Source organism: Pyrus communis, chromosome 13 (assembly GCF_041283825.1).
Source record: "Pyrus communis isolate YQ-2024b chromosome 13, ASM4128382v1, whole genome shotgun sequence".
In the NCBI taxonomy this organism is placed as follows: domain Eukaryota; kingdom Viridiplantae; phylum Streptophyta; class Magnoliopsida; order Rosales; family Rosaceae; genus Pyrus; species Pyrus communis.
Genome location: NC_142577.1, coordinates 21,807,696 through 21,868,643, shown reverse-complemented (window position 1 = coordinate 21,868,643; position 60,948 = coordinate 21,807,696). Strand labels below are relative to the sequence as shown.

At 36.3% G+C, this 60,948-nt stretch overlaps 6 protein-coding genes across 12 annotated transcripts; 5 read left to right on the top strand and 1 right to left on the bottom strand.

Annotated features, from left to right (window-relative positions):
• Positions 1-805: 805 nt before the first annotated feature.
• LOC137737799 (putative beta-D-xylosidase) lies at positions 806-6,499 on the top strand. The gene is made up of 7 exons (XM_068477356.2): positions 806-1,305; positions 3,763-4,044; positions 4,254-4,423; positions 4,523-4,620; positions 4,704-5,054; positions 5,180-5,593; positions 5,682-6,499. Exons 1-7 carry the CDS (start codon positions 892-894, stop codon positions 6,281-6,283), a joined length of 2,331 nt encoding a protein of 776 aa, XP_068333457.1. The 5' UTR covers positions 806-891; the 3' UTR covers positions 6,284-6,499.
• Positions 6,500-9,420: 2,921 nt separating this feature from the next.
• On the top strand, positions 9,421-13,714 carry LOC137737341 (uncharacterized). Of its 4 annotated transcripts, none has more exons than XM_088682170.1 (8): positions 9,421-9,549; positions 9,864-9,924; positions 11,456-11,608; positions 12,616-12,675; positions 12,789-12,836; positions 12,940-13,002; positions 13,249-13,319; positions 13,438-13,714. In XM_088682170.1, exons 2-7 carry the CDS (start codon positions 9,874-9,876, stop codon positions 13,306-13,308), a joined length of 435 nt encoding a protein of 144 aa, XP_088538296.1. In that variant the 5' UTR covers positions 9,421-9,549; positions 9,864-9,873; the 3' UTR covers positions 13,309-13,319; positions 13,438-13,714. The 4 variants fall into 4 exon arrangements, with proteins under 4 accessions (XP_088538296.1, XP_068332891.1, XP_068332892.1 ...); XM_088682171.1 differs by lacking the exon at positions 9,421-9,549 and adding an exon at positions 9,619-9,700 and having other exon boundaries at positions 13,438-13,600; XM_068476790.2 differs by lacking the exon at positions 11,456-11,608.
• Positions 13,715-14,865: 1,151 nt separating this feature from the next.
• On the top strand, positions 14,866-16,313 carry LOC137736519 (uncharacterized). The gene is made up of 4 exons (XM_068475780.2): positions 14,866-15,066; positions 15,170-15,288; positions 15,605-15,830; positions 15,953-16,313. The coding sequence occupies exons 1-4, from the start codon at positions 14,991-14,993 to the stop codon at positions 16,069-16,071; spliced, it is 540 nt and encodes a 179-aa protein (XP_068331881.1). The 5' UTR covers positions 14,866-14,990; the 3' UTR covers positions 16,072-16,313.
• Positions 16,314-17,389: 1,076 nt separating this feature from the next.
• On the top strand, positions 17,390-21,560 carry LOC137737513 (AMSH-like ubiquitin thioesterase 3). Of its 4 annotated transcripts, none has more exons than XM_068477020.2 (14): positions 17,390-17,744; positions 18,190-18,254; positions 18,345-18,420; positions 18,523-18,720; positions 18,919-19,016; positions 19,104-19,209; positions 19,286-19,332; positions 19,520-19,823; positions 19,981-20,070; positions 20,164-20,226; positions 20,560-20,634; positions 20,732-20,794; positions 21,105-21,157; positions 21,250-21,560. In XM_068477020.2, the coding sequence occupies exons 1-14, from the start codon at positions 17,646-17,648 to the stop codon at positions 21,422-21,424; spliced, it is 1,512 nt and encodes a 503-aa protein (XP_068333121.2). In that variant the 5' UTR covers positions 17,390-17,645; the 3' UTR covers positions 21,425-21,560. The 4 variants fall into 4 exon arrangements, 2 of the variants coding, with proteins under 2 accessions (XP_068333121.2, XP_088539159.1); XR_015954999.1 differs by having other exon boundaries at positions 17,447-17,744; positions 20,732-20,912; XR_015954998.1 differs by having other exon boundaries at positions 17,510-17,744; positions 18,523-18,722; positions 18,915-19,016; positions 20,732-20,912; positions 21,250-21,335.
• An 18,399-nt stretch (positions 21,561-39,959) lies between these two features.
• LOC137738346 (transcription factor MYB11) lies at positions 39,960-43,612 on the top strand. Its single transcript, XM_068477984.2, has 3 exons — positions 39,960-40,644; positions 40,790-40,919; positions 42,393-43,612. The coding sequence occupies exons 1-3, from the start codon at positions 40,512-40,514 to the stop codon at positions 43,186-43,188; spliced, it is 1,059 nt and encodes a 352-aa protein (XP_068334085.2). The 5' UTR covers positions 39,960-40,511; the 3' UTR covers positions 43,189-43,612.
• Positions 43,613-44,923: 1,311 nt separating this feature from the next.
• On the bottom strand, positions 44,924-49,693 carry LOC137738301 (uncharacterized). The gene is made up of 6 exons (XM_068477939.2): positions 49,364-49,693; positions 48,248-48,372; positions 48,070-48,131; positions 46,151-47,980; positions 45,815-45,968; positions 44,924-45,713 (listed from the first exon to the last, which is right to left on the bottom strand). Exons 2-6 carry the CDS (start codon positions 48,366-48,368, stop codon positions 45,046-45,048), a joined length of 2,835 nt encoding a protein of 944 aa, XP_068334040.2. The 5' UTR covers positions 48,369-48,372; positions 49,364-49,693; the 3' UTR covers positions 44,924-45,045.
• Between the last annotated feature and the right edge of the window lie 11,255 nt (positions 49,694-60,948).

Genomic DNA, 60,948 nt, shown 5'->3' with positions numbered 1-60,948 from the left:
TAACTTGGAAGGACTACACACTGCATTGTTAGGGCAGAAAAGCTTCCAAGAAGCAAATTCTTTGTCCTTTATAACCATTTCTCCTAATTATTTTACCCAAAAAAAAAAAACTATGAAAAATCACACTGGTATGTATACATATATATTTTTCATATTTGTTTCTGTTGTAAAATTATATAGAGTCAAGTAACTGAACCAGATTATCAAGACCACGGGTCATTTCATTTGGCAACAGAATCTGAAATTTATTCAATTCTGTTGAATATTGCATAACCATTCTCCACATTCCCTGTAAATATTTTGTTTTTTCTTTTCTCAAATTAACTTCTGTGACAAAGTAAAGAAAAAATAAAGTAGATTCTCTCGTCCGTGATCCCAACATTTCTTAAATATTTATGGTAAATATTATTATTATTTTATGTCTCATTTTCCCCGTTTTGCTTCATGGTTATGGCTCATATACTTTTCTACTGCTTATACCTCCTTACCCTAAGTGACCATCCAGTGCCGACTGCGTGTTGTACTGACAGACTCCTGCCTCCACTCTCTCTCTTTCTCTCTCTCTCTCTCTCTCTCTCTCTCTCTCTCTCTCTCTCTCTCTCTCTCTCTCTCTCTCTCTCTCTCTCTTCTTTTTTTGGTCGATCACTATCTTTCTCTCTCTCCTTTTTTCTGTTTTGGTTAGCTTCAAAGTTCATAATCTGATCGTCTACGTGTAAATTCAATCATGAAAAACCTCTCCTCTCCCTAAACCATCCTCCAAACGCAACCTTCTTAAAATTCTCTCTATAAATACACACATACCAAACCTTTCACTCACAAGAAACACAAAACCCAAAATATCACAAGGAAAAAAAAGGGAAAAGTATACTCAATATTCCATTTTTTAAAGATATGGCATACAATATTGCCAAACTTCTCTCACTTTTTTCTCTTCTGTTCTTATTTTCTTCCCTCTGCAACATTGCAGTTGTGCATGCTCGTCTGCCCTTCGCCTGCGACCCTCGAAACCCGATAACCAGAACGTTGAAGTTCTGCAGGGTGAGGGTGTCAATCCACGTTAGGGTTCAGGACTTGATCGGACGGCTGACATTGCAAGAGAAGATCAGGCTGTTGGTGAACAATGCCATTGACGTGCCTAGGCTTGGAATTCAGGGCTACGAGTGGTGGTCTGAGGCACTTCATGGTGTGTCCAATGTGGGACCTGGAACCAAGTTTGGTGGGGCTTTTCTTGGGGCCACTAGCTTCCCTCAAGTCATCACCACCGCTGCTTCCTTCAACGAGTCGCTCTGGGAGGAAATCGGACGGGTGAGGATTCTTTCTTTTTCTTTTGTTTACTTTTCTCTGCGGTATAAAACTTTAGAATAGAAAATACAAGGCAAAGTTTTTTTTTTTTTTTTAAATGAATCAACCATCACTTTGGACCCATAGCCTATAGGCTATAACTCTTTTATCTCCAATCATGTGATCAAAATTGTCACATCTGTTATACTTTAATACTAAATTATCAGTGTAGACTAGTACCCGTGTAAAGCATATATACCTGACATATTATGCTATTATACATTATTTAATAAGATAAGCGATTTGCTACCATCCGATTTGATTAATTGTCTGACAAATATAGTACGATAAACTTTCGGTGAGAGAAAGGTTTTGTGATTTATATTAAATAATTAGGAAAATTAGAATCCTTTGCATTTTTCTAATACTCTTTAGATTAAACATTGGTTCTATTTTGAAATTTGATTAGGACGCCTAAACAATAGCTATGTCAGCATTTTTATATTTATTTAGATTACATGTAATTATTGTGTTTTTTTTTAAATTTAAAATGTTAATTATTAAATTCCATATATATATATATATATATATATATATATCCTTTTAGGTTGATATATTTTTGTACGTGGCCTTTTTTTTAGGAAGCCAGTTTCTTCTCCCACGTGTGAACCATATGGTTTCTTCTCCCACGTTAGAATTTTGTGATCCTCATTTTTGAATTTTCAATGGACTTATCCATTTCAATTAGTGGTTGTTTTCACTATTTTATATTGATATCATGTGAGATAATTAGACGTATTCTCTATTTTTGGAGGCTTGAGGCTAGTACATCCATATAATATATTTAAATGTACCGAATACATACCAAGAAGATATATAAAGTAACGTACCAAATATGTTTTTTTAAATAAATATAAACATACCAAAATAATATATAAATGTACCAAATACATACAAAAAAGAAATATGAACGTACCAAATACGTACTAAGAAGATATATAAAGTAATGTACCAAATATTTACCAAGGAGAAATATATGTTTAATCAAGAGGAAATATATGTACCAAATATGTTTTTTTTTAAAATAAATATAAACGTACCAAATACATACAAAAAAGACAACAAACATACCAAATATGTACCAAGAAGATATATTAAGTAACGTATAAAATATGTACCAAGAAGAAATCTACGTTTCATGTGTAATTTGAAAGACTTTTTATTAAAATTGAATACTACAATATTTATCTACAAGATTTTAGGAGTTTTGAGATATTATCTAAGAAAATTAAAAGGTATATTAAACATAATGGCAAGTCGCATTCATGGGTATTTTGAAAGACTTTTTATTGGAATTAAATTCTATAATATTTATCTACAAGATTTTAGGAGTTTTGATGTATTATCTAGGAATTAGAAGGTATATTTATATAATGGCAAGTTGGGTAATTTAAATTATAAAAAAGTCTACTTCTAATCCATGTGGCACCTAACTTGTAGGAAAATGTTTAATCAAAACTCTAAAAAGCATAAATGTTCAATCTCAAAATTTTAAAACCTAGGCATCTATATCAAAAGCCCCCTAAATAATTTAACATTTTAAGGAAATAGAGGTGAAATTTGCATGGATACATGTAACATAGTGGTACATGGCACGTGCATTGGAAATTCGATGAGCTACCTAAATTCAACATCCCTTCATGAATTGGACAATATTGGCGGCCAAGGATATTGACTAGCAAAGCCAGATTAAGCCTTAAAAACCATGATTCCATGAAACAAACAACACAAACGATATTTTCAGTAGCTAATTATTGTGGTTGTTGCTCTTGTTTATTTTTCTTTTCAAGACATGATTGAAATTGTTTACTAAATATGCACGCAGACGTATATAGTTGAACTATATAACATGCCCAATAAAACATGCTTCAATTTAAGTATTAGTTTATAATAATCTCACAGATAATTCTTAGTTACGAGTCTCATTAGTCATGTTATGACAAATTTCATTAGTAGCCAACACAAAATCAAAATGGCATCGATTATGCAAATCCGAGTTTAGTTAATTAAGTTGATTAAAGTAACGTGATCTTCCATCTACACCTAAATTTGAATCTCTCTATCTATGATTACATAAATTTAGTCTAAAATGTCACTCGTAAAAGAAAAAACAAAAGCACAGATGGTTGCAAAACGTTGATGAATTCAACTGGGCAAGTTGCTCCTCCTCTTCTCAACAAATCTTAGATTCTTAGCTTCTAAAATTGTTATCATGGATTATATGGTATATACATACACCCCTTATTACATGTACGAAATATTGGACCATTTTCTTGTTGTGGCAAAACCGGAAAATAAATTAATAAAGTTCCTTTGTCGATCAATATTTCCCTAATTGAAAGCCTACTCATTTTCTTTTATTTAAAAAAAATTGAAGGGAAATTAAATTATGCAGTCATATAATTTTTTGTAATTGAATAGGTTGTGTCTGATGAAGCAAGAGCAATGTACAATGGGGGCGCGGCTGGATTGACATTTTGGAGCCCAAATGTGAATATATTTCGTGACCCGAGATGGGGCAGAGGGCAAGAGACTCCTGGGGAAGACCCTGTCTTGGCTGCCAAGTATGGTGCTAGGTATGTCAAGGGTCTCCAAGGTGACGGTGCTGGCAATCGCCTTAAGGTTGCTGCATGTTGCAAACATTACACCGCTTATGATCTCGATAACTGGAACGGTGTCGATCGATTCCACTTCAATGCTAGGGTAACAAAATCTTAACCTAGCTAGTCATTTCATATTTAAGCATATTCACATGTATGACATGTTATGTTGTCATTGCGCCAACCTAGACGTAATCAATATTTCGAATTGATAGTCTGACCTCATAATTAACATATTAGACTGTTAGACGAAACAACGTTTTCGTATATATATGTAGAGTGTGCATAAAATGTTTTGTGTGACATGTGCAGGTTAGCAAGCAAGACTTGGAAGACACATATGATGTGCCCTTCAGAGCTTGTGTGGTAGATGGGAAGGTTGCTAGTGTTATGTGCTCCTACAACCAGGTCAATGGAAAGCCTACTTGTGCTGACCCTAATCTCCTCAAGGGCACAATTCGCAGCCAATGGAGACTCAATGGGTGAGTCCCATTGATTTGAGCTAATGCTATATAATTCCCTTAATTTGTATTTGTAGCCTTTAATATCTGATTAAGCTTTTGGTGTACGTGTCCAAATAGGTATATTGTCTCGGATTGTGACTCAGTTGGTGTTTATTATGACGACCAACATTACACTAAGACACCAGAAGAAGCAGCAGCAGACGCAATTAAAGCAGGTGATTAGCGGTTTAACCATGCACGTCTGATGTGCATGAAAGATAAAGTTACTAGAATCTAAACCCAAATTTGTAAACTGCAGGTTTGGATTTGGATTGTGGGCCGTTCCTCGCCATCCACACGGAGGCGGCTGTGAAGACAGGCCTGGTAAACGAGATCGACATTAACTATGCATTGGCTAATACGATCACTGTCCAGATGAGATTGGGCATGTTCGATGGCGAACCGTCAACTCAGAGATATGGAAACCTAGGCCCAGGAGATGTGTGCAAAATGTCCAGCAATGAGCTAGCCCTTGAAGCTGCCAGGCAAGGCATTGTTCTGCTTGAAAACCGTGGGAATTCGTTGCCTCTCTCAACCACGCGCCACCGTACCGTGGCGGTAATCGGGCCCAATTCTGATGTTACCGAAACAATGATTGGAAATTATGCTGGTAAGTTTACTAAAAATGTAAACCTGTACATATATATATATATATATATATTTTGTCACTCTAGTCCAATTTCTTAGTAAAGCTTTAAAATTTGATCCATTGGATATTTTTGTAATTGTATGTAGGAGTTGCATGTGGTTACACTACGCCACTACAAGGAATTGCAAGGTACACAAGGACCATACACCAAGCTGGGTGCTTAAATGTTCATTGCAGTGGAAACCAACTAATTGGTGCTGCTGAGGCTGCAGCAAGACATGTTGATGCAACAATCTTAGTAATAGGCCTTGACCAATCAATCGAAGCAGAGTTCAGAGACCGAACCAACCTCCTCTTGCCCGGACACCAACAGGAGCTGGTGTCCAGGGTGGCTAGGGCCTCCAAAGGACCAACCATATTGGTCATAATGTCTGGTAGCCCTATTGATGTTACGTTCGCAAAGAATGACCCGCGCATTGGAGCCATTATTTGGGTTGGGTATCCTGGTCAGGCTGGAGGAACCGCCATTGCCGATGTTTTGTTTGGCACTACTAACCCAAGTAATACTCAAACAAATGAGAAACTTATATTTATGACCGTCACGTTGCCACATGATATTGATTAATTATATATGTTTTGTTCTTGTAGGTGGAAAGCTCCCTATGACATGGTACCCTCAAAACTATGTGGCCAAATTGCCAATGACAGACATGGCCATGAGAGCAAACCCAGCAAGAGGCTACCCTGGCAGGACCTATAGATTCTACAAGGGCCCAGTTGTCTTCCCATTTGGGTTGGGCCTAAGCTACACCAAATTCTCCCACACACTAGCACAAGGGCCCACACTGGTCTTGGTACCACTCACCAGCCTCGTTGCCGCCAAAAACACAACCATGCTGAACAATAACGGCGTTCGAGTCAGCCACACAAACTGTGACTCACTCTCACTCGACATCCACGTCGACGTCAAAAACACCGGAACCATGGACGGGACCCACACTCTTCTGGTGTTCGCGACCCCACCGGCAGAAAAATGGGCCCCCAACAAGCAACTGGTGGGCTTTCACAAGGTCCATATCGTGGTCGGGTCGGAGAGACGGGTTAGGGTTGGCGTCCATGTGTGCAAGCACCTGAGCGTCGTTGACAAATTTGGGATCCGGAGAATCCCGTTGGGCGAACACAAACTGGAAATTGGTGACCTAAAGCATCATGTTTCTGTTGAAGCAAATTTAGGAGAGATTAAGTTCTAATTACTAATTAGGAGCTATCAAAAAATTGGTAGTCACACCCAAAATGTTACGGGATTAGCATTTAATTATTAATTAGTTACTTCTAGTCTTCCTTTTCGAAGTCACAGAATAGGAAAGAAAAAGGAAAATTCGACTGTACAAGTAAAGGAAAGACGATCCAAAAGACAGATTATTGATTAATGAGCCGTAAGGTTTTAATAAAATAGTAATTTTGAATCTCATGTGTTGCTATACTACACAATCAAAATGTTGTAATTTGCAACTTGAAGAGTACAAACTTTGAATCAAGCATACTTTTAATCATCATCTTATCCACTCTTATCAGTAGGCTAACCTGTAACGTATTTGTCCGAATGCATTCAAAATATTGTTAACAGTGGCTAAAGCGGAAGAGACTTCTTCAAGAAGGAAAATAAATGCTTGATAGATGCAAACAATGCAAGGTTGGTTTGTTGGTTTGTAGTTACAATCAAAAGTAGGTCACATTATCCTGTTTTTTTTTCCCTTCCTTATAATAAAATGAAGTTGTTGGGTTAATTATCTTTTCTTTTGGTTCTAATAGATTTTCCTGCCAAAAGAAGAGAATCCGTGAAAGAAACAAGCTGAAATTCATGAGGTGAAAACAAATTTGATTTTCATCTCAGCTGCAATGTTCTACCCGACAAACTCATCCAGCTCACCTTCAATATTATGGTGAATTCTCAGATCAATCACACAACGACTATACTTGCCTTTTACGAGACTATGACAACACATGTTCAGTTTTTTGGAGTTATATTAAGAAAGACTGGAATAAAACAATAATACGAAAAGAGTTAAAAATTAGACTATGTATCAATATGAAAAAACTGACTACAAATGAACATAATTTTAATAAACTGAAACGGAAGAATGTCATGATGTCTCCAACCAAAGAGACTACTGTGATTAACTTTTAAACTGAATAACAAAACATCATATTTATGAAGAACTAACCCTAACCATAACAGGCAATGAATACCAAATCCTAAACCCACAAAAAGCCAAATTAATAAATAAATAAAAACCCAAAGAAATACTAATATTTTCCAACAAAAACAAAAGGTAACACACAACTTACCAAGCAAGACCCATCAAAGAAAATTGAATCATTGCGAGGCCTAAATTAGATCCAAAGTTGGATAGAAACTACTCATGACTTAAGCCTCAAATGCTTGGAGGATCCAAAGTCTGAGGTATCCTACATTCTGAAAAATAAGCCTAATTCCTAGTGAGACTTGAAAATACGAAGGGCATTTGAGTCCACCTCTGACCATAGTCAATGACACACCTTCTCTTAACCATTGGTAATATTGGTTTTGTTAGTAGTTTGATTTGTTTTATTTTCTCTTGCTTTCTATCATTTGTTTCACTAATTTTGACCACACAAAACTATCATTTGTTTCACTCAGAACCTTGCACACATGGTGGAGCCACATTAAGGCCTGACCTGACCTCCTCAACATGCTATGATGTATCTACATCTGTTTCACTAATTTTGAGGGGCCCTTTGATAACTATACATTTATATATAGATATATTTTTGTTGTGAAAATAATAATTTTGTTTTTAATTTTGATTTTTGTATTAGAGATAGAGAGAAATACATGAGAGATATGAGGGATATAGAAGAGTGTATCCCGATTAATTCCTAGGCGTTTGAAAATTAAAAAAAGACACGTAAACCTCCTTAGGCGTCTACCTAACCTGCCTAGGTTCCCACTCACACTTAGACAGAAAATCGATAGCTTTCGTTTGGATTTTATTTTTGTTCAATAAATCGTAAGAGACTTGTTGATTACTTGTATGAACACTCATTACATACTTGTTCCCCATATTTCAATATGTTACCTTGATTTATATGTCATTTTATATTGCAATTTATGTATTTCAATATAATATGGATTTTTTTAAAGTATAAATAGACACTTATTTATACCATATATAATAAATTTACTTATTTTTGCCTAGGCTCCGGCCGACTGCCCGACTAGCACTTAGCATCTTTTAGATAATTGCACACATAATGATAACTAAAATGAAAAACTATTTTAAGTTGTATTAAATAAATGAACGGTTCATGATGAATATGTTACTTGATACTTATATTGTCGATTTGTTTCATACATTTGCATGACTAAGTGACCTCCAATTTAAAGTAAGGAATTGAGCGGTTTGATTATATAATTTGTACACTCACAAAGAGTAAAATATGTGGCTTTCTTCCAACGGGAATGCAAGTATTATTCATTATTTATTGGTTTTCATTCTATATTTCCATTTAAAAAGACAAAACCATACAAAACTCTCCCATGTTTTTCTCCCGCCAGTCGCTACTCCCTTTCTTATTTATTCCCTGCAACAATGGCATGTCAAAATCCACATAAGAAAACAAACAACAAAAATTGCAGCGGTTGTCGGTAAGTAAAGTAGGTAAATGGCCCCTGTGAACATGTACTCTTTGTCTTAGAAATTAGACTGGACCAATAACCAATGGTGAGAATTTGCTGAGTGTCCTAAAAGCCCTCCTAACCCAATAGCATTTGAGAATTTGCTCACATTCCATGAACCTCAGCCCCTAACCCAATAGCATTTGAGAATTTGCTCACATTCCATGAACCTCAGCCTCAACTACGCTATCTTATATGCTTTATTACGAACATTTTATCTACTTACCATATCAAATATTTATCTTGGATTTCCATCCACTATATACCGTTACATTACAAGAGTCGTCTGATAATATGTGATGAATTACCCAACAATAAAAAAGAGAAAGAGAGAAGAGATATGCAATTATTTGTTTTGGTCAAACAAAGATATGATTATAGCTAAGTTTATCTTGTTAGTTTAGAGAGATTTTTCAGTGTGCTAGTATTACAGTTGGCATACCAAGCGTCATTATTCAAATGATTGAATTTTTTTTTTTCAAGTATTCGACAACTAGTATAATGATATTTAATGTACTAAACTGTATTCTCAATACATTGAAAAATATCTCGTTAATTTGGACTTTCTACATTGTATATCATAAGTATGCTTTCTCCAATCAAAATTAAATACTAAAATACAACACATATACATAAATACAGTTATATTCTTATCTTACCCTCTCACTCAACCTTCATTCCTCATCTCTCTCTCTCTCTCTCTCTCTCTCTCTCTCTCTCTCTCCCTCCCCTTTATTTCCTTTTGCAACTTGTCCTCTCAACATTTCTGTTGCATCTCTCACTTTGCTCTTCCACAAGGTAATGCCAAGATCCCATTTCTCTCTTTTAGTTTCTTTCCTCTTTTTGGTCCTTATGTGTGTGTGTGTGTGTAATTATATATATACAGATTACTAACCTACTCCTAACCCATTTCAACACTTCTGCTACTATTTGCAGCTGCATTGTTCTTGTTAGCCATCTCTCTCTCTCTCTCTTTCTCTCTCTCTCTCTCTCTCTCTCTCTCATGTCTTAATTCTCAATTTTTATGTCAAACTTCTGCTCCCCTTTTCTTTTCATCGGTGATTAGGTCTTAATTTTGTCCCCAAGATTGATTAGAATCAATGATCTTGCAGGAGAGCTGAGATGGAGGATTGCAACAGAGGCCAAGACTATTTCGCTGCCCAAGACCATGAGGTAAGATCTGCTCCTAATCTCTCTCTTATTCGTAATTCCAACTTATTATTTGTTAAATTATTGAGTTTAGACTAATTAAGCCCCAAAAACTAATAAAATTTGAAATTCAGAGAGGATGTGATTAGTTAACCACCGTAGAGGCGTAGACTATTTTCATGGTGTCGGTTCAAATGTCTAATTAAGAAATTTGATGGCCGTATCTGCAATCCTTACCGCATGAGTCACGGTCATACGCTCCGCATCCTCTTTATTTCAATTAAAGTTGGTGGCATTTTATTTATGTTTTATTTTTTATTTTTTTGGCCTTTGGTGGCAGCTTTTTAATTCATTAATTTACTAGCCATTTCACACATGCGTTATCAGTGTTTAAAATATCGACATTGGTGCAAATATTGATATACAAATTTGTACAAATATCAATGGATATATTAAAAATTGATATCAGTTGTCTTCGACGAAAATGATGAAAATTAAAAATGAAACTTTAGAGATTGTTAAACATTGGTTTATACTAAATATAAGAATTTCACTGCTATTTAACCGATATGTCAAAAATATCAAATATGGGATGAAGTTTAAACTTCACACCCCTTTTCATATATTTTGTTGATTTTTTTGATATTTCCACAAAAATATTGACCGTTATCGAAGAAATTTTAAGCATTGTGCTTTACATATAGTTTCTTCTTTTCATTGAACATATATATATATATATATATATATATATATATATATATTTTATTTTATTTTATTTTAAATATTCGATATTATCTACACTAAGGGGAGGATAGTGATCTAAGCCTCACATTGAGTCAGCAACAATATAATTCAAATTTATCTTTGGGGAAAATCGAACCTAAGGCCTCTCACTTACAAGTGAAGAAGAATATAACTAGACCGTATAAATAAGTGGTTGTTGAGGTTTTAAACATGAGTAAGAAGATCTCAACATCTTAGCCATTCATCGTGTATCATGCGGTTAGAAATCATTTGATTTTTTTATTTAAAATTAAACACAAATAATATCTGAAAAAAGTTAACCGCATGATATACGATAAACGGTTAGAATGTAGGAGTTTCTAAGATTCTCACAAAGTGAATTCGGAGAGTGAAAAATTGAAATGGGACCGACATTTAGGATATTATCAAGTAACGGCTAGTATCTTGACACGATAGGAGAATATGTCATCCCTATGCGAAATGTCGGCAGCAGGTACGGTGGTTGCAACTTACAACTATGGGCACTAACGTAGACTACCAACATCCCTCATCCCCAGCTGCTGTTGCTGCGGCTGACTTTCCCTTGTTAAAATACATACACGTCTTGTATTGATTACTTTTCACCAATTTTTAAAGGTATTAACTTGGCTCTCATAAACGGGATAGGATCCTCTCCGGATCCTTCGGATCTTTCTTCTTCTTCTTCTTTCATCTCTTCAGTTTTGCTTGTGCTTCCTCTCGTTCTTCAATCTTCTTCTTCTTCATTTTTTCTGCTTGTTTCTGGGGAACTTCTACGCATTCTATTTTTCAGAATGACGAGCGGAGTTCGTCGTTCCAGACGACTATGACGTTGCTGGTTACCAGCGCCGGGGAAGCCACCACGCCGACTTCGGGGAAGCCACCACGCCAACTCCGGGGAAGCAAGGATGCCGACTTGGACTGTAAAGAAGAAGGATCCGGATGGGTATGCTCCGGAGACGATCCTATCCCCTCATAAACAAGACGATTTACTCTCCAACTCACTATTTAGCTGTTTTTTTAATGAATATAGGGTATTCAATTAGGATTTTAAGTTACTCTCTAAAATTTAATGGGTACACAATCAGGATTTTAAGATAGTTTATTAAATTTTTTAGAAATCCGAATGTATTCAATTAAAATTTTAAAGAACTTTATAATATTTCAGCTGTATTCAATTAGAAATTAGAATTTAAAGAATTTGGAAAAGTTGATGAATTAGTGAGAATTAGAAAGATTTTGTAATGTATTTTAAGCATTCATAAATTTCACATATTCCCATGAAATTTTAAGGGAATTAAATCAAAATTTTAGATAGAATCTCTACAAACTAGTTAAACTCTATAAAAATCCATTAAAATCTCTCAAATTTCCAATTGAATACAATCCCCTTGTAAAACTTCATGTTTAGATATTATAATCGAAATTGCTCGTATTATAAATTAATATGTAAATATCAACTATGTAAAAAGTTAAATAAATATGTGACCATTTGGTCATCAAATTGTATCAGATTTTGAACAAATGGGTGGATCCGGTAAATGAATTACGAAGTGTTCCTCTATTTGCTACAATGATTGACCACACAAGCTTTGTTTTAATTTATTTTTTGTAGTGATGATCTTTACAGAGTGGTGGTTCCGATCATAAACACAAAGTTCTGTGAATCAGCCACTAAGTGAGTTGAAGAGGAAGTTCTCTTGGCTCCTCAAGATTGAGGAAAAGTTCTTCCACAATTCACTTAGTAGTCCCGAGTCATAGAACTTCACGCTTATGATATCATCATTGTGTTCATCTTCGTTCCCAATTTACGGTTTTCTTACAATACTCTGGTGTATGAAATGATTAGACTTGAATAGCCACATTGAGGCTGTCAAAGTTTTAGCCATACAAATACAGGCGTTCAATACTTGGTGCATTGACTATCAGTTTGTTTTTCCGTTTTAATTACAGTCAGCAGCTGCCAACAAATATGGAGGACTTGCGCCAAAGAAGAAGCCTTTGATTTCAAAGGTAAATTGATTACCACTTCAAAGAGTTCATCAGTCAGTTTTGTTTTTCTGTTATATTCCATTAAACCCATCTGACAAAAACCCTAATTTGTGTGTGTGCATGTATGCATGCAGGATCATGAACGTGCCTTCTTTGATTCAGCAGATTGGGCACTCTGCAAGGTATTATTAACCCCTACTAAAAAAATGAAAGTTAAACTCCTTTACTTTTTACTCATTTTGTAAATAAATAAATAAATCCCATTAATTAATGGATTTGTAACAGCAAGGTGCAGGGGTGAATCCAAAATCAACTGCAGCAGTGGAGACCTTACAACCAAAGCTCCAGGTATAGAATTATAACTGCACATAAGTGCATTACTTTCAGGCATGCGACAATTTTTAACGTCAATTTGGATGAAGTTTTTGAAATCTGACGACAAGTCCCACATCACGAAAACCCTATCTTGATAGTTCAGGGGGCAAAACAACATCTAATTCCTGACAAAATGTCAATGTTTAATTAAGAATTGTTCTCGTTTCAAAAATTTAACTCGCTTGGAATAACAAACCCAATTAACGTGACAATATGCAGAGAACTCCACACCAGCAGCTCCCCCCAAGGAGACCTGCTTGTACATCTGGCCATGAATGATATACAGCCTCGTAAGTTCATATATATATATGCAATTACTCATCATTATTCGTAGTATGTTAACTATATTGAATAATGCTAATTAATTTCCTTTTAATGTTTTATTATCTTTGGTTTATGATGTTGCAGGGAGCATAGAGTCGTCGAGGACTCAAAGTAGTTTGTTGTTTGAGAGGATTAATGTTGATGACAAAGCTCTATATATATAATTAAGCATCGAAATTGGCTGAATGTAATAATTGTCAGTTAGCTTTTTTATTTTTTATTTTTAATAAGAGTAGTTCTCTCTAAAGTTTGCTCTTCTTCTCTATTAATTTCGCAGTTCGTTTTGTGATTCCATCTTGAGTTGAATCCATAACCAAAACTGGGACTTTATATGAAAGACTTATATAATTATATTAGACAACAGTTGCCTCAACCGCTAGGGCACACAACGGTTTGATCCATGTCCTTAAAAAATTGGCAAAGAAGTTGCAAAACATCCAGACACCTTTAAGCCTTCTCTATCAATCAACTGTCAAGTTAACCATTTTTAATTTTGACGTAACACTCAAGTTCGCTTTTGTTTACAGAGATGCTGGATTGATGAACGCAGATTAATATACGGATATATGCCACATGGACAACAAACAAGATCTTTCTTCAAAGAAAACTTTAACCTTCTAGACATAGCCAAAAAAAGGGGATGAAAAATGGCTTTTAGACATAAAATCCGGTTTCCATGTAAAGAAAAAATAGGTGAAATGAGCTCTTATAAACACGAGAATATAAAATAACCGTTAAGTTATTGTTACACCATAGCTTTTTATTTCAAACTATATAATTATGTGATAGACGCATAAGAGACATGGTGTTACAATTTGTAACTTAATGTTATTTTATATAAATTTTTATCGCATATGGACCAAATTGTGTCCTAAATCAAATGGATGCAAAGTATAATTTACCTTTCTAAAGTGCAATTTTCTTTGGTTACAAGAAATTCATATCTTCAGGATAAAAGAAAAGTGAAAATGTAGTAAAAACAAAAACACATTCAATTTTCCACATTTGAAAGAGAAAAAACTGTGCCGTAGCCACCAATACCATGCCATATGTCACACTATCTTGTGGTATTGCCTAGGCCATGAACCAAACTCAAACTCTCAATTTTCTTTCTAATTGTACACCATCTTTACTTGCAAGGTATACAATTGTACAATGCTCATGCAAATTTTTAGGTTTGATTTTTCACTCTCTAGCAAAATTTCTCAGCAAGTGGAAGTTGGTGACTTGCACTCCAACTGCTCTCTTTCTTCTAGTCCTCGGCATTCCTCCAAATTCTTTACCACTTTAACCCCATCAATCGGTTTTCCTCTTTCCCAATTAAAATCCACCAACTTCTACTTTTACCAAATTTTCCCATCCACAGAAATTACTTTCTTATGTTTGTTCAAGGTGACTATCAATGCATGTATATGAGAGAATTTAGGCAAATCACAGACTGAAATGTGGTTTATGTTTAATTCAGTCAAGAAAAGTAGATTGGTACGCCAGGTTCTTCATATTAAATTTGGGTATTTAGAACCTCCCATTATATTGCTAGGGGTCGGTAACGCTCCATCGGTATACATTTCGATTTAGCTCCAACTGTAGCTATATTTCTCTCCCGAGATAGTTGCTGTAGTTTGCAAGCTTCTGTCATGGCATTAACGATGACCCAACTCTCAGTTTTAGCTGCAGCTTTCTTCTGCATCTCTCTTTTCTGCTGCAGAACAGGTCTGTATGTGACATAGAAACCTAATATTGGATCCTACTTCGTATTCTTAATTTTCTAATAAAATATTAAGTGGAACTTTTTTTGGTGCATAAATTTTTGCAGGGATGGCAGATGAATATACACCTGAAAGAGGTGATGAACCAGAAAAGGGCACTGGCACTGAACACCAGGATCCAGGTCAAATTGTTGCCAAAGCCTTGCTGTGTTTCAATGATAAATATGTAAGTCACACCATCATTCAGTTGATAGCACATACTATATTCAAATTTGATTAGTCCGTCTATGGAGCTAACGTTCTGTCAATATTCTATCCGTAATGCGTTAGGTACCATTGTTGCTCACAAAATATACAAACACGTTATAGATCCACTTTTGACAATACTCATGCACACCGTTACTTAATAGAATATTCATTTCTGAATGTTTACGTACATGTGAGACTTTAGGAAAATAAGTTCATTAGGAATAAAATATTCATTTGAAGACGTAAACACAATTGTAATGGAAATATATGTAATGGTTTGGAGAAAATTTCAGGTATACAGCAGCTGTGAAGAGTCTTACAGATTGAATGAGAGTGGAGATCTGAAGGTGCCTGCAGAAAAAACTGATGAATACTGCAATGGTCCTTGCATGACGGAGACACAGCTTGTGCTCGATTGTATTGATAACATCATGACCAATTTCCTGTTTTACAACAAGGCCACAATTCAAGACATTCGAGACACGATTCATGCCGGATGTGGCCACGGCGAAGAAAGAGGTAACCCTTTGATTTAATTTGTACTAAGTCATGGTAGTGTGAAGAGATTATATATTTTGTTTTGGTTAAGTAAATGTCAGTTGTGACTTGTATAATCTGTCATTAAATTGCATTTTTCCCAGGTAAATTCGACGTGAATGAACACATCATCAGAGCTGAAGGAAGCAATGCATACAAGGCTGCAAACCAGATTCTGATTGGGATTGTGCTGATGATTGTGGGGAATGGATTACTGTTCTAAATTCTAATATGTATGATGCCATAAAATTAATTCCCATAGCCATGTATATGCAAACGTATAATATATAGTGGTGTCATTCAGACTATAGTAGCAACAACAACAAAGTCTTTTTCTACTAAGTGGGGTCGGCGTTATTCAGACTGTAGTAGTAAAACAAAATCAGGAGATAATCAATATATAATAACTATTGTAAAAGTGTGTTTTCAGAATGAATATAAGATTTCAAGACACTTATAGCTCAAGTGATTAAGAGCGTTTATTTATGTATTAGAGATTATATGTTGTTTCTATCCCTAGTTCTTTTTTCGTTTGGCCAAAGACAAAAGAAGGGCGAACGACTGTAAGATTAAACTTTGATTTGAAGGCACCAGTTTGAAAAACGATGACCAAGTACAAAGACGACACAGTGCACACCCTTGAATGTACAAGCATGACAATAGTTCCGCATATAAAGTAGTTTCGCTTTACTTGAATGATCAGTTTTAGTAACCATGTCATATTTGATCATACATTGATGATACAATTATAACATAATGACTATACAATTATGATATAATGATGACATTTAAAAACTGATCATTTTTTTCAGCCAAATCTTAAAAATTGATCATTCCAGCTAATTGGCCATTTTTTTCTTGTTATATTTGCCCACCTATATGGGCTGGGTTTTAGTTCTCTTGGTTGGATTCTTTGTTTGGTGGATAAGTTTCGATAATTTACTCATTTGATGAGAAAAAGAGTTTGATTTCCTTGCCTATTAGGATTTGGATTTTATTTCAATTAGGATTAGGATTCTCATTGTAACTTAAGTTCTAGGCATTATATATAGGATCTTAGGGTTTGGTTTATTTTGTGTGTCATCACCATTGGTTTAAAGATTTTTCTCTCTTTTGGTTTTGGAGCGGAGGTTACCGTTTGGAGTGATGAGTGTGTGGCAAATTCATGGCTCATTTGTTTGACATTGGGAAGAGTTAATTTGTGAGTTTGAGAGTTAGAGAATAATTTGGGAGAACTTCTCTGTTTGTTTTAGATTTCATTTGGTTTATGATTTTGTAATTTATGAGATTTAAATTGTGAGAGTTAAACACTCATTTGTAAACTCTATTTGTTTAGTAAAATATCTTGTCCTCCTTCATCCGTTTGAATCTTCATTTTTACCTATAACGTTGATATTTAATATTTTTATTAGAATCACTTCCACTTCCGTATAAAAGTACAACAATACAAACATAAGATCAAATGCTACCTAAATGCTCATTATTTTATAAGTGGGTCAAACAATCTACCTGATATAATTGTCGAACACAAAAATTATCATAAACGAGGGTATAATTCTACGTAGGTTACAAATATCTCCCCGAAGACAGGTCGGTCCAGCACTGCACCTAACCAAAGCCATTCCGTACCTCTGTAACCTCACCATGTCGACATAAAAAAAATTAAAAGACCATTCTCCACGCAAAACGACCGAGTTTTGGCTGGGCTCAGAAGTTGAGAACATTGATCCTCCCTTTCTCTCGCTGAAGCACTGCGCCCTATACCGCGAGACCAACTGGCATTCGTCGCCGGAGAAGATGAAGATCAGCATCAATTCGATGGCTCGGCGAGTCGAGGTCGATAATCGCTATCCTCTCCGATTTTACTTCCGAATCGCCGATAATCTCCTCAAACAGGTTCCCTTTTGATTTTCCTCTCTCTTTGATTCTATTTTGATTTCATTGTATTCAGTTCTAGAGTAATTAGGGTTTAAATTTGATAGATAAATGCTAATTACCTACTTAGAACTTCATTTGGGTGCCAAATTTTATACTTCTAATTGAAATTAGCTGTTTAAGGGTTTTTTATTTTTTATTTTATCAGCGCTAAGGCTCCCCAATCACCCTAAAAATTGAGTTTGAATTCTAATTTTCACATTGAAGCTGAGTTCTGTATGAAATTTGGAAACAGTAAGTTTTGTGTTTAGAAAATAATTGTTTAATCCTAACTAATTAGGAATTTATGACATAATATGGCAATGCTATGTATTAATCTAGTATTTTGATGAGTATCCTGCAAAGTGTGTATAAAATTGTCAGTTTTTTTGTTTTTGTTTTCTAAATGTACTCTTCAAATGCTCAGGCTAATATTTACCGGGAGGAGAAAAACATCCTAGATTTGTACGTCATACTTCTACGATTCTCAAGGTACGTAGAAAGTGTTATTATGATCCCATTTTGTGGGATTGATAGTTATAGAATAATTGAGATTTGTAACCTTATTGTAAAATTTTACAGTTTGGTGTCTGAAACTATACCATGTCATCGAGACTACCCGACGTATCCTCCAAGAGAGAAAACTCTATATAGGAAGGTAAAGTATGCAAGTTCTTTTAGATAGTTTTTAATTTACTACTTCTTGCATGTTCAATGTGCTTCAGCCTGTTCTGATTTGGCTGTCGTTTCATCATTGCAGAAACTTTTAGATGTACTAGATGAACTTGAATCTTTAAAGGCGGAAGCCCAGCGCCTAGTGAGCAAACTTAACGAGGCTCATGCAGTTGCTCAACTACCTCAACATGAATGCCTAGAAGGCGCTTCAAATGGTTTGGCAACGTCTTCTTTAGAATGGCCTCCTGTGAACAATAAATCATTGAGCCTAAGCACTAAGCAGGTACTGAATGCTTCTTCGATATTATGGGATTAGTTCTGTTGGTTCTCATTATCTAGTCATTGACTTCATTGGGTTGTAAAGCACTTATAAGATTTGTCATAACCTTGTTGTGCCTGCATGGAGTATTTTTAGTTTATCTGAAGTTTGTTGGAAGACTATGGATAATATACTAAATTACTTCCCTATTTTCATGTCCAGCCTGGTAACTTGACATCTCAGTCGTCGTGGAAGTATAAAAACAATTATTCACAGATTTCAACAAATACTACACAAATTGACAAGCAGTTCCAGAAGCTGTGAGTGTATTTCTTCTAGCTGTGTGTAGTATACTGATATCCATAGGCAATAATCTGAACTATGACAACAATTTCTTGAATTTGCAGATCTTTTAATCTACCTCTTCCGAATAAAGAAACTTTGTCTAGACACTCATTTTTGGGTCCAAATGGTCTTCAGGGCCAGTGGCTAGGACCTAGTGCAAAGGTTAAGGTAAATTGTTAAGTGCAGTTTCAAAGTATTTTTATTCCTGAGCTAGCAGAACTTGATTAACTTATTCGCTATGCAGGTTCAATATCCAAGCAGTACTGACTTAATCGCTAATAATATTTCAGAGTGAGTTTTTCATGCAATACTTCTTGTCTAAACCTTGTAACTGTGATTCTTTTCCACATTTATTTCCATGTTTTGCTTCCTTTTCAGTATGTATATTATCAAAGCTTGCTTGATTGACTTCGAAGAAATTTCCTACTAATTTTAGTTGCTTCTAACATAGTGAATTTCATGTCATTCATGGTTATAGCCTGAATCAGGTACAAGATGGTGATCCAGGAGGAATTAAATCTACAATGGAGTCGGTGCTCTCCTTGGATGATGGAGCATGGCCACGTCCTTCTCAGGAATCAAGTCCTTCATTGATTAATGAAGCAAGGGAAGATCCTTTTGAGTTGGTCATCCATCAGCCTTCTCCTCCTCCTGTACTTGCTCGAGTGCAGCAGGAATATACTCCAATTCCTCCATCAAAAGTGGCAGATCCAAGGCCAGGACCTGCAAAACCGTCTCTGGATGGGATGCCAAGTTCTAGTTCATATCAACATTTACACGTTGTAAGCTTCCTATTCCTGATCCTTCTTATAAATGGAAACACCTGATCTTGCTCTTGCCGAATTACAATCCTTGAGAAATTATTTTTCTTGCTTCTAATGGTGAAGGCTCCGTATTATTTTTTAATGTGATGCTGGTGGCATTTAATTTGTTTTGCAGCCAGTAAAATTGATGGACGATTTCTTGAGATTGGCTAGGGCGAATACAGATAAAAACTTGGAGACATGTGGTATTCTTGCTGGTGCATTGGTAAGAATATAATGGTGTTTTCGTTGTGAGAAAACTAACATAATTTGATTCCTTTGGGTTCTCAGTGTTTCATTTTTTCTTCTGTGGCTGCAGAAAAACAAGGTTTTCCATATCACCACGCTAATAGTCCCAAAGCAAGAGTCGACCTCTGATTCGGTAGGATACATCACATGTTAACTTGTGGTTTGCCTTTCCATATTCTGGTTGTCATACCAAAATTTTCTTCTTGAGATCATTTGATGGTTAAATTGTCATGTTTTTTTTTTCTACATGTGGAGCTGCAAACCATATACCAAATAAATTAGATGACCTTTTGCTCGAGATACTCATCCCATTTATGGATAACTTATAATTTAGAATCAAATAAGCATTTTTATGTAAACTCAGTGTGTTGAGTATCTTGACTGATCTCCCAATTTTATGTGTCTTCTTAATAGTGCGTTTGTCTATTTCTATCAACAGCATTCATTATCTTTGTTTCATGTTCAGTGCCAAACATTGAATGAGGAAGAAATATTTGAGGTTCAAGACAGATTATCTCTTTTTCAACTTGGGTGGATTCATGTAAGTGTCAATAGCTTCAGTGGCTTCAATGTGCATTAGTTATTGCTCTTGTACATGTACTCATTATTTTGACTTTCGTATCCATGTGATGCACCAGACACACCCTTCACAGACCTGTTTCATGTCATCGGTTGATCTGCACACTCATTACTCATACCAGGTAAAAAGCAATCACCTTTCCTTTACTGTATTTTTTTATTTTTTTTTATTTTTATTATGAATAATAGGCTCACGACAGTGTAGGCATCCCCTTTCCCTAAACCGGTCCTCACTCTTTGGTAATATTTATTTTCTGGACTTCAATCTGTACTTTTTAAATTTCCTCGTGGCTTTAGTTCTTTTTGTCGAAATACAGTCTCTACCGTGAAGGATTTGTTACATTATTAGATATACTTTGGTTATTTGTCCGTGTTCTCCAAGGTTTCATTGCACTTCATATAACAGGGTCGCTATGGTTGTTTTTGTTTCAGATTATGCTACCAGAAGCAATTGCAATCGTCATGGCTCCAACAGATACATCCAGGTGGGTTTGTTTAACTGTCGACGAAATTGATAATATATCATTTCATTATATAATATAATCAGCATACTAAGTTGTTTCCCATGTTATCGCAGTCCACACGGCATATTTCATCTATCTGACCCAGGTGGTGTATCAGCAATTCGTAATTGTGATCAGCGTGGGTTTCATCCTCATGAAGAGTCCTCAGATGGAACCCCGATTTATGAGCATTGTTCTCATGTGTTTATAAACTCCAATTTGAGGATTGATGTTGTCGATCTGCGGTGAGATTTTGACATTTTACCTCTTAAACATGAAAATTGAGATAAACTTTGGTAAATATGTAAACGGAACAGTAATTATCTCGTCATCAGTATTTATATTGTAAATTCAAGTGGTTTCTAAATACGAAATTTGATGGAAATATGGCACAACTCATTTTAGTGGAAATATAGCACAACTCATTTTGTAAATTCATCTTTCTCACCTCGTGGTGAGCTCCGACAGCGATGGCGGTGCAAACAAATACAAATGGAGATGGACATCTACAGGCTAAAAAATGTAAAAATATTTGTTAAAAGTAGTCTCTTGATCTTAACCTTTAAAAAGAATAAAGGCATTTTAGTAATCAAGATGAATTTTTTTTTTCCGAATCACTTGTAAACAATTTATATGGATTTAGTTTCATTCATATTCCGATTTCAGAACATTTAAGTAAACAACTTTAATAAGAAATTGATTCTTAATTTTGCTCAATTCAATTCATCTTCAATCTAATTTCTCATGTTTTGATTACAGTTACGTATACGGGCCATAAAAGAAAGCATCCCTGCTTCCTTTTTCCCTGTTTGTGCGCTCATATCTACCGGATTCAACTTCGCTCTTACCCGATGGAAAACCGCCTACATTTACTTGCAGGAAAAAGGAGAGCTGCCATATTTGAGGAGAGCCACGCCCATAGGCTATAGACCAAGGTGCTAATCTTTGTCCAATAGGTATGGTTCCCGGCCCGACCCATTAGGCAAGTACCCAACATTTGGTATACCTCCATTCACAACCCACTGTACAGCCCTAAAAATTGGGGTGGTTGAATTTTTCGTACACATCCTTTTAATTTTCGATTATCGGATCGACTGAATTAAAGAAGATAAAAAAACAGAAATTAACATGGGATGTGAGAAATAAAAAGAGGTGTATAGATAACACATCCCTAGAAATTATGTCTTGTACAATATCACAAGTTTTTCTGGGATATTGGAACAGTATTTTGACATGCTACATTGAATAAGTATTGGAATTGTTCTGATTCATGATTTTGTTTTTTCGTTTATAAAACATATGTATTTGAATATTATATATTCTTCATTGCTGTGTGTTTTATAACATATTACAACAACAATAACAACCATCACCACCACCAAACGTTATCCTACAAAGTGGGGTTGGCGGTATGAATCGTAAAACGTCATTATGCTTGGTTTTGCGCTAAGTTTTCCGTTAGCTCTAAGTACTCCATATTTTTTCTTATAGTCTCTTTCAAAGTCTTCATAGGTCTTCCTTTACCCTTTTTACCCTGAGCATCCGTCCCATTATCGCATTTTCTAACTAGGGCATATAAGTCTTTAAACATAATGAAAAAATAAAAAAAGTTAAGTTTTTCAATAAATAATTTCATGTTTTGCATAGTTCAATTGAAAAAAGTCTCATCCTCAAATAAGGTCGATCAACACTACTTTTCATAATTTTCTCTTCGTTGACTTTTAATGGCATGAATTTCTGATTGCCTTGGTGTTAATATAAAAAATTCTATAACGTTAGGCTGAATACCAAGACGCAAAAAATGTGGATTCACGTTGAATACCAAGACCAAGGCTAAGGACCTAACACTTAAAAAGCAAGAATTTGATACTAGAAGGGGCTAGTCATTCTGATACACATTCATTCTTTCCCTTCTGAGGTTCATGACTTTCTTAGTTTTAAGTAAGTAAATATGTCATTAAAGTTGCAATTTTAGCCACTAAAGAGAAAAAATCATTCGTCGCCGACCCATGTCTCTGTCCTTGAGATTGGCGGCCAACCCCTCTTGGTCTCTTCCTCACTCTGCTTCTTCCATCTTCTAACCATCATCCATTGGTTGTGGTTTCTTTGTAACTCTATTGAAGAGAGCTTTCGTGATTGTGTCGCCCTCTAGCTGTGTTAAGGATTTGTGATTTGTGATTTGTGATTTCCTTTTTTTTTTTTTTTTTTTGGTTTTGTGGTGGTTCGTGCGCTTGTTAAAGGAGTATGAGGAGAAAGTTCGATATTTATTGGAGGAGATTCATAATAAGGTTTCTTTGTTGACGATTGAAAGATCATTAGATGACACGATCTTTTCTTTGTGTTGGAGAATATGATCTTACATTAGTCATATGACAAAGTAATATACAATTAATATATGAAAGTTTTAACTCTTAATATCACCAAAACCTTTTGTGATAAACTCAACACCTAATAATAAATGGTTAAATTTGAACAATATGGGTGATATGCAGGGTCGGCCCTAAGGGTAGCCCAAATAGGTGCCTGCCTAGGACCCCCACTTCGGAGGGGACTCCAAAAGAATTTTATATCCTGTAATTAACATATAAATACAAAAAAAAAAAAAAAGTAAGAAATATCATAATTCATTTGTTAGCGCAGTGGAAATGTTCGGCTTCATTTTTCTTTGGGGTGTAGAGTTTGAAACATGAAGCTTCCTTTCAGTCACTGGATTTTTCTTGTTTTTCAAATTTATTGCCAATCCATCTGTCCAAATGCATATAAAGTTATAAAATTCAAGTCCCTTTGCAATCTTTTTTTCTTTCAACTTCCCATTCTCTCCATTTCTTTCAAATGTTTAAACCAACTTCTCATTCTCTCCATTCCTATTGAATGTTTAAACCAACTATCACATGGTCTTAAAGATTGTACTTTAAGGTAATCGAAACTTTGAATTTATATTTTGCTTTTCAATAACTTCTTATTCAATGGATTATTTTCATATTCAATTATTTAGTGTGATATTGATTTTAGAAAAAAAAAAAAAAACACAAGAGAAACAATTGGCGTTGTTGTATTTATTATACTTGTCAATCAAGTTTTATTGTTCTTTACTCTCTTGATCATCAAGTTTTATTGTTCTTCACTCTCAATTATAGACTCTTGACTGCAAACATTTAGTACATTTGCATATAAAAAAGTGAGCCGTGTAATGTTTAAGTAATATTTGTATATTTATCTTCTTTTTATAATAATTTTTAATGATATTTGATGTGAAAATATAATTTTTTATGTATTCAGCAAATTCTTTGTTATACAAATCAATATACAAAAGAACCGAAGATCAAAGAACTTTAAGATTCCACTTCGAAGGTTGGCCTAGGACCCTCAAATTCTCAAGACCGGCCCTGGTGATATGGGTGGTGGACCATGTACTTACAAAGTTTATCACTTCGTATTTTGCCTTTGAGGTGGTTCTCCAGAATGCGAGCAGTTATGCTTAAAGAGAATCATACACACGACAATATTAGAGAATTATTAACTTGTTGCCCATATCATCCCATAAACCTGAACAGATTACTTATTCCTATTTATAGGGTTGTACTGGTGGGCCTCTCTCTCCACCCTCACTTAAATCGCGACTCTGAATTCAGTTTTCCCAACTATTCATTCACATCGAAGAAGAAAAGAGAGAAAAAAGGGGCGAAAAAAATAAATGCTATGAATACAAACCTCAGGCTTCCCCTTCTTCGTAGCTGAACAGTGCATGTGATTCAATTTAATTTTTGGTATGGATATTGACATTGACGTTCTAAGGTGATGGCTTCTAAAATCTATTAATATATGTGTACTGGATTCAAATAATTATCAAACAATTAGGTGTTATGGTTAAATCTAGTATTATAACCTTAATTATCAAATAATTAGGTGCCACAGTTAAATCAAAAGTTCTATAATCTTAATTGTCAAATAATTAGGCGACACGATTAAATCTAAAGTATTATAACTTTAAGGGTAAATTACACTTTCATACCTCAGGTTTGCGGTCTATTTCAATTCCTCACAATATCTTTAAAACATTTCATTTTCATACCTTAAGTACTATTTTATTTCAAAATAATACCTCAATTACATTTTCCATCCATTGATCCATTTAGTGCTAACGCGACTGCCACATATATGCCATGTGGCTGCCAAATGTCTGCCACGTGGCAAAAAAAGAAGAATTTTTAGTTTCTTTTTAAAAAACCTGAATTTTCTCAAAAAAAAAAAAAAATTGAAACCCATCCCTAAACCTGCACCCCCTACGTCCCTAAACTTGCAAGAAGAGGAAGGAGCAGGAGGGGAAAAAAAAAGTGCTTGAACCTGCCTTCCCCCTTCCCCCCACCCCTGCGCGACGCACCTGCCTTCCATACCCCCCACCCCCCCCCCCCCCCCCCCAACAATAAAAAACACGAACCCATGATTGTTGGACTGATTTTGTGGTAGATCCACCTAATCTCAGGTGGGATTTTTGGGGTCGGGTGATGGGGGATTTTTGGGAGGGGTGATTGGGGATGGAAGAAAGGGGTGGCTCGGGTGGGATTTTGGGGTGGGTGATGATGGATGGGAGAAGGGGTGGGTCGGGGAAGACTATTTTTGGGTTTTTATTTTTTATTTTTCCCTCTTCTTCTTCTTCTAGGTTGTAGATTTTTAGGGGAGGGGGGACGAACTGGGTTTGGCCTTTTTTTTTTTTCTTTTTTTTTTCTCTCCTCCTTCTTCTTCTTCTTGTTGTTGCAGGTTTAGTGATGTGGGGGTGGTTGTGGGGAGATGGGATGGGATGGGTTTCAATTTTTTTTTCTTTTCTCCCTCTTCTTCTTCTTCTTCTTGCAGGTTTAGGGATGGGTTTCTAATATATTTTATTATTATTTTTTTTTTTTGGAGAAAATTCAGGTTTTTTAAAAAGAAACTAAAAAATCATTTCTTCTTCTTCTTCTTTTTCTTCTTCTTCTTGCAGGTTTAGGGATGGGTTTCAAATATATTTTATTATTATTATTATTTGTTTTTGAGAAAATTCAGGTTTTTTAAAAAGAAACTAAAAAATCATTTTTTGCCACGTGGCATATATATGGCAGCCACATCAGCACTTAACAGATCAATGAATGGAAAATGTAATGGAGGTATTATTTTGAAATAAAATAGTATTTAAGGTATGAAAGTGAAATGTTTTGAAGATGTTGTAAGGAATTGAAATAGACCCCAAACCTGAGGTATAAAAGTGTAATTTACTCTAACTTTAATTATCACAAATAATTTGGTGTCAAAGTTAAATCCAAATCTGTGAAAAGTAAAAAGCTTATGCTTCCTGTGCGTGACTAATTTTTTTTTTAATTTTTATTCCTACTTGCATGCATGGAAAAACAATGTCACTTGAAATGTAGTGTTTTTATTTTATTTTTATAGGAAGGTGGGGTTTTTATTTACTCATCATCTCCCCATGGCTTACCAAAGGTATGAGATTAGGCTTGGGGTCAATTAAATAAAAGGAAAATTAATAAAAAATGCTTGAAAACTTTGAGTTTTAACGATAAGAACAAAATAAAGGATAAAGTGAATAGTACCAGGATTGACTTTTTAGTGTAAAAATGTGGTTTTTCGTTAAAGTGAACAGTATCGGGAGCTTTTCGTTAAAGTTACCTTAAATAAATCTCCATAGCCGTCCTTGAAAACTCTATGGCCTAAAGCATCAATATATGGCTTGGTTGGATATGCTACTTTGTAAAGCGTCTTTACTTACCAACGCTTTTCGTTCGTAGTACTATTGTGAGGATGCAGTTTGTTGTTTGGCAGACAACCAACTAAGGGTTGGTTTGGGATTGTGATGCTTTAAAAAATAATAAAAAAATAATAAAAAAAAGCTTATTAAAAATTCAGGAACATAAAATGTGTTTGGTAAAACAAAAAAAAAAAGTTTGTTTTATTTTATTTTATTTTTTTTTAACTGTTGGTCAATGACAGTAGAAAAGCATTGAAAAACATAAAATTTTCAAACCATAGTATTACCCCCACATATTTTACAAAATTACAATCATTGCTTCAACATTATTCTCTTTGACAAATATTAAATCACATTAAATATCATTTTTTTTTTTAGCATTTGACATATTCACAGCAATTTGTATAAAAGTTTACCTTAACATTGTGGTTGGCCCTATCCCTATAAATACTCCATATCCTACCAAATTTTTAGAGCTTTTGCTACCCCTAAAAAAGCCCTAAACACTTTACTCTCTCAGAGAAACTGACTTAGGCATCGGAGATCTATTGGCCTAACCGCCCCCCCACACCTCGGGGCGCGTGAGGCTTAGGTCTTTGATAAAAGGTGTTGATTGTTTTGCAGGTGCATTTTTGTCAAAATTGAAGACGGCGGAAATTTGCATCGACAAATTGGTGCTTTCATTGAGAGCTAATTCAAACACTCGAAGAAGCCTCTTGCATTTGTTTCTTGAATTTTCTTTTACATTGAATTTCTTACACGTCGTATCAATTAATTTTTCTTAGAAAAGTTTCTTGATCAATCCCTGGAGAAAGGATACAATAGTAGGAAATTCAGAAACTATGATGAACAGAACACCATATGTACAAGGATTTGGACCGGAGAGTGGAGATGAGGACGTAACCCCACGACGGCGATCCTTAAGGCTCAACGCGACGGCAGGAGGAGCCCCACTGCTGCGAAGCCACACCACCACCATTGTTGTGACCCAATAGCCGCGGCAAGGCCACTAGGCCACGACACCACTTTCACCGTCGCTGCCCTTGCAGTGCCGCACCTTACCAAACCCTAAGCAGGAGGCCCAGGTCCACTTCCAAACCCATGGGTAGGAGGCTCAAAACTTGGTAGCTGCCACAGCAGGCCTAGGGTAGGAAACCCAGCCCACTACAGCAGCAGGCACAAACCTGAGCCTAGAACATAGCAGCTGCTGCTAGCCAAGCAACACAACGGGCCCAAGCTGAAAGAGCCCAGTCAGCAGGCTATGATGTGGCAACCCAAAGACCAGGAGGGCCCACGACCATACAACCCCAAGGCAAGTAGGAGCCGTTCCAACACGCCATGCGACCTATTTCGGCAATCCAGCCCACAACCCAATCTAATCCAAGGCCACCTTCGACAATCTAGATTCCGACCACCGGTCCCTCGATCAATTCAAGGTTATTTTTACCCCACTTTTATGCAGGAATGCCCTATTTGGGATTAAGTTTTATACCTGTAATCCACTATACTTCAACCATACATGGAGACGCCCATTATCCAGACTCTTCCAATCCAAATGGCGAGAACCACCTGCCCCAGCAGGTCGCCAACTTGACAAGTGCCCTTGCGCAACAGACTATTTTGGTGAACCAGCTCCTCGAGCGTATCGAGATGCAGCACGCCCCAGACGAGGTGTCCCAAAGCAGGACAAGAACGTAATAGCGTTAATCATTCCAGCGACGTGCCGGTAAAGAGTCGTTCAACCTGCTATAAATCGTGCATTCGGGTAGTGTGCACTCTTGCTTGGGTCCTCGGGAGAATGTCTTCTCCTGCCTAGATGCGCAGAGAAGCGTTCATTCTCAACTCGGCTCACGAGTCAGTATGCATTCAAGGTTAGGTTCACACTCCGAGAAGTACTCAGGACATTCCAGAAGAAGCATCCACACGTGGCTTAGCCCACAAAAAGATCTTCTTATGAGGCAATAGAGTAGGCAGCCGCATGACGCCCAGATAAGAGCACGAGAGCAGTCCAGCTTAAGTTCTATTGGCAGCCCCCGCCGAGAATGACGACTAGCAACACAAAGTGAACCACGTGCACCGCGACCGGGACACAGATAGGCCGGACATGCCGAAGAGCAACTTGGACCAGCAAGTTAGCATCGGGGGTAGCTGAAGGCTCCGCTACCTTACTAGGCGCAAATTTGGAAGGAAGTACAAAGGCTAATAGCAAAAAAGCTACGCGGATTTCAGCGCATTGACACTACCGATAATTCCCTTCGAATAGACGTGGCCAACCTGAGCATATCACTTTTTAAAAACGAGATCGAGCAGACGAAGCCACCGTGGAAGTTCAACCCGCCACATTTCACCTTGTTCAAAGGAAATGAAGATCTGGACAGACATTTGATGCACTACCGAAGTGTCATGACCCGCCAACAATGATGCTCTTATGTGTAATATCTTTGCCACGACACTACAAGGCGAGAAGCAAGATTGGTTCCACACCCTACTGCCACGATCAATCCGCAAGTGAATTTTCCTTGGTTTTCATTAAGGAATATTCGTTCTACTGCTCGATCAAGAAGAAGTCTGACCACCTCTTTAACATGAAGAATGACCTGAATGAGTCACTCCGTACATACGTCAAGAGGTTCAAGATGCATAAGATGAAGATCATCGGATGCGATGACAACATTGTATGCTTAACCTTTCGAAAGGGGCTCTCAGCAGACCACTCACTTTTCGGAAAATTAATCATGGGTGAGAACTTAACCCTGGCAGACTCTTATGCTTTGGAAAAAAAACACTCCCTCTAGGATGAGGCTAAGCGTTCCCAGAAACCCTCTGAGCAACCGTGCAAAGACGTAGAGCCTACTCAGAAGAAGGTGGGAGATAAACCACTCAATGACAAAAACAAGCCACAAAACAGACGCAGGGATCGATCCCCGACGAAATGAGGCACGACACCCTATACGTACACCAAGTTCTCAAGGAGTTGAAGAAGAAATCTTTCACCCCAGCAGTAACAGCTGAAATGCAGAAAGATGATTATACCTCCACTAAATAGAAACCACAGCATACAGGTTAATAAGATGGCATCAAGGTCGACAATACCCTGGTAAATAAATCAGGATGGAAACCCGAAGACGACATCGAGCACATTTCCATTGACCCTAAGTAGTGGTCAGACCTCACAAAACACATATCTAAAGAAGATTTGACGAGCAACTGCACTCAACCAATTCCTCTCGTGACCTACTAAACGATGCAAGCTTTTTTCAAGGCAATCAGGACGCAAAGCAAGATAAATGGAACGACGAAGTGCGAGAAAGCTTTATAGGACTTAAAGAAATACCTGACATCACCTCCCCTACTATCCAAGTCAGAAGCAGTGGAGGATCTATACATTTATATGATGGTATCTGAAGCAACAATAAGTTCTACCCTCATACGAGAAGAGTTGGGGGCCCGACCACTTGTATTCCATAGTTTAAAAGCTCTCCTCAATGCGGAAGCCAAATACTTGAAAATCAAAACTTTGATTTTGGTGCTAGTTATTGCAACCTGGAAGCTCAAGTCGTACCTTCAGACATACGCAATCATCATCATGACGCGATATTTTGCATAATCCATACTCACTATGTTAAAAATGCAGACATTAATGGACATTCTGACGAATGTGACAACTTAGCCCAAAGCCACATTAGGGGCAGATGAACACTAGAATAATGCATCAGCCTAACTTGCAAGAAAGTTCTTCCAGCTACCAGGGATCAAAGCACGCTTAATCCTCATTAACTAGACGGTTTCATACATGGAGTAGCCCAGCGCCAGCATTCGAGCACTGCCTCCCACTGCGCACAAAATTGGCAGTTGAGCACCGCCTCTTACCCCGTGTGACACGGCCCTAGCCAACCTCAACTCTGCGTTATTATGCATAGTGGCTCTTAGCCGTGTCAAACTTTTCTCCTGGCTCCCTGCCGCGCCGACCCATGCTCTCTAGTGTAAGAGGGTAAACTAATTCCCCGACACTCATTTAGGTTAGCTCTTCAGCATGATAGGGTAAACTAATTCCCTGACACCCATTTGGGTAAGCTCTCCAGCGCAAGAGGGTAAACTAATTCCCTAACATCCATCTGGGTTAGCTCTCCAGCATTAGAGGGTAAACTAATTCCCCGACACCTATCCGGGTAAGCTCTTCAGCGTGAAAGGGTAAACTAATTCCCCGACACCTATCCGGGTAAGCTCTTCAGCGTGAAAGGGTAAACTAATTCCTCAACCACCCATGTGACAAGTAGAAGACACCCTCTACCCTGTAGACAGGGCATGTGTTCTCTAATAAGAAGAGGGTAAACTAACCCCCCTCCCCCCCACCTCATGGTCGTGTGAGGTTTAGGTCTTTAATAAAAGGTGTTGATTGTTTTTCAGGTGCATTTTCGTCAAGAATGAAGACAACAGAAATTTGTATCGACAATAAAAATGCAAGAAATTTGGGGAAAGATGGAGACCAAAAGGACGGCTCTAGTCTCCAAAATAATCTGAAAAGAAAAAACCCTTTGACTTTTCATAGATGACAACGTAGAACCTAAAAAAAAAAAAAAAAAAAAAAAAAAAAAAAAGAAGATAATTATAGTTTTGAGGTTTTTTTTTAAGTGTAATGATATTTTAGACTTTGCAAATTAAAAAATAAGGATAATTTTGAAATATTTGCCAACTAGAAGGAAGCAAACTGCTACCCTAGTTTTTTATGCACTTTTCCTTCCAACTAAAAGCACTTTTAAAATATTTGCCAAACGGCTTTTTTTTAAAAACTAAAGTGCTTTTACTCATTTGGAAGCTCTTTTGGATCTTTCAAAACCACATCCAAACGAGCCCTATTGAGGGTTAGAGTAAGACACTTAACCGTGCATGCATGCTGTATTGTATTTTTTGAGGGTAAGAAATTAAATATATATTGAAGAAAAATATAGAACCAACCAACTCTATGGAGATGTCAAATTAGAACGTCAAATTTCATTTTTATAGTGGATGTGGCAAAATAACATTTTGAAAAGTCTTTTATTCCAACCGAGATGTCAAATTAAAATGCTTTTTGATTATTTATAAGATCAAGTGAGTTGGAATTTAATAATAAAATAATCAATAAGTAAAGAAAAATAAAGAAATATGTGAGCCCAACATTAAAATGAAACAACAACAAAATTTGACGTTGCCATTAAATTTAGCAGCAAAATGGAGAATCTCAATCCATGTAGGATATTGGCCCTTCCTTTGGAACCAAAAAACCACTTTTTTATTGTCAAAACAGTCTATGTAGGATTTTTGACATCTCATTTAGAGATTCTCTACAACCATCTCTAAGAAAGATGTCAAATTTTAAACATAAAATTTAAATTTGAAGGCTTATGTGGTACTGTGATATTTTTTTTTATTTTTAATTTTGTTCTCCAACTGATATTATTTATTACATTGTTTACCTTTCATAATTGTAACTAGCATATGGGCACACACAAAGTGTGAGAAATTTTTTTATTTTTGTTTTTGAAATAGAATGAGAGAGGAAGAGAGTGATAAAGAATGTGGGAGTGAGAAGTTTTTTTTTTCTTTCTTTCTTTCTCTCTAAATTAGAGATATGTTAGGATTACTTGCAGGTGAGACTTAAAAAAAACAACAAAATTTGGTTGTGTAAAATTATATTTCTGCCCCATATTTCTTATTCATGTTCTGTTTTAATTAGAGGGTTAAATTGATAATTTTATAGGATTTTGGTTGACAATGAGTTTTTTATTAATTAGTAGAGATAAGTATTTTAAAACAAAAGGTATGAATAAAAAAAATATATTAATAGCTAAAAATAGATTTAAAGTTAGTGTCAAATTTGACATATCGACAAAATGATCACACATTTGTATATCGATAGTGAAATAAATTAGTCACTTATGGAGAACAACTTTTTCTATATTGCCTTCGTGTGTACTCCATATTAGCAACTATACAAGTAGTAGAACTAGAACTGAATGAATTGTGTGATGTTCAATCAGTTTTTAGGTGCACGTCTTTATTGTGCGAGGAAAATGATCACAGCATTAGTTTTTTCTTTCTTTCACGTCTGAAAGTCCAAGTTTTGATGAGCCTATTTAATCAAATCCAAGAAAATGCTGAAAATTGTTAAATGAGGTGTCTCACTAGCTTGCTCGCGCTGGAGTTGGTAGTTTTCAGGTGTTAACATGGCTGACGGAACCTCCGGACTTAATTTTTAATGCTTTATTTGAAGATGCATCAAATTAGTTTGTATTTGCCGGGTGATGTGAGGATAGTAAACATTTGTTTATTTGTGCTGGATGCTCTTTTTTCTTTCGAACGGGTTGAAAATTCCGGCAAAGTTTTTATCAAGACCTATGTTAGCACACTATCCGCACTTTGTACGTATTCCCCTCTTATCAAAGAATATCGTACTTTCCTTCAAAAAATAGGATCAATCGGAATTTAATGTGAGGCTTAAGACGAAAATATTGTTAAAAAAAGGCCAATTTATTTTATTTTATTTTAGTACCTTAATATGAATTCATTTTCACATGTATATATCAATTTAGGGGTGTAGCTAATTGAAATTTTGAGAGATTTTAATCATTTATATACATTTAGGATACTCAATCAGGATTTTAATTGATTCTTTAAAAGTCTAGTCCTATTCAATCATGATTTTAAAAGAGTTTATAACATTCTAGGTGTATTTAATTACAAATTGATTTTTAAAAAATTTTAAAAGTTGGAAAACTAGAGGGAATTATAGATATTTTGCAGTCTATTTTAAGCATTCTTAAATCTCACCTCCCCCTGAGAGTTTGAGGAGATTCACTCAAAATTTTCATAGAATATTTAGAAATCAATTGAACGTCATCAAAATCCATGGATTTATAAATTCATTTCAATCCAATAAGAGATTTTATTTTCCTTCTTTCTAATAAAAAAATACGATGAATGATGAAAATTTTATGATATATACACTTTCCAAAAGGTTTACTAGACGTTTCTTTTCGTCTTTTTATCAAGTAGTTTTTAACTAATTTACCCCTTAATTTGTACCTTGTCATAGGTTTTCTTGACTTTGATTTTGATCAATTTTCCCGAAACTAATATAAACAGATAAGGTATGGTCATTAACCTTTTGCAAAACAATTTTTTGTTTTCCAGATACAAAAGTAGGTGAAAAATGCGTTTGGCATACTGTTTTGTTAAAATATACTCAAAAAACAATATTTAGCCTAAGTTATGTAAATCATCAAATTGACCTATTTGGTAATGCTTAAAATTGGTGATGCTAACAAAGGTTGAATTGATCAAGTAGTTATCCTTGATGGACTTGAGCTTTGCAACAAATAAGATAAACACAAGATTTAAGTGGTTCACCCCTCAAAACTAGGCTACATCCACTGAGTTTCTTGTATAAATTGAGAACTAGGTTACAAGTAGTGCTCGGCTAGAATAGTACAATTATATCTAATTCATCTAACTCGTTCTAAGGAGTACTCATCCTCCATATAGAGGCCTTCATCTGAATCTCCAGCCTCTAAGTTCGAGTCCATCACTTTCTTTGCATTTAGTGGGCTGAATCCATTGGCTAGACCTGCTAGTTGTCCCTCCGTTCTTTGGCTGACACGTGGTAAAAAAAGACACTAGAGCAGGACCACTTGTGTTCTTCTTTGGGATGATGTAGTCGAGCACCTTACTCGGCCCTGGAGGTGGTGAGAACTTGTACTCGAGCATCCTACATGTCAATCTTTATGTCCATTCATAGGGCCATGTTCCCTTGTTTACCCGCATGTGGCTTGGAGTTAACGTTTGACTAGACCTCCCCTACTATTCCTGGCACGTCGTGCCTTAAAGCTGTTAGTGGCCAACTTGCCCTTTGGTGCTCGAATGACGCTTTATGGGGAAACACTCGGCGTAGTTACTGACAAGATACTCGGAGACCATGCACCCTCTGAAGTGCTCAACTTCACCTTTCCATACTCATTACTCCTTGACTTTCCCTAGGACCTATGTTCTTTTAGGTTTGTTGGGGTTGGAAAGGACCCTTTGTTAACAAGTCATCCAACTCTCTGTCTAAGGGTTCTTTCTTAGGCAAGAAGTTACATAGGTCGGTCAGGGCTTCAGGGTGGTACCTAGGTGTTGTGTTGCCTTCCCATCAGTTGCCAGACTCGTGAGTCGAGAGCTAGTGTTGTCAGGAACATGTGCTTGTTGAACACATGTTCACCACGAGTTAGTAGCGAAATCAAGGCGTCTACATATTAAAGGCGTGGCACAGGTGTGACCTCCTGGCTCATGAAGTCATTTCACGTGGCCATTGGTGACGACGACTGTGACGTGTACTTGCCAATTCGCTGCGGTGAGTATGGCGGCGAGTTTTCTGGTGATGGCGGCGCTGCGTCAATCTACGACCAACCAAGGCGTGGCGACATGTGACGTCACTGCAATGATGCGATGATGTGTGGTGGTGTGTGAAGTGGCGTACATCGACCTGAGACCTAATCTAAAGTTATTCGATGTCCTGAATCACATGGTGCTCTCCGTTTATGCAAATTTGGAGTCGTTTATCACGTTTGAGTTAAAGAATCTTAAAATTTACTTAGTTAATTACTAAAGCAATGTTTTTCAAGTGCAAGCTTGAGCAACCTAAATAAATGCAATGCGCCTATTGAAGAGTGACACTTAGAATTTCTATGAATATAGCCCTGCAACTCACACTTTTTTCGATTAAACTGTGTTGATGAAATTAACTATTTTAACATCGTCTTTGATGAGACTTGAATAGAAATTTGTTAGATAACTATATGATTGATTTACTTATATTGGTGATTTATTTTCACCACATGATGTTTTATATATCAAGTATAGCCATGTGATATTTGCATGTGATATAATATTTCTTGTATATGCTAGGTTTTCTTGTAGATGCTAGCTATGCATAGATAGATAGTCCATGTACACTTGAATGTTTTACTCTTCTAGTACATGTTAGTAATATGCTTGGATTCTAATTGATGATATAAATGTGATTTTCCTTAACTATATATTGTAGTAGATACTAGTATGTAGTTTTTAAATTGCATGAGTTTTTCAAAATGGAGGTTAGTATGTTTGAAATGATTTTGACTAGATAAATGAATATGATCCACTCACAGTTTGTTTTTCGCTTTTTCATAACCCAGTGAGCACAATGCGACGTTTAAGAACGAGTTGGCATGGTAGTAGTGCAATCTTCCTACTGAGTGGGGTGATTCTCCTTCTGCTATGTTATTTATCTAGTTTTAAAATAATGCATGATTAAACTTTCGACTATGCTTGTACAACACATACTTTTGTAATAATTATTGTATGTACTACAGTTATGCTCTAATTAAATTGATGTGATAATAATTGGGTTGAGCCCTAATGTGTCCCCAAGTGGGGAAGTTGTGTGGTGACTTGTAGGGGTGGGTTCAAAAAACTGAAAACCAAACCGAATATGGCTGGTTTGGTTTCGGTTTTTTAGGTCCGAAAACCGAACCGAACAGACAAAAAAAAAAAATATATATATATATATATATATATATATATATATATATATATAGACACACACACACACACACTTGAAAACATGTTGGCGTGAAGGTTTGAACCCCTTCCCTCCGGTTGGTATAATTGCATCAACCCAACTTGATTATAGGCTTTGTGTTGTTATGGTTGTACTAGTAAAATATTTATAGGCTTCTAATATTTAATACTTTATAAATTTTCTTAAGTCTACAAACCCTAGCCGTCACTCACTCCTCCCATTTCAGTTTTCATGTTTTCTTACTCTCGCTCCCCTTCGTAGCTTTCTTCCTTTCTCTCTGCTTCCTTAATCACTCTTTCCCCTTCATCTCTTCCTCTAAGTCACTTTTCTCCAGTCTTGAGTCTTCTCATGTCCTCCTCACGGATTTCTTCTTCCAAACCATAATTTTCCCTCGCCCCTTTCAAATCGGAAGCAGAGGAGGATGGCAAAGGGAGTTCGATTACTTCAACTGGCTCTAACACAGAGGGAGTTTGATTTCTTCCTTATTTTATGTGACAGCCCATTCTGAAAATTTTTAAAACGTACGTGTGAAAAGACGATTTTGCCCCTAGTGTGATTTTTACGTTGTGTGGTTGTTTTGAGCTTGGTGTGGCTGGTTGTGGACCACACACATTTCCACACACACATCCTCACCATTCCCTGGCCTGCACCCCCCTATCCCGAGCTCTCTCTCTCCCATTTTTCCCTCCACTTGTACGGACCTACATAGAAACCACCCAAATCTTCACAGATCGAAGAAACAAAGTACATATCCATGCTCGTGAGGTCCGTAGAAGTTCAACCATACCCATTTCAAGTAAGGATACCTTCGTTTTCACGTCGAACTCGGGATACCCGATTTTTGTCACTGTTCATGCACACGTAAATTCTTATGTTTTTGGGAATTTCAAGCTTGTAGGAAGCTTGGTGAGGTTCTTAGGAGGCTCGGGGTGGTTCGTTTGAAGGTTTTGGACGTCGGGATCGTGAGTTTCAAGGTTGGCCGGAGTTGGTGGTGTTTTCCCGGTGAGATTCCGTGTGTTTTAGTACTTGAAAGTGGTATGAACTTGTTCCTCTCGTTGTAAGCTTCATTTTGCTACCAATTTTGTGAAATTTGGTTGAAAAACGAAGAAGATAGGACGATTTGAAAATTTCCCGATTTTCCGGTGCCGGAGCCTCGCCGGAGAAGACGACAGAATATTCCGTCAGTTTGGACGGAATATTCCTAACGGCGTTAACGGAATCCTTTAAAGTTAACGGAATATTCCTGACAAAGTTAACTGACGCCGTCAGCGTGCCAGGCACGTGCCTGCGCGTGGCCGGCGCGTGTGGCCTTGCCTTGGCCGGCGCGTGGGGGTGCGTGCGACGGTGAAAATTTTTTCTAAAAATATGGGGATGTTCCTGAGGTTGAGTAGATCACGTTGGTGTATTCATACACCCCATTTGAGCATTGTATGAGAAGTTATTTCTTAAGGTTGGTTATGTGCTTTAAAATTAACGTTTTTATAGTTGTTTCGCATATAGATGATACCTATCCCGAGGACGAGCGTGGTCACTCGAGGCAAGGGGGTTACGACCCTTCCACATACTAGTGAGTGGGTTTTTGGTTTTCCGTATATACCTATATACTTATGTTTTTCCCAGAAATTGATTTGAAACGTTTATTCGTTTATATGCCATGCATTATATTGCCGTTTGTTTATGCATTGTTAGTTGCATATAGATATATGTATGTTTGGTGCTGCGGACGCACATGTAAGTGCTAGGTGAGTATGATTATGTTTATGTTCAGTAGTGTTTTGAGATGCATATAGAGAGCTCATAACCTGCACCCCCGGTGTTAGTGCTCCCGCCCAGAGTTGGGCACAGTCTTTCACGTGATGTTCACCTCCCGCACCGCACGCTCATCTTGGATCCAAGTTAGATGCACAGTCCTGTCGTACAGACCACTTTAGGTGGTTCCGACTCGTAGGTGACCCGCGATTATTCGCCCAGCCTTCACGTGATCGTAGCACTTGAGCGTACTTATATTACACCCAGGCCTGTCGTACAGACCACTTTAGGTGGTTTCGACTCGTGTGCAGGTATAGTTAGTGAGATGGAGATTTGAGCTCTAGATTCAGCCGTACAGGTCACGTTAGGTGACTCCGGCTGGCAGATTGCATGGCATTGGATTGGCATTACCTGAGCACTTGCATTTTACTTCGAGGCATTTGGCATGGCATATTTTTGAGCATGACTTATATATATGTATATTCTATTTTCTGGGAAGTATACAGGTTTTACGGCGAGGGGTTAGAACTTATTTATTAAATGGTTTTCGAAAAGCTTTGTTTTTGCCAACTCACGCTTTTGTTTTGCGCCCCTCCAGGTTCTAGTTGGCTAGCACTTTTGGTGGCTTCCCGGAGGATTTCCCTGGCATATCTGGCAGACTAGCACCAGTGTAGGACCACCTTAGGGTGTGCTTTTGTAGTGTCGTTTTCTCCCGGACTGCATTAGGTCTTCGTGCTCTAAACTTTGTGTTCACACTTACGCTTGCACATGTTTGTTATTACTTTGTGTAAAGCTGGTTTTTATTTATTCGTACTACTTTTATTATTATTTTATTAGCTTCCGCACTGTGCACATGGTTACGTCACTTCCACGTGACGGCCAACATGCCCTGATCTCGATCGGGGTGTGTCATTTTAACTATTAATTTAAAAAAAGATTGATTTTTTTTTTCGTTTTGATTGATTTTAATTTGGTAAATTAGGTTAAGTTTTCTATTTTTGGTTTTGGTTTCTAAATTAGTTTTGCTACGGTTGGGTCTTTCTTGTTTCAGCTCAAATGCTCCAACCGTGTTTACTACTGTTGGTTTCTGAATTCGTTTTGGTTGATTTTAATTTGGTAAGTATTAAGCTTTTGTATAATATTGTGTAATGCAGAGATGAAAATTGAAAAGCATGAGTTAAGTTGACTTCTCGGTTAAAGTTCAAATATGTTGATTAGGGCATGTTGCAGGTTGATCTCTCACTGAGCAATGAGGATGCTCAAGGCAGGGAAGCATGTAAGATTCAAGCTCCAGATGTTAAAAAAAACAAAAAAAAAATTAAAAAAATCATGGAAAACCGAACCGGACTGAAACCGAACTGAAAAAAACCAAAATTTTTTTTTAACCGAACCGAACTGAATCGAAATTTTGGTTTAGTTTCGATTTTGGCAAAAAACCGAACCGTTTCGAACCGAACCCCACCCTAGTGACTTGTTGGATAATTTTAGTAATTAATAATGAGATGTTTAGTTCAAATTGGTTCACATTAATATCCTTATGGCTTCATCGTTGGATTGGTGGTATTTGGTCACCATCATGCTCTAATAATGAGATGTTTAGTGGGGAGGTTGCTTGCCATTAATATCCTTATGGCTCGGTCACCATCATTCGCACTTCTCAACCACCATTTTCACAACCATCTCTCATAACCATTGTTAACACAACCATCTTCTACCATCATTGTAGTCCTCGCTACTGCCACCACCACCACCATCACTCCCTCCACCATTGCCTCTACCCTGTTATTGCCACCACATATATCTCCCCACTATTACCATTACTCCAACCACAATTTTTATCAACATCACTATTCTCAGCCACAACATCCCTACCGTTTTCAATGTTTTATTATCTAAAATCATTCTCGGACTAAATTACCAAACACATTTTCAAATCATAAAAAATAAAAAATTGTATTCGTCATTTTTGTTTTACAAAACAGTTTTTCGAAAATTATTTTGTCACTGACACAAAATTGGACCCTAAAGAGATTTCAATGAACTATTGCCAATTTGTAGTCCGACTGATCAATCTATAGTCAAGTACACACGCAGGACCCCTAGTCACCACTCGTACGTCTACATCATCACCCACCCCTGTACAACCCTAGCTATTGCTAGATTAATACTACAACACGAGAAGTGTCATACGCTCAACTATAACTACCTTACCTTGCCTCCCTTTCGATGAACATTTTTTTCTCAAAGAGTAGTAGTCCAATTAAGATTCCATATATATGGGAAGAGCACCGTGCTGTGAGAAACTTGGTCTCAAAAGAGGAAAATGGACAGCTGAAGAAGATGAAATCTTGACCAAATACATTCACGCTCATGGAGAAGGTTCTTGGAGATCTTTGCCAAAGAATGCGGGTTCGTGTTTATATTAAACATGTGTGCGCGCACACACATATATACAGTAGCTAGCTAACCTTCAAATATGGTAAGACAATAAGACCCTTAATTTATGTGTATACATTTGGTTTTTTGTTTGTTTTTTTGTTTTTTGTTTTTGAAGGATTGCTGAGGTGTGGGAAGAGTTGCAGACTGAGGTGGATAAATTATCTGAGGGCTGAATTAAAGAGAGGGAACTTCACTGCTGAGGAGGAAGAAACCATTGTTAAGCTACACAGGGCTTTGGGTAATAGGTATGTCTATGTTCCTCAGTTTCATAATTTATATAATTAAGTGCTTCCACTATGAATTTCACTATACATAATACCTACAAGTATAGAAGTCATGGATAAATAAATAAATAAATATATATATATATATATATATATTTGTGATATACATATATTTGTATATGTGTGTGTGTGTGCGCGTGTGTGCGTGCGTGTATAATTCATTGATTGATTCTCAAGTTTGAGAGTTCTAGGGCAATATTTTATAAATAATTGGACCCATTTTCAACTTGGTCATGCTAGCAGCAAGATTAATTCAAGCTCTAGCATTTGTGTTGATTGGAAATCTGATTAAAAAACAACTCTTATTTATTAAAATTCTGCTAACAATGTTAATTCGATCTACTTAATGTCTGGATTTTGATGGGAACAATGTTAATTCGATCTTCTTAATGTCTGGATTATTATAGGTGGAAATTGATATGTTTCTTCAAGGGTTCCTCTCAGATAAATTAATTCGAACTACTTAATGTTTATTCGATCTACTTAATATTAGTATTTGATATACCAAAACTGATATATGTTTCTTCAAGGGTTCCTCTCAGATAAATTAAATTTTGGGCAGCTTAATTATTATTATCGCTCCAGATAGGGGACGAACCTCAAGCATTAGAATTAAAATAATGTCTCATGTGAAATAAAATCAACTTAAAAAAAAAATAAAAAATAAAAAAAAATCAACTTACGAACTCAATAATGTTTAATAGAAGATTGAATAATGTTTAATTATTAACTTTTGGGCCCCGGGAAATGCACATATTTCACCTTTTTACAAATAACATATTTTAATCGTACAAACTTCATAATCGAAATCGTTCATCTTCTTAAACTTCATTTAAAGATCATCCTTATAAATTAAAAATATTTTAATTTGGAGATCATTTGTTCATTCAAATATATCAAATAAATGGGCGTACGGTTCATCTTGAATATGTTACTTGGTACTCATATCGTTGATTTATTCCATACATTTGGATGACTAAATGGTTTCCAATTTGAATGATTTTTTGTAGTCTTCAAATGAAAATTAAAAATTTGAAAGAAGAGGAATAAGTCCATTCCCCATGGGAGAACACAAACATTATCCTTTAATTAAAACCTAAGTGCTTAATCCTAAACCTTAAAACCGATGCAGTTTATCACATAATTAAGCATAATAACCTTATATTAGAATACAAGTACAAGCTTCTCCAGAAGCTATGGATAATAGTTCTTCCACAAATATAACACTATTGACTGCCATTCAATTTTTCTAGTGTCATAATGTGGGGTTTGCTAACTTAACCTTATGGGGTTTGCTAACTTAACCTTTTGGGATATCCCTAATACTCTTCAGAACACCCTCCAGAGAACTAAACCACTGCTAATTTAGGCAGTTGTACATACTATTATAAATCAGTTTGATTATATATATGAATTGTGAATGCACTGTTGCAGGTGGTCCTTGATTGCCGCTCATTTACCAGGAAGAACAGACAATGGAATCAAAAACTACTGGAACTCTCATTTGAGTCGAAAAATCTACAGCTTTATCAAGCTGGGAAACGAACATCTACCCTCCATTCTCAATGATGTGAAGAAGATAACTTCATGCAATAAACGTTGTAAGGGCGCTCGAGCGAGCAGATCTACCATGAACAACAAGAGCAAGAACAAGAACTTGGCCACATTTAACTCAAGAAAATCAGAAGCAAACCGTCAACTTGGAAACCCTAGCCTACCAACTGGCACCATTATTAATCTAGGGCAAGTGGGTAATGAGGACAGCAATTTAAGGGGTTTGGAGTCCTGGGACCCAATAAAGAATAGAGATGGTGAGGCAATAGGAATGTTGGGGATGCAAAGTTCTTGTTTGGACAGTGCAGAAATGATTAATTTGGATCCTTGCGGTGAGCAGAAAAAAAGTGCACAATTATGCCTTGGGAAAAAAGAAAACAATATTACTAGTAGTTCAACTGCAATATATGGAGATAATGACTGTGAAACGGAGGTTTTGGGGACATCTTGTGAATGTGTAGACGCTATGGACCAGAATAATAATATTTTTGAAATTGAAGAGAGAAGAAGTACAGGTATTTGGAGCTCATCAAATGCTGCTGAGAGTGGTGGCGGTGGTGGTGGTGGAGAGTTGTACTCCTTCGCTTCATCAATGAATTCAGGCTTTGATGATGAATGGCTTAATTGGGGTTGGGCAGGGGGTGGCCTTCAATGTCACAATGGTGAATTGGAATAGCGGGATGAAGGGGAGACAATAGCTTGGTTGTGGGGAAATGGCAGTACTGGTGAAGGACAGTAATGTTGCTGCTGATGCAAAAAAAGTGGACACGCCAAAATTTAATGTACAAGTTTTGCTTATTCTTCCACAAACTTTCTAATTTATATTTTAGTAGAGAATTACTGGGATGGTTGATTCTGTGACAGCGATTAAGTAGCTGGGTATGGTTTTGTGCAATTAAGAAATGAAAGATTGTACAAGAATAAATCATTGTTAAATTGTTCTAGGTGAGTTGGAACTGGAAAGGTAGAAGTACTAGACTTGTGATCTTGTGTTTTCCAGTTCATTGTGAAGTTTATTCTTTGCTGAACTTTTGGCTAGCTGGTTCAAAACATTCATGTTGTACGTGGTTAAAACTAATCATGTTTTGTTTTGTGTGCAAGGATGATCTTTTAATGACAACCTATAAAAAATAATTAGTTTGATCAATTGATCATGAGAAATATTGTAGAGTAACTAGAGGTTACCAAGATATTAATAACTACCTTAATAGGAATTGAGCATATATATACACATATACAAAAATATATACGGGTGAAGTGTTGTTCAATAATTAAAATCGTTTAATTTTTAGATTCTCTTTCAAGGATTATCCATATCAAAAATTTAAATAAATCGATAATTATTCAGCTGTTCGTTTACTGGCATCTCATTTAAACTTTATTTGGTGACCCATGGTTTTTTTTTTAACATAATTCAGATAACAAGATTTAGATTATCTTTTGCAAAGCTGACCCGAGAGCCTAAAATAAAGACATACTTACGTAAAAATACTATAGATATAATAGCACTTTGTCCTCGTATATTTGGATTTTGGAGAGACCATCCAGCCCCCACTTTTCAAGAAATTTCAAATCAATGTTATGCTATTTGTCCATCTTAAATACTTTACCAACTCTGCCATTCTCCATCATGCATGAGAGAGGAAGATTAATGGCTCTTTTATTATTGTGATCGTTCCACCCTAACTATTCATATGACTATATTCTCCTTGTTATAGCAACCAATTTAATCACTTTTATTACAAGTCACTATCTTTTGCTCGACCAACTTCATGTTTCATTCAAGGAAAAGAAACAACATCTGCAGATCTTTCTGCAACTGCCAACTACACAAAGTCCTTTTTGGAATACTCCATATTTCCAGAAGTATACAGTTAGCGTGGAGTAACATGAATCGCAAAGTCTTTTAACAAGAAAATATGAGATCACTACTCACCAATCATCGTTGTGTGATGGATATTACACACATAGGAGAGACTCACTCGTCTTATTATGCCCATAGTGTATTAGATTCTAGTATACATACCACAGCTTTTGGTCCGGTCGTACTTTATCTTCCAAAAGTTGGAAGAGGTTACGTGCAAATCCCCCTCTGCCACATATCCATTTTCCATCTTTCTTATTTGCCTTCCTTTTTACCTTAGGGTAAAGGTAGAAACTTCACTAAGTCAACAACATTCACTATGCTATGTTCCTAGGGGCTAACCTCTGGCCAATCTGACATGACATTGTTCACCATCAGATAAATTTTCGTTGGATGAGAATGACATAGTCAATATATTAAATCATACTCATTCAACTAATCTATTAAGAGAAATATATATTGATCAAACTTAAAATCACACCTCTCCATCTTAAGTTCAATTTATATTGTTTTGGCACAAAACCTTACTCGAAAGTTCAAGTTCTGATGAACAAGAGAAACATAGTCATATATATAAATAAACCAATAAACCTGAATACTGACGAGTATCCAAATACAACAAGATCGCAAGAGATCATAGTCATATGCAGAAAACTAATAACACAGGTATTACAATTTCAAGATATCAGCAACCACTTCATCTACCAAAGAATCAAATATTTGACCCTCAACCTCTACTCCTAGTGCAAATACATCGGTTTCGAAGTCCAACCATCTGCCGTAGGGGCTGCTCATGTCCTTGTCCACGAGCTCGTCCACCATGCAATCCCACATGCCTCTCCAACCTGAGAGCTCTTTGTACATTTCTTTGGCTAAAGACGCCTTTCGCCTCACCATTGCTACTCCTTTCACCCATGAACTGTATCCCCCGCCCACATAACGCCTACATCTCAAATCCAAGCATTCATTTGTACAATCAAATAGTTCCTTTCGCCTTAGCCTGGACTCGCCGCCATCAATTTCAAACTGTCCTCTTCGACACTCCAGCAGATTGAAGAGATGAGGGTTTATGATCTCCCTAGCCCGGCCCAATGAGAAGTCTTTAAACATCAATTCCACATTACATAGTGTCTCCTTTATATATTCCAATTCCCACTCATTTGATCTCAAAGATTCTTTTATGTGAACCGTAGCTGTATGGTTTCTTGCCACAGTTCCTATAGATGTTGAGGAAGCAGAATCCGATAACTCGGTGTCAACTTCAACGGAATGAAACTTCTTGGAAGAACTGAAAACATTAACTTCTTGAGCTTGAATGGATGAACACAACCTGCTTACTGAAGAAACGAAAAAATTGGGCTCAGGCAACCTAAATAAGACACATTTCAAAATTTAAAGAGTGGAAAGAAAATATAAAAAATATATAAGCCTCATATACCTTCTGTACTGTTACTATCAGTGCTAATCGAAGAATCATAACTTTCAGTTGAAAAAGAAGGTTCCAGAACAGAGACTGGACTAGGATGCCGCAAACTCTGCATCTGTCCAGCTTCAATCGAACTGCTGCTATATTCGTCTGCCTTATCGACTCCCTGAAAATGTTGAATTTGTGTCAGCTATGGTCAGATCAGCATTGCTAAGTTATACTACTAGTAATTTTGTAATTTTGTGAGAAAAGGGTAAAAAGAAGGGGGGCAATTCCATATAAAGTGACCAGCATTATAATTTATCAATAGAATTAGCTTGTGATAGTGACACTGACAGTCGGCCCTACCTGAAACTTCTGTTTCAATGTGAATGCAGGAGGAGTGTCAGCTTCATATCGGTCACCCAGTTTCTCTGTAACCAATAGATGTTGATCGCTCCGCTCATTTAACCTTTGCATGGAGCTAACTGAATTAAAATTGGGTTTCACATCCAAATTTGAAGCAGCTGAAGCTGAGCGTACTTTTGCGGATTCATGACTAGAAGATTTACTCCCATAAGATAATTCCCTTAATTTTTGTTCCAAAAGTGCACTCAAAGCATCACTGGCTATCACATTGTAACCCACTAAGGATGGCTTCATACTGTCTGTGTCAACCAACAACTGTTTACCTCGGTGATCTGTGCAAAGACTGTTGCTCTTCTGCGCAACCACAGCTGAGACGTCAGTCCCAGTCAGTGATCGTATAAGTGGGGCTGTGAATGTAAAAGAAACAACATCCATGCCTTTCTTTCTGCTATCTTCAGCCCAACTATAGTGCCTGTCAATAACTGGATTCGACTGGACTGACTGCTGATTTTTGTCACTCAACATATCATCAACAGCACTATCTTTATTAAATTGAAAGTTTCCATCTATTGATCGTTTCTTCCTAGGATAATTCCTTTTGTTCGAGTAGGACACTTCCTTTTCACCATCCATTGCCTCTAAGCCCAACTTCCTGGATCCAATTTTGGAATTTCCACTACTTCTATCTGAGCTTTTGTGACGACCAGAAGAAGAATCCCCAGACAGCACCTTTCTACCCTGTGAGTTGGAAACCAAAGGCTTTGAAGGTAATTTCTCTTTATCAACTACGCCATTTTGTTTCTGATTATTCTGCTTAAGAGCACCTGAAGCGTTATGTGTAGAAGGTTTCTTATGCAAATTCAAATTCTTTTGAACATTTGGTTGGCTCCGGAAAGGCTGGTTTGAGATGACCTCAGTCTGTTCTCTCTGACCTACCGAGCTTCTATTTCTACTTATATTCTGACCTCTTTTCTGAACATTGACCTTTGCTTGGATTGCAAGAGAAATGGACTTCCCCCTACTTTCTTCTGTCTCTGAAGAAGACCTGAATGACAAGTCAAGAGATCCATTCCAGCTCTTATTCAAAGACTGTCCCTTAAGAGACTTAGCAGCATTTGACTCAACAGGCTTTCGGGACACTTCAAAAGGCCTCGTTTTCTTGTAAGCAGCTTCAACTTTATCTTTTAAATCTCGATCTTTCAAGGTTTCTGAAGAAGACCCAACCGGTAGAACTTTTCGGGATGCCTCCATCTTTTCTTTGAGAGCCTGAACCTTCAAGGGCTCTGAAGAGGCCCCTACTAAAGGCATTTTGGCCTTGGCAGTAGCTGGAGGTCCAGGCTCAATAATTTTTGCAGCAGCTTCCATTATGTGAGCAGCATTCCTAGTGGAAATAAAGCCAGGGTTCTTAATGGGAGACAAAAGTTTATGGTGTGTGATCGGTATAGACTTAGCTGATCTAGGCGGCAATGTTTCAGTCTGAAACCTCTCAATTGGCCTGTTTTGCATCTTCTGGGGATTTGACTTCAAAGAATTCCTGGTAGGGCGCTCCATACTTTTTATGAGATTTCCAGAATACTGTAACTGATCATCGTGAGAGCACTCAATGTTTCTCCTGTGGTGATGAGCATCTTGGAGAGGTTGACTGTCAAAATATGGGGTAGAGTAGGGCTCAGAAAAACTGGATGTGGGTAAGAAGTCTAATCCCATAAGCCTGGCTACTACACTAGGGGCTTTTGCTCCAAATCCTTCTTCATCTGTAACTGATGAAGCACAACTATAATCGCTGCTACCTCTGACACTTGAAACTACCCCAGTTTCATCCTCATCGACCTAGAAATATAACAAGGATTGAAAATAGTATTAGATTCAAATCCCATATCAAAATGGTCCAAAGAAATAAGTAGTGCTAGAACACTGACCACCAGATGCTGTTGCGTCACTGGCGAGTTCCCCTGGCTTTTCTTTCCTCCTTTTGAGCGTTCTAAATAAAAAAGAGGAAGAAATCAAAATTCAAAACAACCACCCATGAAATAGGAGAATGATACAAGACCATAAGTGACAAACATTGATACATATGCTGATACAATAAAACTGTACCTGGTGAATCTGACTTGCCAGAGAACAATGTTTTTCGAGATTTTGCAGTCCAGTCAAACAGCTGAAAGAAACTGCCCACATGACCTGCTCCGCTTTTCGAACCTTCTCTCTCAACTCCCATTTTTCTAATGCAAAAATTAAGAATACCTTAACAGTTAAGTAAAAGAATCAAGGAGGAAGACAATTTCTATTCCACTTTATCAGAACAAAATAATTTTTTGAAACGTAACAAGTAGGACATATCCCATAAAAATGGTAATTAGCACGGAAGTCCTAAGCAATAGAAAAGACTACATGGTTCACAACAAATCTTCACTTAATTTTGATGTTGTTTCATGATTAAGGAAAACCATCTTTTTCTTAGTAAGTCAAACCATACAAAACAATGATAATCTTATATCAGATGATCTAAAATGCTCTCTATGTCATTCAGGGAAGATTACTTCTATGGTAATGGATACTACTCAACCAGCGTTCTAGCTTTCGAAATCAAGACAATGTGAACCTCAACCAGCAAATTCAATGCTGAGAAACTAGCCTATGAAATTCAATAAGCTGAATCAAACTCTGACCTTTCTGCTTCAACTTAAGACATGCAACTAGAATTTACCCTTGCATCATATGCTCTTCAAGTACCTAGCTTTCTAAACCAAATAGGATCAACAAATTGCATAACCCAATTCAGAAGATTATCAAACACCCAAATCCCAAATGTCCCTAATCTAAGCATAAAGTCAAACAAAAGCAAAACTTCAAAAGGCAAATGAGAAGGAAATTTTGCATCTTTGATTCTTTATGCACCTAACTATGAAAAAATAAATACATTCTGCAAATAAATAAGTGGAAGTCAACATTTAGTGCAAAAAGTTCCCAAGAACAAAATAATTCAAGTAAATTACATAAATGTAGAATATGCAGCAGAAAAACAGATATCAATCTACTTAAATCCACCCTTTTCCCACATTTTCTCAGCAACCAATCACTCCCCCAACACAAGATACAAAACAAAAAACATCAAAACAAATCCAACCCAATTCACAAATCTAAAAACCAACAACAAAGATTCTAACTTTACACTGAAATTCAAAGTATTACTGGGCAGGAATCAAAACTTACAAGAACTAATGGGCAGGAATCAGCTGAGCTTCTCTCTCTCTCTCTCTCTCTCTCTCTCTCTCTCTCTAACAAGTGAAGTGAAGTGAAGGAAGCAATGAAAGATTTAGCAGAGATGAGAGGGAACACAATTAAATGGGAAAATCTTTCATTATTTTTTCTATGAGAGGTCAGAATCTGCGTCCAGAAACTCACTCTCCCCCTCCACAGCATTAGCGAGGCCCCCGTGTCGTTCAAAGCAATAAATGGGGATAGAAGTGGGACTTTTCTGTATGTGGACAAAAATAAAATAATTAAATTTATCTTTGGAAAATAAAAAATGGAATAAAACGTACAGAAGGTTGTAATTTTCTAACGTCTCTTTGGAGAGGGGCTTTCATTTCAAATTCCAAATGGGGGCGTTGGAGTGGCCCCTCGGTGGTGAGGCAGCGCGATAAAGTTACCTAGCAGTGCATGTGGAGGACGAGTGTTTGTGACGTGGGAAGTGGGGTGACGGATACGTGGCAGTTCAGTGGGGGTGAGTATATGTGATTTGTTGTACGTAGTTGGGTGAGGGTACTGGTTTTTTAAAAGTCAAATAGTAGAAGACGAAATGAGGCTCCTGTGCATGTTGGGCTACGACCCGGGGGGTCATACTTTAGTTTTCCTTCGTTGGGCTTTGGGCCTCAATGTAAAATTTATGATCGTCTCAGTATATCCATCTACTTTCGATAATCTTAATATCTTGGTTATATTAATACTAAAGATAGTATTGCTAATTTATTTTGAAATTGTTTTTTTTATAACGGAGGACAGTTGAGTGTAAAATTTCTTTGAAAAATTAAGAAGAGAAATGCTAAAAGTCAATTGGTCAATTTAACATGTCATGGTGTAGTAGTAAGATTTCTTTTAGATTTATTTCATTAAAAACAAAAATAGTCGATCTTCATTTGTTAGAAGAAATTTTCAACTCAAGTTTCATGTACGATAGTTGTTTAAAAATAAAAAAAAATTGGTGTTTCAACCGAGAGAACTCCAACTCATTCATAGAAATTAAGACATAAAAGTTCTTTGCTTTTTTGTAATGTAACAAATATCTTTATGACTCAAGACATGCAAACTATTTAGGTATAGCACAAAAGGACCCATGTTTTCGTTTCTTTTGGTAAATAAGGACCCATCTTCTAGTGAAGTGTTCAACATACAAAGGTGCTCTTTTATTGGGAGAGTAGATCCTCTCATAATCATTTGTTAGGTTATCAGAGAAAGTTTTGAATTCATCATGAACGATAATAACTGTTTTTTAGATTGAATATTTCTAGCTGTACATCAATCATGTACTGGTAACGTCATGGAATTCATGATCATGTGTGAAAATTATTAAACTCAATTTTCTTGAGTCCTAGTTTATATGTAAAATCCCATATATCCTGTTATGCTGGAATTTATAAGCCTAATGTTAGGGTAAACATTTCAGATCCGGAAAAATTACCAAAGAGAAGAAGACTCGGCGAAAATTTCAAGAAGAACAAGGCATTCATCGCATAGAAATAGATCACAAATGTCTTTCAAGATTTTCACGTTATTAACCACAAATTGAACAAATCGAAAGGCAGAAAAATATGAATGGACTGATCGATTGCACAAAAATTGAAAGAATGAAACACAACCTTAATTCGAGAGGCTAACGCCAAATGCATGCAAATCTAGCCAGCTAGAGTTTACGTGCAAGTCTCAAATTTGAGATATATTCCTTGACATTCTCTCAAACTACGCATACACAAGCGCTTGATATTTGTTCTTGAACCAACGTACCCCATTCTTTAAAGCAGTCTTGAATTTGGATTCAACGTCGTAGGACTTGTACTTGGCCACCCGACGTTGTCTCTTGAGCTCTGATTGGCTAGAGTTGTAGATCGAAGATGCTTTACGTGAATACCTTTGATTTTCCCATGGATAACCTTCATGGTCACGGTCACCATCAGGCATATACGCTGATCGATAAGTTGATTGCATCTCGTCCATCTCTCTCATCTTTCTCACTTGCCAATCAAGGTTGACGAGCAAAGAGAGAGAGAGGTGGACAACGAAAACTTGGTTTTGATGCGAGAGCAAGGAATTCTTATAGGGGGACTTGCGTTGCTGTCATTTGTCTCTCAGATGATGTTGATTAAATAAGAAGGGTTGGGAAACCATTGTCTTAATTTGTGGGGATGTGACGAGTATACAACAACAACAAAAAGAAAGAACGAGAGGGTCTATGAAACCGCTCAAACCTAAACAGGGTTTCTTTGCCAAATTAATGAGCATCCAGAAATCTACTCCAAGAAAAAAATGAGCACCTAGAAATAGATATTGGTGAGCGCCCGAAAAAATAATTCCCTTTCTCTTTCACATTTCTTTCAAACTTCTTTCTCCCATTATTTTCCAAAAAAAATAAAAAACTGCTTCAGACACAATGTGTGGCCCTAGGCTAATTTGTTCACTAACTTGGAACCTTCATAGATACTCTCCTAGATTTATGTACTTTGTGACTCAGTCTAACACAGAACTCTCATCATTTGCATTTGCTATAAATATTTGCGGCTCCAGAAAAAATGCGAAATTTTATGGATGCGTTAAAACTGTACAAACGAAAGGCAGAATTTGACCAAGAGAAAGAGAAAAGCAAAAAACAACTGGAAAAAAAATGGGAGTAAATTGTTGAATGGCATTTTAGGAGTATGGTTTTCTCCCCTCAAACGTCTCTCCCTTTCAATCTCTTCCTATTTGAATGATGACAATTAAATCACGTCAAGTGTTGATTTCTTTATAGAGGTAGAGACAGAGAGGAAGTGAAAGGGAAGGAAAAGGAAGAGAACGAGGTTTGGAGGGGAGAGAATCATACTCTACTCACGTTACCTTCCAATTTGTTAGGGGAGACTTGGTATTATAGGAGAAACTCTTCATTGTGACCAGAATATTGGTGATACATTACGTGTTTTTATATAAGTAGTGGGAAATTTTATTTTTTAAATTATTATCTTTTTACCACACGTATTCCACAATTTGTATAGTACATGTGGTGTGCCATCTCGTGTTCCAATCACATTGAAAATCTCTCATATTATAGGAACTTCGTTGACTTATCAAAGCACTGTGGTATGTAAATGGAAGAGCTAGCTTTTTCTTGAGCTATTAAATCAATCATATATGAGTTTTGCATGCCCAGGTAATTAAAAACATGTTTAATATATGTGTAATTATTTGGAGAAAAAATAATTTCTTTTCTGGGCGATGTGTGTGTTTCAGTAAAACCCTAATACTAAAAGCAAACTAAAAAACAAGATTTCTAAAAGATTGTAAGAATATATAAAGGTTCCAGGACAAGTAAGGAGAAGAATGGCTCCTAGAACTACATGCAACACTACCTAATCACACAAGGAACAACTTCATCCTTTCCTTCACCATTTGACACGCATGGTAGCCCGTCCCCAGAGAAAACTAACGCTAACGAAAGAGGAGACACGAATGCGAACTTATACACTCTGTGTGTGTGTGTGTGTAGATGCACATCCTTGACAAGCTGTTAGCATAGTCTGCTCGGTTTACTGACCTTGGAAGATGTAAGAACCCCCGTTCGTAACTTCGAATGGATATAGGACAGACACATAAATCGGCGTTGAATGTCCCTTGTATTATATAAATTTCCACTTCTCCTCAAGGAACTTTAGAGATTATCATTACCACAATTTGAACACCACCACCCACCCCACACACAACCCCCCACCCACCCACCGTCCCACCCACCCCCCCCCCCCCCCCCCCCCCCCCAAAAAAAAAACTCCCCACGGCCCCCCCCCCCCCCCCCCCAAACCCCCAAAAAAAAAAAAGAAAAAAAAAACATTATTGGGTTATTAACGAATTATAAACAATGAAACTAACGTTCGGAAATCTCATTTTTGCTAATTTGTCTTCGGCTATACTAATCTCATTTAATTTAGATGGTTGATTATTTAGACTGTAGTATAACCATTTAAAGTTTAAATTCTAGGTTTTATATTGAGTATTTATCAAATGTAGCTAGAAATGAACCCTTAATTTCAAAAATGTCATATTTCAAATATATCCAAAATTTCATCTAAATAGACACAAATACCCTCAAATTTAACAATCAAATAAATTAAATGCTTTTTAGCCAAAATGATTCGTGACATTGGCATAACTCTTTAATTTGGTCCTTAACAATTAATGATAATCAATACTAATGTTCTTGAATTTGTCTATCATGAATCATTTTAGTCTTTCTTTGAATTTGTCCATTGTGATCATTTTAGTTTTTTCGTGAAAGATCTGTCAATTGCTTTGTTAGTGTGATGATGTGGCGCCACGTGGGTCTCACAAATATAATCATATAATGACATGTGGATTAACATTAAAAATTATTTTTATATTTAAAACTAAAAATGATATTAGTAAGAAAAAAGACGTTGAAGGCATGATTGAAATTCTATTACTCCTACTTGCGGTAACCGCGGCAGCGTTCAATGTCGATGATGAGGGGGGTCGAAGGGAATAGGGTTGTGGTGGTGGAGTGTAGAAGCAAATGTGAAGTTGGACCGGAGCTTGAGGCAACAGTAGCTAAAAAGCCTTTAATTTATTTAATTGTTAAATTTCAAAGTATTTATGTCTATTTAAGTGAAATTTTGGATATATTTGAAAGTTTTTATAAAAAGTGACATTTTTGAACTTAAGAGTTAATTTTTTACTATATTTGATAAATACTCTTTTATACTCTCGAAAATAGACTTTAAGTTTTAAGTCTCTAATTTTGAGCGATCAAACTATAAATTGAATGATTAACTCTATTAACAAGATGAAAGCTAAAGAAAATTCATACATCTATATAACTTCACATGGCTATGAACTAACTCTCAGTCTAATAGTATCTTTTCTTAATATTGAAAAATGTCCCGAATTGGAATTCTCTCTTTCCCATTGATTAGGAAAATAAAACTTCACATGGCTAGCTAGACTTTATGATTTCTTAAGTAAGGTACTCAATATTAAGATTCTAATAATGAAGACAAAAACATCTATTTCATAGCTTATGCATTGTAAAACAATGCTTGCCCATGTATGAGCTCGAACATGCAACTTTTTAGGGTTCTTCGGAACCATATAATTGAACATGCACGCAAGTTTTCAACCATACACGAAATGACAGAAAGAGCTTTCTAATTAACCAGTTTAGTGAATTTGAAGACTCAAAGTCTCAAACGCAGATCAACATAATTTCCTTCATCTGTGTTGGGAAGAACCTGTTCGATCTGTTTAAAGTACGGGCCGTGAGGGTTTCTGGGAGCTACAACAGACGGGACCCGAGCAGCACCAGCATGATCACCATTGATATTGCTTGTGGACCCACTAGAACAAACGAATATAGGTACACTTGCTGCTACCAGTTGATTTTGATGACGATGATCACGATTAGGAGGATGACGAAGATGTTGAACATTTTCTAACATGGCCATCCTTTCAAGCTCTCTTTCTCTTTTGTGTGCGTTTTGATGACCTCCCAATGCTTGAGAGCTTTCAAACTTCCGGCCACAGTAGTGACACTCAAACTTCTTGCTCTCGATGATCATGGCGACTAGGTCACTGTCATCCGTCACCGCAAACCCGAATAGCTTCATTTTCTGAGAAAGAATATGGTTCATGGAAATTGAAAACTAATGAAACTTGTATATATTACTTGGGCCTTTAGAAACACCCAACCATGCCCAGAGCTACTAAAGCACTATTGCATAGGCCTCCCCTAGTGTTGCTTTTACCATTATTTGTCAGATATATACCATTCGTTTGGAAAGTGATGTAAATGACTAAAGGGCGAATTTGAGAGGTCTTAGTCAAATGCGATTTGAACCACATTATTACTAATCTATTGCAAGACTTAGCCTACTCTCATTTTCCTTAGACCAACTCCAACCCTTGGAGTAAGTCCTAAAATTTACCATCTATTCCCCTCCCATTTCCTTCCAACCCTTGGGCCAATTTGGAATTTTGGATTAGAAGCTAAAATTGGGCCAAATACCGACCCGAAAATAGGAATGGGTTAGTAGAGGAGCCCACTTGTGCGAGTGGAAGAGAGGGAGTTGGACGACAAGCTCCCAAAACCACTCGCGCCACATGAAGGACGCACTCTAGCATTTATCATTGTTGCAAAGGGCAGCCCCACCCACGTGGGTGTGTCCAGCAATTGTCAGCCAAGAAAAGTGAATCAATGGCTCTTTTGGTTGATCAACGATTGAAATTCAAAAAGTCCGTTGGTTATCCAACGGTCCACATTTTTAATGCTTTTGTTTTAAATTTATAATTTCATTGAATCTAACTGCTGATGTCTAATATGATCAAATCCAATGGTATAAAAAAAGATCTAACAGCCCAAATTTAAATCTAATGGCTAAATAATTAAAAAAAATTATTTAACTCAAAATTCACCCAAATTTAATGATTTTTCAATATTTATCGGAATCTAAATATTTTTAGGTTAAAATATTCATAAAACTAATTAGGATAGTGTACATAATTTTTTTTTTAAAATTACATAAAAAAAAATTAGCCTAAATTTATTCTTTAATAACTTCGGGCTAAAAAATTTAGGTTAGAAGGGTTGGAGCAGAAAAACTGTTTCTGAATTAAAACCTAAAATTTCTGGGCTAAAAATTTTAGGTTTTATTCAAAGGGTTAGAGATGGTCTTAGTGTAGATGATTTTATTTGTCAAAAAAACAATGATGAAAACGTTTATAGCATATGTTTTTGAATTCCAAAAACACTTAAATGAGTGCTTTTCAGGATTAACTTACATTTTTACTCTATAACTAATATGCCTTCATCCTGTTGAAAATAAGATGTCTTTAAGCAGTCCAAAGACATTCTTGACCTAAACGAATATAATTTTAATTTGACTTAATTCTTGAAGGGGTGGTTAATGAGACCTAAACAATAGACAAATTATTAAAAAGAACAATATCTAACTTTTCATTTTTGAAAAAAAAAAACAAAGATAAAAGACAATTCTAATCGTGAAGCCACAAAATTCAATCCATTTAAAACTTAAAACTGAATAAATCATTGTACATAAGCTAGTGTGCTTCCTATTTTGACGAGAACGACTTTGTATAGAAACCCTTGAGCCGTGTTTGTCACTCTACTAGGCTCACCATTATTTTATTATATTATGAATGCCTCGTTAAGTTTCTATTATTTCATTTTTGCCACTGACGATACCTCTTTTGACATGTGGGGTAGTACTCGCCAATTTCCTCCCTCATCTCTTCTTTCTTGGTCGACTTTGATTCGAATAAAAAAGTTTATGCCCCAATTCAATTTCCTCCCTTCACCGAATTTCAGGAGCAACTTTGTTTGAGATCGTTCCAATTCAATTTTCTTTCTCTCACCTTTTGCATGTTGAAGTCCACATCAACATCATATCCCTAAAACCTACGAGCTCAACCCAAATTCGAGTTTTTCAACGTGTTTCCAAATGATTATGGTAACGGCCGATTTCGAAGTTGATTTTAAACGAGTCCTATACTTATTGCATGTGAAGATCTGCTTCAAATTTGTGATTTCAATTTAATTGATTTTAATTTGTATCCATTTTGTAATGCGTCCCAATTTTCTTTTTGGTTTTACTTTCCACCTATATAATTTTTTTTTGTGCCCATATTTTTAAACTTTTATTTATACCCACAATTTTTTTTAAGGGTTTAATCTTTTATTTGTACCTATTTTATTTATCATGTACAACTTTGTTATATATATATGTATACTGTATCAATTTTTGTTTGTAAAATATACCCATCTTCTTTATGTAAAATCTATTCACTTTTTTTTATTTATAATGTACCATAGTAAAATGTACTCTTTTTTAATTTAAACGTACCAATATTTGATCTAAATATATACACATGTATATGTGGAAACGTGATAACGTAATTATAAACTAGTTACAGTTAAAAACAAGATAAATGTTTGATCCAAAAAAATGAGGGTAGTGCGATACACACATTTTTTTACTTCTACACTTTTGTTAATTTTTGTCCATGATTTTCTTCAATTTATTCGATTTGACAACCGGAAATTAAGATGAGTGTGTGAGAGGTAAAAATGAATGTGTGGATAACACCACCCAAAAAACTAATAAGATCATGATATGCATGCTATTGGTGTGAATGCAGGAACGCAGCCACCATAAGTTCACTAGGGGCGAATGCCCCCATTCACATGTTAGCATGCCCCATTAAGAAGAATCTCTTACTCCGTTACTATGCATGGTACAATATTTGGTCCATCAAATGGCTTGTTGTACAATCCTATCTCGTTTATTGGCCATGCCATCGATACAAGGGTTGAAAGCAATTGTTCGACAAAACACTAAAAGGGAAAGGCTATATGTTGTTGTTGCATCCTCCTCCACCTCCTGCAGGTAGGGGCCGGAGGGATCAAGCCATATATTTGTGTTTCCATGCCCAGAAAATTGAACTTTTCCATTGGTTCTGCAGATAATAGTACACCCTACTTTTTTGCTTTAAGGTGAATACAGTCCCCTACTCTTTTTGTTTTCCCCCATATTATTTTATGGACAAAAGTCTGCCCTTAGCTGACGTAAGCACGCATCGTAAACCGTTGTAGATACGAGGTGTGCAATTGGCTATTTTTCATTCATCGTACTATGATCAATGCAAGTTGCAACTAACTAAATAGGTATAGACTTTTGTTCTTTTCCACCTTAATTGAGAGACCTTTATTTTGTAATTGTTTCTTAGATTTCTAGGGTGTTGCAGTTGCATCTCGGTTCAACAGCATAAATGTCTTGTGTTTCAGCATTCTCATATGATACTATATTATCATTTTGGTATGTATGTTCTTGTAATATGTGATTACTTCTTGTTCCAAAATGTATGCAAGTAGAAGTTAGTTAGGTCTAGCCTTTTGTTCTCTCCACATAAATTGAGATATTCTTATGTGGTTTTCTCTTAAGTTTTGTGTTTGCCGACTAATTGGGGAAGGATATGCATACTTCTCTCACGATGCCAATGTGAGTTATTAACCCAATGTTATGTGTTTTAACTTTTCTATTTGATGTTGTATTATTGGTTTGGACACACTAATGGATTCATAGGGGTGCATGCAGAGTCAGATTTACTAAGGGACCGGGGTGGTTTGGGGACCACCCGGAAGCTCGGATAAATGCCTATGAGGACCTCCGAAGACCATCTAAGTTTAGGTTGTGGTGGAGGAGAAGAGCAGCAATTGCTACAGATTGTAGGTTTTGCCCAGAAAGAGAAAGAAGAAGACTGTTTTTTTTATTTTATTAAATGAACTTGGCCAAAACGACGTCGTTTTGAGCCAAGCCATTAATAAAATTAAATGCACAACCACCATGAGAGAGCATTCAGCAGCAACTTTTAATTCAATTATAAAGTTCAAAGTTCAAACCATTAATAAAAATACATAAAACCCAAACAACTTTTGAGTAAAGTCACCAATCCCCAATTTCACTTCATCCAACCCAATCCCATTTCACTTTACCAAATTCTAATTCCTAATTGGCTATCCCCACTCCTTACCCCGCTGGATGGAGAGAGTTTTTTAGTATGCCAGTAACACGGCCTTGTACACAAAGTGTAACGATACAATTGATTGTTTTTCAAGTTCCTAATTAATTGTATTGTTACACTTGGTGTACTGGATTGTGTTACAAAATAATTTCTCGTACCAATGTTATATTGGGACCATTCGATTTTAAATCATGAATCTGCCACTTGACGCCTATAAATCTCTCGACTAATTCTGCGAAAAACGTAAAAAAAAATAAAACAACATACATCATATAACACATTGAATGACATATATTACCCTGTTAAAACATATCATATGTATTGGAATTTTATGTCGCTCAACATGTCACGTGTCAAAAATATATCCATTGAATCTCACCAATTAGAGCCAAACCAACATGAATAATGCACCATTACAAAGATTTGGCCTGTAACAACCAAAGATTTCCATGTGTAAAGAACTCATGGCTCGAAGATAAGGTCCACCAAATTCACCTCGGCTCGTCCACAACTGGTGAGGCAGCGAAGCTAGGCCTGCCTAGGTAGTCAATTGTTGCTTTTCTTTGTTATGGTATTTTTTTGTAAGGTTCAATCATATGAATCCCACTGACATTGTTTTCTGTTTATTATCTTTGATTCCTCTTTCCATATTTAATCGCTAAATTTGGTTATGGGGGCTTCTTTTCAAGTTTCTAGTTTTGTGGAAAGTAGGGTTGCAGTACGTTCTGATCTCTAACCGACAAGGTGGTGGATATTTTGACCAATTAAGCAATTTAACTGTGCGAACAGGATAACACAAAACCCTGTTCACCTTAGAAAAGGTATGGTGCTAGCTACAGAATCATAATTGTTTGATATTATTGCACCTGTGTGATAGGACATTTTATACTATGTTTCAAATTATCTTATATTTGGAAAATTTTTGGATGTTAGAATTTTAGTTAAAGATATAATGATATGTAGATCTGTTAACAGGGCCGTCTCTGAGATTTTAGAGATCCTATGTGAAATTTATAAAAGCACCCCTCCTTAAGATAAGTCTTAAAAAATGTAGGACAATGTATTAACGCTAGAAAACCATCACTTAAATCAAAACAAAGTTTAGCACTCACTGATTGCAAGTTTAAAAATATCATTAATAATAAGTAAAAAGAGCTACAAACATAACATTCACTAAATAATCAAAAGCAGTTCAATCTTAAACAACCAAAGAAGAAAACGAACTTCAAAAACTTTAACTTTAAAGATTCACTTGAATATGTAACATTATTATATAATAATATTGAAAAAATACCGTCTTTTATGATGTATTATTGACACTCAAAATATCTTATTGTACTCTAAATTTTGTATTTAGAAAGAAACAAAATTACTCTTATAAGGAGTGTAAGATGAGATTTTAACGTACTAACAAATCAATTGTTGAATATAGAACATTATTTCATAACAAAAGCAACTTTAAATATAGAATATTATTACATATAAATATTAGGTGACAAAAATTTTGGGGCCCCTTCAAATTTGGGCCCCCTGTGTTGGTTAAAAACTCTGAAGTGGAGAATATCCTTAAACATACTAGAACCTTTGAAATAGTATTATTATAAGATAATTCTAAACATACTAGAATTTTTGAAATAATTTTGTAAGATAGTTATGGTATGTGTATGTAAGACTTTTGTATGTTTTGTACCATAGGTCGGGGTGACGCACCATAACATTGAAGAATGCAAAGTCCTATATCGAAAGCTTGAATGAATTATATATAGTTAAAATAGTTTTATTATTAATTGCAGCAAGATATTTTATATAAAAGCTCTACACCTATTAATATGTGCATGCGGTTAAGTTGGGGATAAAAAAAAAATTTCGTTGTGGGCCACTGAACTAACTCTAAAACTTTGACACGGCATCAGAGTAGGCGAACCCTCGACCGATTGAACCTAAATTGGAATCACGAATTAAAAGCCCTGGAGTCACAAGTTTGGACCACAAATTGAAAAACC

Excerpts from the sequence above, each read along its gene's own strand:
- LOC137736519 (XM_068475780.2), top strand. The coding sequence starts at position 14,991 with ATGGCATTAACGATGACCCAACTCTCAGTTTTAGCTGCAGCTTTCTTC. Across the intron at positions 15,067-15,169 it reads TCTTTTCTGCTGCAGAACAG|GGATGGCAGATGAATATACA; the intron begins GTCTGTATGTGA and ends AAATTTTTGCAG. Across the intron at positions 15,289-15,604 it reads TGTGTTTCAATGATAAATAT|GTATACAGCAGCTGTGAAGA; the intron begins GTAAGTCACACC and ends AGAAAATTTCAG.
- LOC137738346 (XM_068477984.2), top strand. The coding sequence starts at position 40,512 with ATGGGAAGAGCACCGTGCTGTGAGAAACTTGGTCTCAAAAGAGGAAAA. Across the intron at positions 40,645-40,789 it reads ATCTTTGCCAAAGAATGCGG|GATTGCTGAGGTGTGGGAAG; the intron begins GTTCGTGTTTAT and ends TTGTTTTTGAAG. Across the intron at positions 40,920-42,392 it reads CACAGGGCTTTGGGTAATAG|GTGGTCCTTGATTGCCGCTC; the intron begins GTATGTCTATGT and ends GCACTGTTGCAG.
- LOC137738301 (XM_068477939.2), bottom strand. The coding sequence starts at position 48,368 with ATGGGAGTTGAGAGAGAAGGTTCGAAAAGCGGAGCAGGTCATGTGGGC. Across the intron at positions 48,132-48,247 it reads TGGCAAGTCAGATTCACCAG|AACGCTCAAAAGGAGGAAAG; the intron begins GTACAGTTTTAT and ends TTTTTTATTTAG. Across the intron at positions 45,969-46,150 it reads CATTGAAACAGAAGTTTCAG|GGAGTCGATAAGGCAGACGA; the intron begins GTAGGGCCGACT and ends CAACATTTTCAG.
- LOC137737513 (XM_088683033.1), top strand. The coding sequence starts at position 17,646 with ATGAAGATCAGCATCAATTCGATGGCTCGGCGAGTCGAGGTCGATAAT. Across the intron at positions 18,723-18,914 it reads AGCCTAAGCACTAAGCAGGT|CCAGCCTGGTAACTTGACAT; the intron begins ACTGAATGCTTC and ends CTATTTTCATGT. Across the intron at positions 19,210-19,285 it reads GACCTAGTGCAAAGGTTAAG|GTTCAATATCCAAGCAGTAC; the intron begins GTAAATTGTTAA and ends TTCGCTATGCAG.
- LOC137737341 (XM_088682170.1), top strand. The coding sequence starts at position 9,874 with ATGGAGGATTGCAACAGAGGCCAAGACTATTTCGCTGCCCAAGACCAT. Across the intron at positions 11,609-12,615 it reads AAGAAGAAGGATCCGGATGG|TCAGCAGCTGCCAACAAATA; the intron begins GTATGCTCCGGA and ends TTTTAATTACAG. Across the intron at positions 12,837-12,939 it reads CAGATTGGGCACTCTGCAAG|CAAGGTGCAGGGGTGAATCC; the intron begins GTATTATTAACC and ends GATTTGTAACAG.
- LOC137737799 (XM_068477356.2), top strand. The coding sequence starts at position 892 with ATGGCATACAATATTGCCAAACTTCTCTCACTTTTTTCTCTTCTGTTC. Across the intron at positions 4,045-4,253 it reads GATTCCACTTCAATGCTAGG|GTTAGCAAGCAAGACTTGGA; the intron begins GTAACAAAATCT and ends TGACATGTGCAG. Across the intron at positions 5,594-5,681 it reads GTTTGGCACTACTAACCCAA|GTGGAAAGCTCCCTATGACA; the intron begins GTAATACTCAAA and ends TTGTTCTTGTAG.